This window comes from Mauremys reevesii, linkage group 6, assembly GCF_016161935.1.
Source record: "Mauremys reevesii isolate NIE-2019 linkage group 6, ASM1616193v1, whole genome shotgun sequence".
NCBI classification, from domain to species: Eukaryota; Metazoa; Chordata; order Testudines; family Geoemydidae; genus Mauremys; species Mauremys reevesii.
Genome location: NC_052628.1, coordinates 83,019,028 through 83,091,116, shown reverse-complemented (window position 1 = coordinate 83,091,116; position 72,089 = coordinate 83,019,028). Strand labels below are relative to the sequence as shown.

Sequence of the window (72,089 nt, the reverse complement as noted above, 5' to 3'; positions counted from 1 at the left end):
TGAGGAGGTAGAGAGATGATGTCAAGGTTACAGACCACCAGATTATACCCTGATTTAAAATGTATAACCCACTTAAAATCAAAGCATCAATCGGGGCAGAATTTGACTCAAAGGAAGTTGGAGATAGTTATATTGAGTTGCTTCTTCTCCCTTCAGGTCATCTTCCTTGCTCTTCTTTATTCTTGTAGGCTTCTCTGATCTTCTCCTGCTCCTAACCAATCAACCATCTTTTGCCTGCCTGCTCGCTGCCTGATAGGATTGAAAAATAAGGCAATCATTAGCATACCTATCCTCCAATCACCTTCAGACCCTCGCTGATTGGTTCATACTTGTAGACCCATCATAACGGCTAAATCTATGGTGACCTGCACATGCTTTTGGACTGAGTAGGCCTAGCTGACCCCCTCCTTACAGTTTTGGAGTGACCTTTAACTAACCGCAGTCCATATTTACCCAGCAACACACTATCATCATTCATTCATTCATGCCCGTCACCCCAACCGGGGTATGGGCCGCCAACCACAGATCTCCAGAGTCTTCTATCCTGGGCCATTCGCTCTAGCTGGTTCCAGGTATAGCCCATTTTTTTGCTATCAACCTGAAGGTCGCGTCGCCAGGTATTTCTTGGGCGACCTCTTTTCCGCTTGCCTTGGGGGTTCCACCGCAGTGCCTGTCTGGTGACGTTGGTTGGCTGCTTGCGTAGTGTATGTCCTATCCAGCCCCACCTTCTCCTTCTAATTTCTTCCTCTGCTGGGAGTTGACGGGTCCTCTCCAAGAGGTGGATGTTACTGATGGTGTCTGGCCAGCGGATCTGGAGAATCCTTCTGAGGCAGCTATTAATGAAGGTCTGGATCTTCCTGGTGGTTGTTTTGGTTGTCCTCCAGGTTTCAGCTCCATACAGTAGCACTGATTTCACGTTGGAGTTGAACAGTCGAATCTTTATTGCCAAAGACAGCTCTCTGGAGCTCCAGATGTTCTTGAGCTGTAAGAAGGCTGCTCTTGCCTTACCAATCCTTACTTTGATGTCTGCGTCTGTGCCACCCTGCTGGTCGATGATGCTACCTAGGTAGGTGAAGGACTGTACTTCTTCCAGGGGGCGTCCATTCAGTGTGACTGGGTCGTTGCTGATGGAATTGATCCTAAGGATCTTGGTCTTGTCCTTGTGGATGTTGAGGCCAACCTGTGATGACGTGGCTGCCACTACGTTGGTCTTCTCTTGCATCTGCTGTTTACTGTGTGAAAGGAGTGCAAGGTCGTCGGCAAAGTCCAGGTCGTCAAGCTGGGTCCACAACGTCCACTGGATTCCGTTCCTATGCTCGTAAGTGGATGTCTTCATAATCCAATCGATGACGAGAAGAAAGAGAAGTGGTGACAACAAGCATCCTTGTCTGACTCCGGTTCGCACCTGGAAGCTGTTTGTGAGCTGCCCTCCATGGATCACTCTACAGTGTATGCCGTCGTATGAGTTCTTGATCAGGTTGACCACCTTTGCTGGGATGCCATAGTGCCGAAGGAGCTTCCAGAGGGTCTCTCGATCCACGCTATCGAACGCTTTCTCATAGTCAACAAAGTTGATGTACAACGAGGAGTTCCACTCCATAGACTGCTCGACTATGATGCGGAGCGTTGCTATCTGGTCCGTGCATGATCTGTTCTGCCGGAAACCTGCCTGTTCATCTCGTAGCTGTGGATCGACGGCATCCTTCATTCTCTCTAAGAGGACTCGGTTGAAGACCTTCCTGGCACCGACAGGAGTGTGATTCCTCTATAGTTGGCACAGTTGCTGAGGTCTCCTTTCTTGGGGATTTTGATGAGATATCCCTCTTTCCAGTCAGCCGGAATCACTTCTTCTTCCCATATCTTCTCAAAGAGTGGGTACAGCATTTCCACTGAAGTATCCAGGTCTGCTTTCAGGGCCTCTGCTGGGATGTCGTCAGGTCCAGCCGCCTTACTGTTCTTCATCATGGTGATGGCTTTTCTGATCTCGGCTCTGCTTGGTTTATCGCAATTGATTGGGAGGTCCTCGTTGGCTGGGTCGATGTCTGGTGGATTTGGTGGTGCTGGTCTGTTCAGGAGTTCCTCAAAGTGCTCCGCCCATCTGTTCATCTGTTGTTCTATTCCTGTTATAGACTTTCCCTGCTTGTCTTTAACGGGACGTTCTGGCTTGCTGAACTTTCCAGACAGTCGCTTGGTAGTATCGTACAGCTGTTTCATGTTACCGCTGTATGCTGCCTGCTCTGCTTCTGCAGCCAGTCCATCCACATAATCTCTCTTATCCTTCCTAATATTCCTCTTCACTGCTCTGTGGGCTTCAGCATACTCTTTTTGAGCTTTGACCTTTGCTGCTCTAGTCCTGCTGTTGTTGACTGCTGCCTTCTTCTTCTTTCTGTCTTCTATCTTAGGCCTGGTCTACACTAGGCGTTTAAATCGGTTTTACGAGTGTAAAACCGATTTAACGCCACAACCGTCCACACTAGGAGGCACCTTATATCGATTTTAATGGCTCTTTAAATCGGTTTCTGTACTCCTGCCCGACGAGAGGAGTAGCGCTAATATCGGTATTAACATATCGGAATAGGGTTAGTGTGGCCGCAATCGACGGTATTGGCCTCCGGGAGCTATCCCACAGTGCACCACTGACCGCTCTGGACAGCATTCTCAACTCGGATGCACTGGCCAGGTAGACAGGAAAAGCCCCGGGAACTTTTGAAATTCATTTCCTGCTTCGACAGCGTGGAGAGCTCATCATCACAGGTGACCACGCACAGCTCATCAGCACAGTTAACAATGCAGTCTCCTGAGAATCGAAAAGAGCCCCAGCATGGACCGCTCGGGAGGTAATGGATCTGATCGCTATATGGGGAGATGATTCAGTGCTAACAGAACTGCGTTCCAAAAGACGAAATGAAAAAGTATTTGAAAGAATTTCTAAGGCTATGACTGCTAAAGGCCACAGCAGGGACTCCGTGCAGTGCAGAGTGAAAGTTAAGGAGCTCAGACAAGCCTACCAGAAAACCAAAGAAGCAAACGGAAGGTCCGGGGCAGGTCGAAAAACATGCCGCTTCTATGCTGAGCTGCATGCAATTTTAGGGGGCTGCGCCACAAGTACCCCACCCCTGACTGTGGATTCCGAGGTGGGGGTTGTAATCTCTGCCATGTCTGAGGATTATGCAGACGTGGAAGATGAAGAGGAAGAAGAAGAGGAAGACCTCGCAGAGAGCACACAGCACTCCGTGACCCCCAGCAGCCAGGAGCTTTTTATCACCCTGACGGAATTACCCTGCTCCCAGCCCTCGCAAGCAACTATTGCAGAGAATGACGCCCTGGAAGGGAGCTCTGGTGAGTGTACCTTTGCAAATAGCAAACAGTGTTTTTTAAGCAAGCCTTTTTTAATGATTGATTTGCCCTGAGGACTTGGGATGCATTCGCAGACAGTATAGTTACTTAGAAAAGTTTGTTAACATGTCCGGGATTGAGAGGAAATCCTCCAGGGACATCTCGATGAAGCGCTCCTGTAGGTACTCCAGAAGCCTTTGCAGAAGGTTTCTGGGCAAGGCATCCTTGTTCTGCCCACCGTGGTAGGACACTTTACCATGCCATGCATGTAGCAAGTAATCAGGTATCATTGCGTGGCAAAGCATCGCAGCGTATGGTCCCGGGACTGCTGGCATTCAAGAAGCATCCGCTCTTTATCTTGTTCTGTTATCCTCAGCAAAGTGATATCGTTCAGGATAACCTGGTTAAAAATCAGGAATTTAAGTAAGGGGGTGGCCATTTTCTACTGGGTTCGTGGAATGCAGCAGCTTAAAAAAACACTTTCCTGCACGTAGCGAGCGGGGAGGGGAGGGTGAAATGCCGATGATCTTTTCTGTTTGGTCACCGGCGGCGAGCTTCCCCAAGCTACCGGACAAGCAGTGGGTGGGGAGGGGAAGGTTGTTGATTAGCAGGAGCTAGCGTGGTATTAGCCATGCGTTGGGGAGGGTAAATCACTGAGACAGTGGCTTACCATGGCCGCATGCAAGCTGACTCCTGATGCCTGGACCTGTGTCGGTGAGATCTGTAACCCCCGAGATGCACGCAGTCCCTATTAAGATGAAAAATGCGACCTTGTAGGAAATCACATGTGCTATGTAAGGTGAATAGTGCTTTTCACTGTGAAAGAGTATAACCATTGTTCTGTAAAATGTATCTTTCTAAATATTTATCTCCCTCATGCAGCTGCAATTTTTCAAGCGTCCCTCCTCCATCCCAAAGGCTAGCACAGATAAGGCGGAGGAAAAGAAGACGCGAGATGAGATGTTCTCAGATATTATGGAAGTTACACGCAATGAAAGAGCTCATCTGAATGAGTGGAAGGACGTGGTTTCAAATTACAGGAAAGAGGCCAGTGAACGTGAGGACAGGAGGGATGAACGTGAGGACAGGAGGGACAACCGAGATGAGAGGTGGCGGCAGGAAGACCGGCAGGAAAATCAGCGGTGGCGGCAGGAAGATCAGCGGTGGCGGGATGCAACTCTGGGGCTGCTGCGTGATCAAACTGACATGCTCCGGCGTCTTGTGGAGCTTCAGGAACGGCAGCAGGATCACAGAGTGCCGCTGCAGCCCTGTATAACCACCCTCCCCTCACCATGTTCCTTAGCCTCCTCACCCAGACGTGTAAGAACGCGTGGGGAGGCTCCGTGCACCCGCCACTCCACCCCGTGGACAGCCCAACCAGAAGGATGCCGTTACTCTGAATTTTTTTAATGTCCTTCTCCATCCCTCCTTTCCTCCTCCCAAAGCACACCCGTACTTCTCTCACTCTTTTTACAATGAAAAAATAAAGAATGAATGCTTATTAAATGAGAGTGACTTTATTTGCATAAGTAAGCTGTACTCGAAGGGGGAGGGGGAGTTGCTTACAGGGACTGAGTCAATCAAATGGTTGGGTGTTCATCAACAAACACAGCAGTCACACTGTACCCTGGCCATTGATGAAGCTCGTTTTCAAAGCTTCTCTGATGCGCACCGCTTCCTGGTGTGCTCTTCTAATCTCCCTGGTGTCTGGCTGCGCGTAATCAGCGGCCAGGTGATTTGCCTCAGCCTCCCACCCCGCCATAAAGGTCTCCCCTGACTCTCACAGAGATTGTGGAGAATACAGCAAGCAGCAATAACATAGGGGACATTGGTTTGGCTGAGGTCTGAGCGAGTCAGTAATGTGCGCCAGCGAGCCTTTAAACGGCCAAATGCACATTCCACCACCATTCTGCACTTGCTCAGCCTGTAATTGAACAGATCCTGACCACTGTCCAGGCTGCCTGTGTATGGCTTCATGAGCCATGGCATCAAGGGGTAGGCTGGGTCCCCCAGGATAACGACAGGCATTTCAACATCCCCAACTGTTAGTTTCTGGTCTGGGAAGTAAGTCCCTTGCTGCAGCCGTTTAAACAGAGTAGTGCTTCTGAATACGCGAGCATCATGAACCCTCCCTGGCCATCCCACGTGGATGTTTGTGAAACGTCCCTTGTGATCCACCAGTGCTTGCAGCACCATTGAAAAGTACCCCTTCCGGTTTACGTACTGGGTGCCCTGGTGCTGCGGTGCCAAGATAGGGATATGGGTTCCATCTATCGCCCCCCCACAGTTAGGGAATCCCATTGCAGCAAAGCCATCCACTATGGCCTGCACGTTTCCCAGAGTCACAACCATACGTAGCAGCAGCTTAGTGATTGCTTTGGCTACTTGCATCACAGCAGCCCCCACAGTAGATTTTCCAACTCCAAATTGATTCCCGACTGACCGGTAGCTGTCTGGTGTTGCAAGCTTCCACAGGGCTATCGCCACTCGCTTCTCTACTGTGAGGGCTGCTCTCATCTTGGTATTATGGCGTTTCAGGGCAGGGGCAAGCAAGTCACAAAGTTCCATGAAAGTGCCCTTACGCATGCGAAAGTTTCGCAGCCACTGGGAATCGTCCACACCTGCAACACAATGCGGTCCCACCAGTCAGTGCTTGTTTCCCGGGCCCAAAATCGGCGTTCAATGGATAGAATCTGCCCCATTACCATCAGGATCTCCAAAGCGCCGGGGCCCGCGGTTTGAGATAATTCTGTGTCCACGTCCTCATCACTGTCATCGCCGCGCTGCCGTATCCGCCTCTTACTCGCCTCGGTTCGAAGGTCCTGGTTCAGCATATACTGCACGAGAGTGCGCGAGGTGTTTAAAACATCCACGATTGCGGTATGGAGCTGAGCAGGGTCCATGCTTGCTGTGCTATGGCGTCTGCACGGTTCACCAAGCAAAAAGGGCGCGAAACGGTTGTCTGCCGCTGTCAGGGAGGGAGGGAGGGGTGAGGCTGTACCCAGAACCACCCGCGAAAATGATTTTTGCCCCATCAGGCACTGGGATCTCAACCCGGAAATGCCAAGGGGCGGGGGAGGCTGCGGGAACTATGGGATAGCTACGGAGTAGCTACCCACAGTGCAATGCTCCAGAAATCGACGCTAGCCTCGGACCGTGGACGCACACCACCGATTTAATGTGTTTAGTGTGGCCACGCACACTCGATTTTATAAAATCTGTTTTACAAAACCGGTTTATGCAAATTCGGAATAGTCCCGTAGTGTAGACGTACCCTTAGTCAAGGACTCTGCTGTGATCCACTCTTTCTGCTGGTGTTTCTTAATTCCAAGCACTTCCTGGCATGCTGACCTAAGCGTGTCTCTCACTTTCTGCCATCTGTTGAGTACACTGTCTTCCTCTTCCTCAGACCGATCCTGTAGTACTGAAAACTTATTCTTCAGCGTCAATCCAAAATCTTCCTTGGTCTTATGGTCCTTCAGAAGGTTGACGTTGTACTTCGCTCTTCTGTCTGACGCGTCTATCCAGTTCTTCTTCAGCTTCAGCTTCAATCTGGCCACCACTAAGTGATGGTCGGACGCCACGTCTGCTCCTCTTCTAACTCTAACGTCCTGCAAGGATCTTCTGAACTTCTTGCTAATGCAGACATGGTCGATCTGGTTTTCTGTCATGCCTGCTGGCGATACCCAGGTACTCTTGTGGATCCGCTTGTGAGGAAAGATGCTGCCTCCTATGACCAGGTTGTTAAGTGCACACAGATCCACAAATCTCTCTCCATTCTCACTCATCTCTCCCAGAGCGTGGGTCCCCATGACTTGTTCGTATCCTGTGTTATCAGGTCCAATTTTGGCATTAAAGTCTCCCATAAGGATGGTAATGTCTTTGTCTGGGAGAGTCTCTAATATTTTCTGGAGTCTGTTGTAAAAGTAGTCTTTGTCCTCCTCTTCACTGTCATTGGTTGGAGCGTAGCACTGAACAACATTCATCTTAATCCTCTTCATTTTAGTTCTGAAGGATGCTGTGATGATCCTGGGACCATGTGCCTCCCAACCAATCAGTGCTCTCTGTGCCTGTTTGGACATAGAATCATAGAATCATAGAATCATAGAATTCAAGATCAGAAGGGACCATTATGATCATCTAGTCTGACCTCCTGCAAGATGCAGGCCACATAAGCCGATCCACCCACTCCTTAGCAAGCGACCCCTGCCCCATGCTTCGGAGGAAGGCGAAAAACCTCCAGGGCCATTGCCAATTTTCCCTGGAGGAAAATTCCTTCCCGACCCCAAATATGGCGGTCAGCTGAACCCCGAGCATGCGGGCAAGACTCTCCAGCCAAACCCTCTGGAAAAGGTTATATCATACCATTGACCCATTGTACTATTTACCAGTGTGGCACTTAATTGACCTATTGACTAAGCCCGTTATCCTATCATACCATCCCCTCCATAAACTTATCTAGCTTAATCTTAAAGTCATGGAGGTCCTTCGCCCCCACTGTTTCCCTCGGTAGGCTGTTCCAGTATTGCACTCCCCTGATGGTTAGAAACCTTCGTCTAATTTCAAGCCTGAATTTCCTGACTGACAGTTTATATCCGTTTGTCCTCGTGTCCACATTAGCACTGAGCTGAAATAATTCTTCTCCTTCCTGGTATTTATCCCTCTGATATATTTAAAGAGTGTAATCATATCTCCTCTTATCCTTCTTTTGGTTAAGGAAAACAAACCGAGCTCCTCAAGTCTCCTTTCATACGAAAGGCCTTCCATTCCTCGGATCATTCTAGTGGCCCTTCTTTGTACCCGTTCGAGTTTGAATTCATCCTTCTTAAACATAGGAGACCAAAACTGCACACAATACTCCAAATGAGGTCTCACCAACGCCTTATATAACGGGACTAGCACCTCCTTATCCCTACTCGAAATACCTCGCCTAATGCAACCCAAGACCGCATTAGCTTTTTAACGCCACATCACATTGCCTACTCATAGTCATCCTGCGATCAACCAGGACTCCTAGGTCCTTCTCCTCCTCCGTTACTTCCAACTGGTGCGTCCCAGCTTATAACTAAAGTTCTTGTTAGACATCCCTAAATGCATAACCTTACACTTCTCACTATTGAATTTCATCCTGTTACTAATACTCCAGTTTACAAGGTCATCTAAATCTCCCTGGAGAATATCCCGATCCTCTTCCGAATTGGCAATACCCCCCAACTTGGTGTCATCCATAAACTTTATCAGCCCACTCCTACTCTTGGTTCCCAGGTCAGCAATAAATAGATTGAATAAAATCGGACCCAAAACCGAGCCTTGAGGAACTCCACTGGTAACCCCCTCCAACCGGACAGTTCCCCTTCAATACTACCCTCTGCAGTCTCCTTTAACCAGCTCCTTATCCACCTCTGGATTTTCATTTCGATCCCCATCTTTTCCAATTTAACCAGTAATTCTTCATGCGGTACCGTATCAAACGCCTTACTGAAATCCAGATATATTAGATCCACCGCATTTCCCTTGTCTAAAAATCTGTTACTTTCTCAAAGAAGGAGATCAGGTTGGTTTGGCACGATCTACCTTCGTAAATCCATGCTGTAATCTATCCCAGTTGCCATCGGCCTCATGCTCGGAACCACTCTCTCTTTTAAGATTTTTTCCATGACTTTGCATACTACAGATGTTAGACTAACAGGCCTATAATTCCCCGGGTCACTTTTTTTCCCCTTCTTGAATATAGGAACTACATTAGCTAATCTCCAGTCAGTCGGTACAATCCCCGAATTTAGGGATTTATTAAAGATTATCGCTAACGGGCTAGCAATATCCCTCGCCAATTCCCTTAATATTCTAGGATGAAGATTATCCGGGCCCCCCGATTTACTTCCGTTAAGCTGTTCAAGTTTGGCTTCTACCTCAGATACCGTAATGTCTACCCCCACATCTTCATTCCCATCGGTCCCTCTATCACTATTCCTTAGCCCTTCATTAGCCTCATTAAAGACCGAGGCAAAGTATTCGTTCAGATATTGTGCCATTCCAAGATTATCCCTAATCTCCACTCCGTTTAAAGTTTTAAGCGGTCCCACTTCTTCTTTCTTGGTTTTCTTCCTATTTATATGGCTAAAAAACCGTTAACATCATTAAGCCTACTCCCTGTGTGTGGGGTGCGTTGCTCTCTTCATGTCCTGAATACAGCAACAGCTCTCCTGTCAACAGTCGTCTCTGTCCAGCTTGCGTCCATCTTGTCTCGCTAATGCCTAGTAGGGTCAGGTTGTTGCTCCTCATCTCTGCTGCAACCTGCGCCGTCTTTCCTGACTCGTACATGGTCCTCACGTTCCATGTGCCGATGGTAATCCTCCTGGTTGTAAGAAGGGTGATCGGCTTAGTGGCTTCCTCGCGGCTTTCACCACCCAGCGTCATGCGTCTTCGAGTTGAAGACCCTTCTTTTTCCAGGCTAAAAGTCTCTGTTAACTCTATTGTTGGCGTTTCTGTAGCAAGCTGATTTTTACGGGGTGGAGTTGCTAGCCCCATGCCCAACCCTCCTCCTTTACCCTGACTTGGGACAGGCAGATGGCCCCAAAGGACCTCTCTGGTGGAGTTAGCAACACACTAGCCATAGGTTAAACTGCTTAGAACTGCCATCTCACTGCCCTTGGCTGTGTGTCAACATTGATCGCATACTTAAATTACCAGACTTTTGAACTATAAACCATCACTTTTAATGTATACTTTTTTGTTAACTTCTGCATCTTAATGTTATGGTCTACTGCTGCCACCTTATTTCTTATCAATTTAATTTTAATTTTGGTTTTTCCCCTATTATCAGTTAATGATGGCAAAGCAGTATTTTTCTGTGCTGTGCTTGGAAATAAAATAGAGCAGCTCAAAATCCTTTGTATCAATTTGGATCTGCTTTGTGCTGAAGCTTAACATTTTTTGTTCAGATCTAACAGTGGCATAAATCAGCATAGTTCTACAGCATTACATTCAAATCACCATCAATTTCCAGTACTTTGCACATTAGGGTGACTCATTTGTAAGTTAATATATTATCTTAAATTCTACATAAACAATATTAAAACATTAAAATTGTATATTAAACATTTTAACTTGATTTATAATTAAAACAAACACTAGGAAATAATAATTTTAACTCGTAAGTGACCAAGATTCTCTTTCAGTTCTACATATATTTCCAATAGGTGGTGCAATAGCAGTTTCTGAAAGCAGGATGGTATTTGGGTCCTCTTGCAAAAAGTGAGTTGGCTAGGCAAATCATGAAATGTTGACTTGTATTTTAGACATCACCCACAATAGGTGTCTATCGGGGTGAAAGTAGCACAGACGACTTACTGGTACAGGGGCCAGCTCTGGGCCCCCAAAAGGGATGGGGCCTCAGGCAGAAGGGGCAGGGCTGGGGTCAGCCTACCTCAGCCAGCCCATCCGTGCTGCCTGGCCAGTGCCACCTGGGGCTCCGGTGGTGATTTAAAAGGGCCCAGGGCTCCATCTGCTGCTGCAGTGGTGGCGGCCAGGAACCCTGGAACCTTTTAAATTGCTGGGCCCTGCGGCAGCTGCCCCTTTGCCCTTCCCCCCACCCCACCCCCATCTGGCAGGGCCACCAAGGGGTGGGGGGAGTAAAAGGGGCAGTGATCTTAAACAGCTGTGTGCGTACTTACTGGTACGCCGTACCAGCCTAATTTCACCTTGGTGTCTATTACTGAATTTTATGCTCAGATCTATCAACTGGGGAAAGAATAAAAAAAGAAATGTTGAATCATTTTCACATTTTATAAATAAATTTATCACATTCATGATTTCAGTATAATTTCACCAGCCCCTGAAAAAAGCCTTGTTTTCTGATAGGAGTTTTGGTATTCCTGATGTGTGGGATGCAATCTTCTCTTCACAGAGAACATTAGTGTCCTCTGGGGTATGGACAGGTATTTCTCTAGACTTCAAGGGAGGTGTTGAGCCACCTTTGGCCAACAAGAAGGAATTGGTAGATGGCGGAAGCAGACAGTGGGAGGAAGAGGGAATAGAGTAGAAAGAGAACAGAGTGGGGGAAGAGGGAACTGTGGCACTTGTCTATCTTCTTTCATAATGAGAGATTCTGGGTTGGTTGCAATCCTCTAACCTGAACCTTTACTGAACCTAACACCATGTAATTCTTAATCACTGTGGGTAAAATCCTGGCTCCACTGAAGTCTATGGCAAAACTTCCCATTTTCTTCATGGGGGCTGGGTATTCATCTCGTGGTGCTCCATCCTTACCCATGCTCTCTTATGAACAGTATCTAACGTGTGGAAAATAGCTGGACTCTCCTGTGCACTCTGTGGCCCAAGTCCTGCAAAGACTTACAGTGCATGAAATGAATTACATATGTAAGTAGTCTAACTTAAGTCAATGAGTCTACAGCCAACTGTGGAGGGACCACCAAGTGCAGCCTGTCAGCCAGTGGCAGCATGGCTATGAACCAGTTATGCTGCCATTATCACAGGGGTGGTCCTGGAAGGTGCCTGGTGAAATGGTTCAGTCTCTCTGTTTACCTGCTTAGCAGCTGCAGACTTGAGATCAGCATTTCCTATGGATCATTGGTCTTCACAGCTTTTTATGGTCTCACTCTTTACCATGAGATCTCTCATTAGTTCTGTAGAGGGTGAGTACAGGATGGAGAGCAGTTGGTAGATTAGCAGAATCTATTTCAGTGGTTTCACATCAAAACCCACATAGGTTTGTGATTCTCCCCACCTTCCCCCCAGTGTATCTTTACATAGGAGGAAAACACATGACCCTATATAACTTTGACAATAGCTACTGTTTGCAATCTCACTAAGTGGAACTTGTTCTGATAGCTAAATAGAAAAAATAGCTATCTCTAAACTTGTGGGATATTAGGCTGAACTATGATCTCTGGAAATAGTGCGTCAAAAAATGTTAGGAGAAATCTGTTCTGGAGGAAACTCTTTGAAAGGAAATATGCACAATATGGAAAGCATTAGCAAAACTCTAGATGGTTTCATTTCCTAACAGGCACAGTCTGGAATGGTTTATGGATATGACAATCCAGATTGCTGAAGGATAAAAATGTATTTCAGATAAATATGTTGTAGGCTGGTAAGCCAAGTGCAGAAGTTATTAATTAATACATTTTTGGAATTGTGTAGATTAACTTACATTTTTACAAGAATGGTCATGGGATTTGTCTCTACTGCAGTTTTGCTTTGATCATGGAGAATTATATCCCTTATTGAAGTTATTTTTAACATAGATGATAGGGTAAGTGAGCATGGATATGTGGAAACAATACATCACCATGCTGCACCTCATTTGTGGAAAGCAGTTTACAGGCACATAATGGGGAACTTTGTGGAACATTAACCACATTGTGGAAAGACTGCCCTTTTGACAGCTGTTCAGATTGCTTCTTTGCCATGTCCTTCATATCATCTGTTTGGTCAAAATACCTCACAATTTTTTAGTTGTTTATATTTGGGTTGATGAATCTGTTACACCAAGTTAAATGGCACTATAGCCGGACAGTGTGTAATACACTTTATTTTTAGGACTCTAGTAAAAGATTTCTCCCCTTTCCACCCCCCTCCCCCACTCAGGTCTATGGGAAGGCATCATTGCTGAGGAATCCCAAACCTAAATTAAACCACACAATTTTCCCCACCCCCAAATTAGTAGTGTTATGAAAACATCAGGGAGATTCAATTTCAAAAGCGGTGGCAGTATTCCCTGTCTTCCAGCTTGTTTGTCCTTGATTCATCTTTAGTATAGGGGAAAGACTCTGAAATGTACTATGAAGCAGATTCCATGGGCATGTGTGCACTGCTCAGGGGCGGCTCTAGGCACCAGCAAAACAAGCTGGTGCCTAGGGGAGGGCGGGAGGCTGGGCGACGGACCTGCGCCCGTCATGGCGGCAGCAGGGCGGACGACGGGGAGGACGGACCCCTGCTGCAGGCACTGGCGGAGGGGCGGAGGGCGCCCCGGCTGGACCTCCCGCAGGCATGACTGCGGCAGGTCAAGCGTGATTTCTAGAGCCGCCCCTGGCACTGCCCAATCCTATATTGGTTTTAAAAGTTCATCAGTTCCTAGTGTTAAATGCACTGGGTATTTGAGCAGGTGAGTGTAGAACATTCATTAATGTACAATTGCTATTTAGTGGGCTCTATTCCTTACTGTGCCTTCCTAGTGATGGTTAAGAGGCTTTAATGCTTTAGGCCTTACTTTTCCACATTTCCCCTTGCCTCCCATTTCTAGTTAGTTATTTCCAAGACTATGATTTAGTCCTGGAGGTCATGGATTCTGTGACTTTACTGGATCTGCACGACCTCTTCCACTTCAGCTGTCAGCAGCCTGTCAGTCATTCCCTCCTCTCTCCACCCCCTGCCCATGCGACTCTATTCCTCCTCCCTATTTAGCCCAGCCCCCAGTTATTTTTAGCAGAAGTCACGGACTCCATGCATTTTTGTTTATTGCCCGTGACCGGTCCGTGACTTTTACTAAAAATAACCGTGACAAAATCTTAGCCTTATTTCCAATAATGCTAACTGGCTCCTTGGCCATTCAGTGTGTATTAATAAGTCTGCCTGTCTATCTGCTGAGAAGAGTTGTTGGTGCTGGATATGCCAACCAAACTTCCCTCTTTTTTTGCTATGCATTGTTTCAATGGACTGACTGGCTCTCTAACAGCTGGGGAATGGGATTTACTAACACCAGTAATTAAACTTCTCTTGCATTGCACAAACAGGTCAGTTTTAATTCTGAACAGCAGCAGCAATTAGTTTATTATACAAGTATACAAAAATATGAGATCCTGAGAGTACTTTAAAAAACACTTTACCTCAGGGCAGCGATTGGAATCTGTATTTTATAAGTGGATAAAGTGAAGCACGGAGATGGTAAAGCCAACATTCTCAAACATGGGTGCTGGAGGTAGGCACCCAGATAAAGAGACCTGATCTCTGAAGGTGGAGAGTACTCTCAGCTCCTATTTTGTTTTTGTTCTTCTATGGGAGCTGTGGGTGCTAAATCCCTTTGAAAACTTTGTCTAAATATCAAGCTAAAAATGGGCCATATAGTGAATGGCCCTTATGTTGCTGTGGTAAGATTGGGGTGGAGTACAGAAAGGAGGAAGAGCATGCAAGGAGTCTCTTTTCATTGTGTTGCCTTCACAAGGGCTGGTCACAACTGCAGTTTGTGCTCAAAGTGGGACTCTGGGGAGTAGCTTGCACCATCCTCACTCAGGCCAGTTCCCAAATGGCCTAGCTTGGCTCTATGGATTTAGATTCAGTCATGTTTGAAAACTTTGGCCTAAGTGACCTGCTGAGACTGTGTGCTAAACTGAGCATGGGACTAGAGTGGGACAAAGTAATGACAGTTGAAAATGGGAGGGAGGTTGGAATATGTTTATTGACTCTTTGGGGTGCAGAGGAGGAATTTATGAAAAATTTGATGGGGGATTAAAAACTTTCATCTCACTTTTTAAATCCCCACCTTTTTACAAGGATTGAATGGGACAAGTGGAGGAGGAGAGTAAAAAGTATGTTTCATTTTTGTAATTTTCTTGTTCTTCATGGGTTTTATTAAAAAAAAAAAAACTCCTGGTAGCAAATATGCCCTGTGCTGTGCTATAGTAAACAACTTAGTTTATTTTTCCTACAGAAAAGATCTTACAAACACTTTTGAATGTTTTTTTTTACATGTGTTTTTTTTGTTTTGAAGATTTTTACTAGAGTATTTTACTGCCCTTTATGAGAGGGTATTAATATGTGCGCCTCCTGGGGTTTATAGCCAATCATAGCCAGCACTTATCTGAGGGGGTTTTTTTGTGTGTGTGAAATTCCTGATCAGGAATAGTGACATCCTGTGTGATGGAAGCAAAACCTTGAATCAGGCAGAAGGTAAATTATCTCTGACACATTCTCCAGAAGTTAGAATTGTTTAGGTGAAAGAGGCATTTAAAACTTAATCTAAAAATGAATTGTGCCAAATTGGAGTATTGGTTTTAACCATAACTAACAAAACAAAGTTCAACTCTAATAGAGCCAGAGGAAAGCCTTGTGGCAGAGGGAGTAGAGGACTGTAACAGACCACAGGACTCACTAGAGGATGGCCTTGGCCTGGAGTTCATCAACCTATTTAGGGAAGGACCTAGGGAACACAATAGAGAGAAGTGGCATTGGAGCTGGACCACAGCTGTTTGCAATTCTCCCTTCCCCTGCAAATAACTGTGTAAATAGGAGGGGTTTGCTTGTTTGACCAATGTATTTGTTATGGAGTATATTGTGTGCTAGGGTGTGGCCTTTGATTCAGTTGAGGGCAGAAACCATGCCACTTCTCTGACCCCTCTTTCTCCCTGCCCCCATGTGTGATCCAAGATAGATTCCAAGTGGGAGAAAGGAAAGAAACATGAAACTAGTGATTTATTCTTGCTAGGATTTAACGGATTGGTGCTAACTAATTTATTCAAAAGTGGGATTACAAATTTAGCAAGCATACATGCAAATATATATGCTGCACTTTGCTTATAACTTTCATACTGGTACTATCATTAAAGCATTGTCTGAGGCAGTCTGGATATGTGTAAACTCTGATTTGAACACATGACCTTAGAGACAAAGGGATGTTGAATGTTTGCCCCAGCTTCTTTTGAATCTTGTACTTGAGGTCTTTCTGAACAACTCAGTTCTTTCTGCTTTTCTCCTTACCTTGATGCAAATTTTATTGAAAACTCACTCTGTGTAAATTGGATTTTAACACATCTTTGGAATTTTGTCAAAGGGGCCATAAAGCTACCAAGAATGTCTATCCATATTTGATTCTTTTCATGCTATCTAAATAGATCAGTGGACAGTGGTTTGAGCATTGGCCTGCTAAACCCAAGGTTGTAAATTCAATCCTTGAGGGGGCCATTTAGGGATCTGGGGCAAAAATCAGTCTGGGGATTGCTCCTCCTTTGAGCAGGGGGTTGGACTAGATGATCTCCTGAGGTCCCTTCCAACCCTGATATTCTATTCTAATTTTACTAATTTCTGTAGCTGTTGCTCTGCCAATTTAATAAAATATTCATGTCCTGCTTTGTAGTCTGAAGGCTACTACATTTGGGCTCTGATAGACTACTACGGGGGAGAGAATTGCAAAGATCAAGGCCTTCAGCTGAAAAAGTCCTGCCACTAGACATGGAAGGCCTGATTCTTCTTTCACATAAAAGTGTAAATCAGGAGTCGCTCTGCAGAATGCACAGGCTTTTTCACTGGTGTAAACAAGATTAGAACTAGTGACAAAGTATTCAAACATAGGTTCTGGCAACACATTTTTCCCAGCCAATCTTAAGAGGTAGGGGGGTAACTGCACCCCAAATCATTTGGGGCTTAAAAATCATCACATTGAAACTGAGTCAGTGTAGATAAATGCTAGATGTTCATGTTTGCTATGAACAAGCTGGTGGTTGCAATCTGTGTTCTGCACTAATTGGATCTCCCAGGTGGACTTCAGCAGTAGCCCTACAGTCCGTAATGGTAGTCATGGATAAAGGTAACACAGGTGTGGATGACGGTTGCCTGGATAGTCGGAGATGGTGAAAGGCATCATGTCCAAATGGCTAGTGCATTTAATTAAAATTCTTAAGATGTTGTGGTTTCAGAATATTTAATCTGCCTTACCCGTGAGGTAGGTAAGTATTGCAGAGCTTGCTGATACAAGCTTGGTGCTAATATGTGCCTCATTTGAAGGTGTCCCAAGATAGTGCTGTTAGAACAGTTTGGCTTTGGGTCAGAGAAAAGTAACAACTGGTATTTTCAATGGAAGAGTTCCATATAGGTATGATGCTCTCAGTTGGTGTTGCAAGGTCCAGGAACTGTATCATGACTCTTGTGGTATTTGGTGCTTTTGTTTCCCTCCTTAAATACCCAGCTCTGGAGTCTAGTGATTTTATTCATTTAAAAATAAGACACAAGTGTGAGGCTCTGGAACCTGGGTCTGCTGCTGGCTGCCATGTCCACACTGCAACCTGACCAGTTGGGCAAAATGGGCAGCAGCAGCCTATGAGCCCAATGGATTCAATTTTAATGTTTTAATATTGTTTATGTAGAATTTTAGATAATATATTAACTTACAAATGAGTCACCCTAATGTGCAAAGTACTGGAAATTGATGGTGATTTCCATGTAACGCTGTAGAACTATGGATTCAAGCACCACTGGATGTTCCACCCAGGGAGATTTTGACTACTGGAGCATATTTCCCAGATTGGCCCAGGCATACTATTTAAGGCCTATGGAAAACACCTGCAAGGTGTCTGTGCCCCTAGGTGGATCCCTGGTTGTCTACTGCAAACAGACCTTGCAGAGCAGTTCTGATACTTGGGCTTTCTCCTGACCCTTGGTCTCCTGCCCAACTCCTGATGCTTCCCTGCCTTGGTACCTGAACCCCTGGTCCATTCCTGCCTCAGTTCCACTAACCCTAGTTTGGCTGGCTTACTTGGCTTTGAACTAGTACAGTTCATTAACCTCAATTCTGACCTTATCTGATAGTGTGACACTGGTACAGACTGTTGCTTCTGGCCTTGACCCTCTAGACTGGATTCAGACCATGTTCTTAAGTCCCCTCCAACCCAGGACCCATACTTAACTTGTGTCTGTGTAGCTGGGGTCATGACAATAAGGGCCAGATAAGTACCTTGAGACTTTCAACGTGCCTAGTAAAAATCTGGCCCTCAGCTTCTAGCCTTTATGGTTGCAGGAAAAGCCTGAAAATGTGACCCAAAGGCACCTTAAAAGCTCAAACCAGAAAGCTAATATAAAGCTCCCAATGTTTTTTAAATCTTTTTGGCTTTAAAAAACAACCAAACAAAAAAACCCCAAACCACTCATCTCATGATTTTCTGGGGGGCCTGGCTCATGACTTTGAATGCTTAGAGGTGGGCAATACTGCACAGTGGTTTGGGGGTTAATTCCTTATATCTGTTTGAAATTTTGTATAACTCAAGCAAAATGGAACTGGAGACCAATTTTAATATGAAATACATGGCACAAATCAGAGCATTTTTAAACATTTAGTCAGACTCATCTCAGTAGCCCTTTTTTTTGCACAGAGAAGGGTATAAAATAATGGTTCAAAACTTTTTTTCTTTTTTTGAACTCCTTTTTGGATAGATGGCCATGTGTCTCATCCTGTGCCTCCTAGTGTTATGTCCTGCCAGAGTCATTCGTGCTCTTCTCTCTCTCTTGTTTTTGTTTCAGGCAGTTCGCTCTCTTATGCCTCACCTGCATATTCCCACTCTCATAATAAGACTGCATGCTGCAAGGACACACCCAGCAGGGCTGCCCAGGACTGAACTGAATGCAATGAGAAGAGAAGCGTGGGCTGATGTGCCATTGGTCTCTGCCAGCTCTTCATTTTTATGATTCCATACCACTCCCTCCAGGAAGCTTTCTCTCTCAGCACAAAAGATTTGCTCTAAAATAAGCCCCCCCTCTATATCCTAGCTAAAAGCACGCTGTACATCTTCCCCGCCCTCTCCCGCCCCCGACTAAATTTTACCAATTCACTTTTTGCCTTGGTCTTTTGGATATTACATTCCAAACAAGTTACCTGTGGAAGTACCTCCGAACTTACACTTTCTTTGTCCTGGTACATCTTGCCTTTAATAGGTTTCCTCTTTTCCAGTGCCAAAGCCAGTTATTCCCCATTTTATAGTTGTGCATTTGATTTTTTTTCCCTCTTCCTCAGTGTAGTACTTTGCCCTTGTTTGTCGAATTTCATCTTGCTGATTTGAGATCATTTCTCTAACTTGTTAAGTTTGTCTTGAATTCTAATCATATCATTCAAAGTGTTTGCAACCCCTCCAAGCTTGGAGTCATCTGTAAATTTTATAAAGATACAGTCCACTCCATTCTTTAAGTCTTTAATGAAAAATATTGACTAGTTCTGGACCCAGCACTGATCCACCTTATAGGCATTTCATCAAGACCACATTTCCCTTGTATGCATACCTCATTTTCTACTATGCTCCTTTCATTTAAGACAGTAAATGGGCTAACCTTGGGTATTTGGCCTCTTGAACATTTTTAATATTGAACCACAAGTGTAATCAAAATCAGTTGGCTAGGCTTTTAGGTGCCACAGGTGAGTGCCCTAATCACTAGGGAGTGGGAGTTTGTCAGACCAGTATTCCCTCTTGGGCCATCAGAACTAATAATTTTCACCAGAAAAGTTCATTTTTCATAAATCAGCATTTTCTATATGAAAAAACGTGTTGAGAAGTTCCCAGCCATCTCTGCTAAACACTGTACTTTTCAAAGCTATCTAACAGAAGAGGTAGCTAGTCTATACTCCGATTTTCTAGTAGACAGAGAGCTTATGTGAGCAGGTTCCCTAAGCATATGACATGATTAGTGCAAGCTGATTCCAGGCAGATCATGTCCCTTTTGTCTGCTCATTTATAATCAAAAATTCCTGTTGGCCTATATGATTCTTTGAGATGTAGCCAGAACCTCTAGTAAGGCAAACACTACAGCTAATACAATTGATGCAATCAACCAAGTATAGTTTCATTAATCATTTTTATTTGTGCTAAATATATTAACCCATCACTGTCAAAATCTGTGTCAGGAAGCTATAGGACATACTAGTATCTAGGCTTCAAATCCTCTTCGAAAGGTGCTTTGGGGTGGAAAAAGTCTGTCTTTTGGGGTGTTTGTTATAACAAGGGCAGACTATTCTTTAGCACATCATGGGACCAACCGAACTTAATAGAGCCAATGAGTCTCCAGTATCTCATTTCCACACAGTGAAGTGTCACATATCCATTACCTCCGTCCTGAGCTCCTATTGTACCATAAAAGCCAAACGAAAACCAAATAAACAAACCAGCTGCAGAGAAGTGCTCAACCAAAACCATGCTGCACAGCTTTGATAGAGCGCCAGAGGGGCCTATTAGGGGGAGGAAGTGCTGAAATCCCTGGCCCGTAATTAGGCATAAAACTTTTTCCAAATGTGGTTGCACTGTTACTTTGTTGACACACGAATCATTCCACAGGAGTGTCAGCTCCCAAGTACATATTATAGAAGGGTCATTAGTCCTGAGAAAATGGAGTATTTTGTCATCACTGCAGCAGAAGTATGTACATATCATAAATGGAGCCTGAAGGGATTTAGTTCCAGGTTATTAGTTGTTCATGGGAGATGGTGGATAATAACTGCTGCTTCTGATATTGTATATTAGGCTTTCCTTGTTGCTGCTGGTTGGGCTTATTTTTTGGTGGTGGTAAGTGTTGTTATAAATACATATATAATAGGACCATGTGAATGCTGATTTTGTTCATATGTATTGAATGAAAGCAGAGTATCTATAAAGCTTTGGAGTGCAATTCATAAGTTACTGCTTTATCACTGATAGGCCCTAATAAAATGACTGCTGCAGCAATACCCCATATTTATAATATGTCAATTGAAGCTGTCAAGTATCAGAGGGGTAGCCGTGTTAGTCTGGTTCTGTAGAAGCAGCAAAGAATCCTGTGGCACCTTATAGACTAACAGACGTTTTGCAGCATGAGCTTTCGTGGGTGAATACCCACTTCTTCGGATGCAAGAAGGTGTGTGTGTGTGTGTGTGTGTAAAAGTATTTTTTCCACTTACTAGCATTTATCCCTGTCTAAAACTGCTGGTACACATACTTGAGAACACAGTACAAATGGCCAGAATTAATCCCTGGTAGAACTGCATTGAAATTAGCATTACCTTGAAAATGTACCAAGACCTGGTCTACATTGATGTAACTTTGTAATGTAAGCCACCTTGCATCGGTCTAGTTGCTCATGTGTATACACTTAAATTAGTGTCCCACTAATGTTAGTGCCCCATTATGGTGATGTTGTAAACACCACTTCCTTGAGCAGCATGGAGCTCTAGTTGATGTACTGAGGTCAATGCAGCACGAGGGCAGACACTGCACTACTTATGTCAATCATCAGGCCATATCTACCCTCCAAACTTTGGTCCCCACAAGTTACATCGGTATAAAACCTGCCACTCTTGTGCATAGGAATACTTGGCTCCTTGTGTCAGTGCTGCGCATGCTCACTAAGAGTGCTTGTGTTGATGCATAATGCAATGCACTGTGGAAAGGTATCCCAGTGTGCAACCAACCACCATCTGGCACACTGTCTTTTGGGAAGCTTTTGGCAATGAGGCACTCAAGGGTGCCTGGGAGCAAGGGGTCAGTTTGCCAGCGTGCAACAGTCTCCATTCCATAATGTCATTGATATCTCAGAATTCTTGGGCTTTTTTTTTTTTAAATCCCACAAACTCCAGAGGCTCTCCTACTGTCGCCATCTCTGACAGAAGCATGGAGCCTGCACAGCTCTGCAGTAACAAAACCAGTGCACAGAAAAATTGGCGTAATTTAAAAAGCAAATACATCAAAAACTTAAATGAATATGGAACAGAACTTAACAGGTGGAAGAACATTTATGCCCATTTTATCTATATGTACAGCAACTATGGCTTTCACAAATCTGTGCATGTGAAGCTGTGGTTGTTCTTGCTCTCCTCCAGGGTGGCGTGGTAGGTGTAGGGATGTGGCCCTCGATACCCCATGAAATATTGAGGGAGGGTGTAGAGAGGTACGGTAAGGGAGTTCTCCATGGACTGCAATGGGAACCAAACAGTGCCGTAACAAGGGTGAGATAAGTGAGGTACTTGCCTTGGGGGCACAAAGCTGAGGGGTGCAGCTCTACTGCGATTGGTGGTGCTTCAGCAGCAGCTCTGCCACCACCGCTTCTTCAGCGGCAATTCGGCAGCGGGTCCCTGAGTCCCTGTTGGAGGAAAGGACCTGCCGCCGAAGAACGAATGAAGTGGCGGTGGCAATTCGGCGGCAGGTCCTTTCCTCCAACAGGGACTCAGGGATCCACCGCCGAAGAGCCTGGAGCCGGCCCTTGCCTCGGGCACAAAAATTTCTTGTTACGGCTCTGGAACCAAGCCTGTGATTGTTGAACCTGTAGGTCCACAAGAGGGTTCAGCATCTGTGTCTGCTGCCAGACAAGCCCAGTTATGTCCTGGTACATCTCCCTCTTCTCTTCCTGCTGGGACTTTCTCCTGTCTACTCTTTTCTCCTCTGGTTATTTTCACACTCCAGATGCTTTGCTCATAGTTTGATGCAGCACTGGCTTACAGGATCTCATTGAACATGTTATCTCAAGGTCCTCCTCCTTTTTTCCCCTCCTTATCTGGCTCAAGTTCTCCATAGGTGTAGAGGTGGAACCCCCTCAAGACCTCAACAGCAGCATCTGCAGATAAAACACAGAGAAGTACCATTGTCAAAATAGTCACAATGAAAATCTAAACTTAAGATTTAGAACTCCCTTCACTTACTCCCCTGAAGTTTTAAAGAAGACATGTTTGTTGACATTTCTGTTGGGAATACTTGTGCATGGTGCCCCTCGCAGCTCTAGCCATGGTGGGTAGGGCATGCCAGGAATGAGGGAAATGAGGAGGGAGCTTCATAAAAATGAGCAATTATGAGTGTAGGGCAATGGCACTGAATATTAGTACCATCTTCCACAGGCTGGGCCCGTATGCTGCTAGCCTGTGTACTGCAATGATTCCTTCTGAAAGTAATGTTGCCTGGCGTGGGAAAGTGTCCTATCACAGAGGATGAAATAAGGCCGCCATCCCTAGAGACCTTTGGGAGAGCATTGCAGAGTACCTCCATGAAAGTTTCATCAAGATCTCTAAGGAGGATTCAAGGGACATAAATTCAGCTGTGGACCAGTTTAAGGCAGAATGAAAAGCAGATAATGCTACCTCTTTCCCTTGTGGTTTGTGTGTGTGTGTGTGTGTGTGCCACCACCACTTTTAGTATGAGTAGATTAATGAAAAAGTCAATAGTTGTGACCTGCTAAGTTGGGGTCACCGTAAGTACATCATTGTAATGGGAAATAGAATTACACACTTACCTGAGGTTCTTTTCCCTGCATCAGGCTTACCCTTGCTTGATTGCCGAGACTGACTGAACTGTGGTGAAGTCTCAAACAGGTACTGGCTCGCAGCATAGCTGGACTGTCTGCCTCCTCCAGTTGCAGGTCCATCCTTCCATCACCTCCTTGTTCTTGCTGTTTGTGCCAGGGGCCTGTGGCTTGAGATCCTCAGAGGTATCCATGATGGAGAGTAGGGTGGTGCTCATGTCTCCAAATATGGCTTGCACCTCTCCGTAGAAGCAGAAAGCCTGTGGCTCAGCACCAGATCAACTGTTGGCCTCTCTGGCCTTCTGATACGCCTGCTGCAGTTACTCTTCTTTCACATGGTACTTCTGCGGGTCCCTGTTGTACCTCTTCTGCATCCCCTGCGTCTGCTTGAAGATGTCCATAACTATCCTTACACAGCCTCTTGTCCTGCAGGCCCAGGAGATCAATATCTCCTGTCTACTCCAAGGTAAGTGCTTCTGGAGCCAGCATGGTCAGCTGAGCAGTTGCACACAATGATGGATCGCTGCTAGGTGTGCTTCCTAAGCTGGACAATCAGGAAACGGCATCTTAAAAGCTCTTGGGCCTCTAAACTGGAGAAGACGAGGTGGGTGCTTCTAGTCTTCATAACCCCTGGACAGTGGAGTTCATAACTGTGACCAGAGTGGTCAGTGTTGGGCATTATGGGACAGGTGATGGAGGACTGTTAGGGTCTGTGTAGGTAACACAGCGTTTTGACTTGTGCTGTTGACCTCAGTACATCGACCATGGATCAAGGCCACTCAGAGCTGGGGCTATTGTGTTGCTGTAATGGGGCACTTATATCTGTGGGAGATATACTTAGTTTAGATGCACAACTATATTGACCTAACTTTGTAGTGTAGAGCAGACCTAAGGTCCTCCAGCATCTGTCCCACAATGCAAGATGCTAACTGCACACTCTTGTGGACCTGCAGGTTCAACAATCACAGGTTGACTTCCCGTTGCAGTCCAGGCAGAAATCCATTACAGCACCTCAACATTCTGCATGGTATCAAGGGCCACATCCCTATCACTACACCCTGGGACATTAAGGACAACTACAGCTTCACATACATGGATGTGTGAATGCCATGATTGCTGTGTGTGTAGGTAAAACAGATATGAATGCTCTTCCCTTTAAGTTCTGTTCCATTCTTTAAAGTTTTTAATGTACTTGATTTTAAATTGCAAAGGATTTTCTGTGCTGTGGTTTTGTTACTACAGAGCTGTGCAGGCTCTGTGCCTCTCTGAGATGGTGACAGTGAGGAGGGCCTCCTGGGTTCATGTATGTTTTTATTTTTATTTTTTTTAAACAGGTGCAAGAATTATGGGATATAGTTGACATTATGAAATAGAGACTGTTGCATGCTGGCAAGTTGACCCCTTGCGCCCAGTCACCCTTGCGTGACTCATTTCTGCCACACCATGAATTGCCAAAAGCTTCCAAAAAGACAGTATGCTGGATGGTGGCGGGTTCCACACTGGGCTATCTACCCACAGTGTACCACGGTGTGCATCATCACAAGCACTCTTGGTGAGTGTGTGTAATGCTGATGCAAGAAACCAAGTATGCATGCCCTCAAGTGATATACTAACTTGCAGCGTCTGGTGTGCAGACATGATTTAAGATTCAGAAGTCACTAGTGCAACAGAAGGTCCTTTCCCAAAAGATTATGTTCAGAAGTTGCAAGTGATCATTCCAAAGATATCGTTCTCTTATCGAGGTACTACGGTTTAACTTGAATAGGATTTCAGACAAAAATAAAATGGTAATAAAATTGTGTGGAAAACCTATTTCTTTAGCATTAAGATATGTTTAAAGGAGCCTGTCAGGTTAAACATTAACTGTTGGCATGTTAATTTTTTTTATTAAAAAATCTTCCTATATTTACAAATATTCAAACTAAATGAATTTTGAAAACTTATTTTTCACTACTGAATTGTGGGGTTTCTTTTAATTTTGTTTTTTTGCATTGTTCTCAAGGATAATTAGAATGGATGATCAGTTATATTCTGGTCAGGTTCTAATCAATTTCACATTCAGGTTGTAAACACAATGGAGAGAAATTTTGCTGCCTTTTTTTTTTGTTTGTTTCCACTGTGTGTGGGTGTATGTATGTCAGAGAGGGAGAATTAATAGAAAAGTGAGTTTTTACAAATGTTGTATTTTTGGGCCAAATTTAAGTATTTCTTCAAAGACCTTCTGATGCCTCTTAGAAAACCACTTTAGAGATACAAATTGGGTGAAGCAATATCTTTTATTAGATCTTTATTTCTTAAGAGTTCATCTGCTCCTGCTATTAATTTTTCCTTTGAAGCTATAATTCTCTGATACTACAATGAACTGCTTTGGAAAATGATTAGCATGAGCCTGATCTTGCAAACACATATGAAAGTAGTGCTTACTGCCAGGAGTTTTCCTGCTGAAGTCCATATCTGGTAGTAAGTATTTTTAGGCTATATCTACACTAGTGCAGTAAGTCAGCCTAAGCTACGCAACTCCAGCTACGTGAATAATGTAGCTGGAGTTGACATAGCTTAGGTTGACTTACCACGGGTCCGCACTACCCTGGGTCGATGGGAGATACTCTCCTGTTGACTTACCTTACTCTTCTTGTTTGGGGTAGAATACTGGGGTCGACTGGAGAGCAATCTGTAGACCCGCCGCATCAATCCCCGGAGCATCAATTTGGGGGTTAGTGTAGACATAGCTTAAGGATAAGGCCACTAGTCAATAAAAGTATGTCTACAGTGCAGTCAGCTACGGGCCAGTCACAGATGTCTGACTCGGGCTAAGGCTCTGGTAAGAGACTGTCTAATTATAGTAGGCATTTGGACTTGGGCTCTAGGACTCTCAGAGATGGGAGGATCCCAGAGCTCAGGCTGCAGTCTGAGCCCAAAGGTCTATACTGCATTTAAACAGCCCTGCAGCCTGAGCCCTGGCCAGCTGCAGGTGTTTAACTGCAGTGCAGACATATCCTAACAGAAAATGGTAACTTCAAGTGAGAAATAGTATGTCATGTAGATGCCCTTAATTACAGGCATAGCATATAACTCGTTGAAAATCCTTTAGGCTCAGATTACACACATTGCTATATATATATTTTTTTTTCTTGAGAGTGAGATGAGTGAGACACAACTTTTTGGATGATCCATTCCAGCTGGAATTGTTGTGACTTTTTTTTTTCTTACAAAAACTATGGTTGCTTTCAAAGATGTTTGCTAATAATTGCAAAGCAGAGGGCATGATCTAAAGTGCTGGTATATCATTTTGCTTTGGATTTTGTCCATAGCCTAGTCCATTATGTAAAGGTACAGCTGGCTCCTAAATTTAATAATTTCTAGCACTTGATTCTTTTCTCAGACTGACCCTTATGTATAGTAGCACCAAAAAAGTGGCAGAACATATGTATTTGGGGGCTAAAAGTAGCTGCTGCTCAATCCTGTAGGGTTGCTAAGATACTGCTGTCTTGTAAAATATGTTGGGACAGATAAGCATGTCTAATGCATGTAGACTCAGGTTCTCCAAAGGACTGCATTTGGACTAGAAGTGGGAGGATTTTAGTTTTTCATGACGGCTATGTGCATACTCCCCTGCAATGAATGTATCATGAGCACATTACACAAGTGAAATACATTCTGTATACTTGCTGGCATAAACAATGCTCATGAGAATCCTCAGATGTGTAATCAGTATGATGCTGTCTGCTTGCAGTAGAAGTGATTTTATACATCCCTCAGCCCACTCGCAGATCCAAATGGAAACTCTAGCACTCAGGGGCATCATGTGGGTCTCCAGTACTCTCTGGAGAGTGCTGAATTCCTAAACGAATGTGTGGATTGCTCTCATTCATTTAGTCTTCTCAGCTGCCTCACATAATGTTTCTATTAACTTACTAAGCAACCAGATATAATTCAATAAAGCTCCTAGTGTACATTAGAAATATTTCTAAGAAATTTAATAGAAAAGAATCTGTTGACCTTTATATAAACACAAAGGGCCCGATTCTCTTCTCACACCAAATATAAATTGCAAATAATCCCTATTGATATTTAGTGGAACTGCACCATTATAAAAATGTGAGTGGCCAGTCAGGCCAGAGGGCTGGAGAAAGGGAACCCCACTCTTGTAGATTATCAGACCTCACCTCCTATAGACCTACATAGCAGCTTAGTGGAAGGGTGGCTGGTATTTGTCGTGTGTGTGTAAATGGGTGCAGGTTCAAATCCTCTTTAATTTGCCATACGAGAGGGAAGTCGTCTAAAATTGATGGCGATGAAGGCAGTATAAGAATCTATACAGAATATAATAGGAAGCCCTCAGGATGCTATTTTGTTTAAATCAAAACACAGAGCTGAGTTCCTAATAATTTACACAAGTAATAGAGAATTGCCAAAATGGCTACAGAAATATTCTTATGCATCATTAATTCATTTTCCACTACATTTCATCCAACTTATTCATTTTTTTAAAAATGGAAATGCAACAAGTGTTTGGGTTAAATGAGCACATAAGGAGGAGTCTTACATTGCACAGTTAAAAGCAACTACATCTTTATTATAACTCAGCATATTGATGATTTTTAAGTCCACTGTGTGCTGAAAAGCATGCAGTCACAACACATATCGGATGGGCTTCTATCAGAAGAGGGCCTTGTACTCTGTGGAGTCCATTACCCCTGTAAAAAGAGCTGGTGCAAGTCACTACTAAAGCTGGTCAAAAAACTTTCGACCAAACATTTTCCTTCTGAAAATGTACCTTTTGTCAAAATAGAAACTTTCTGCTGGAATGTATTGTTTTTGTTGAAATTTGGTATAAAAAAATGAAAAACATGTTTCAAAATGGGACATTTTGGGGTTTTTGTTTCAAAATGACTTTGTTTGAAATTTATTTTATTTTATAGTCTAAATTATGAGATTAAAAAGCCCAAATCTGAATGAAATGTTTGACTTTTATCAAACCTGAATACTTTGATAACCCCAAATAATATTTTTTTCAAAAATGTTTTGTGGGAAATTTTGAAAAAAAATTGCTGTAGTTCCAATTTAGAACAAAAATGAATGTCAAGGTGTCCATTTCCCATGTAATGGATATTCCAGGTTTTGACCAGCTGTAGTCACTACCATGCTGGTTTTGGTAACATTTACATTCCATTAGCTCTGAGGTAAATGACTACACAGGGTGCAAGGTTAAGGAGAACAAGGCTTGGCTTTGCTAGAGAAGTAACTCTTTGCATTTGTGCACTGTTTTCCAGCAAGTGGCAGTCAACATAGTGAATTGAAATGATGAATAGATTGTTATACACAAGAGGTAATCCAAGAATTGCCAAAGTGTCAGAGTGGCTACAGAAATATTCTTATGCATCATTAATCCATATTCCACAACATTTCATCTGGCCTATTTTGTCTTTTTAAAGAAAATGCAACAAGTGTTTGGGTTATCTCAAATTGGCAAGAGAGACACTGCAGAGCATGAATATTGTGATAAATTGCATTGTTGCCTCTGCTTCAAACTTTAATTTCTTTACTCTCCTACCCAGACATTCCTGATGCTAATTCATAATTACCTCACTAACCTTGTTCTTATCTAACCCACACCAAAGCCAAAATCCTTTATTCCCTTGACTTAAAAATGAAGATGTGGAAAATTACCTGTATGTCGACCAAAAGTGCTCATTCTTTTTTTCCTGATTCCTCTTTTTTTTTTTGTTGTTGTTGCTACTTCTAACCTGCTGACCACAGTAATTCTTATCTCACTTCACAGGCGGCTCATCAAGGCAGACAGGACAGTGTGTACCTACATTAAGTCAGGCACAGTATGATTGATCTTTGTAAGTGGAAATGTGCAAACTGCTCAAGTTAACTTTACCCCCAGGCACCTGAATGTATTAAACCCATTAAATAAGTGATCTTCTTTCCTAAGTGTGTGTGTGTACAGTGCCACTTCAAAATGCAAAGCTAAGTCCTACTGCATCAAAATGCTATATTGTGTAGAGGACAGTTCAGTGGTTTGAGCATTGAGCTGCTAAACCCAGGATCATGAGTTCAATCCTTGAGGGGGCCATTTAGGGATCTGGGGAAAAATCTGTCTGGGGATTAGTCCTGCTGTAAGCAGGGGGTTGGACTAGATGACCTCCTGAAGTCCCTTCTAACTGATGATACTTGGTTCTTGTCTTTTTCATAGCCTGATTTGTAGCAATCATGTACTATAGTCTTGCATCTTCATTGCAATACTTATTGAAATTCCACAGGGTTTTACTATTACCTACAGTAGCTTTTGGAGCAGGCTGAGCTCTTGAGAAACAGTGGACCTGATTCTGATCTTTCACTGGTTTAGTGGAGTTACTTGTGGTTAACAATGATATATGTGAGATTGGAATCAGGCTCAATACTTCCTATCTTCCAACAGTAACTTTATGCAGCTGTTTTATCTATTGGCTGAAATGTTTCAATTGATAATAGGGACATCTGTCCTTCCTGCTCTCCACAGGACTTTTGTAGCATTTTTATTCGGCCTTCCAGCCTCTGGGTCCATTCACGTCGGAGTCTGGGAACAAGGAACAAACACTCTAATCAGTAAGCGCTGAGCCAAATTTTTCAACTGTATCTAGATCTTTTTAATGATATCAAAGCTTTCTCCTCTCTTTAAACACCAAGGCACTTGCCTTAGATTTATTTACCACGTAGGCATCTGTCTGGCTTTCTAGATTAGGCACACAGACCATGGTGATGGCAATGATGGTATCACTCAACAGTGGGTGACATTCCTGGATTCCTAATGAGTCAAACAACTGCTGAAGAACTCTCATTAGTATGAAATTCTCTGCCTTCTCTTCTGGGGCATTCTCAAGGCCACACAGAAATACTCTTTCTGGTAAGGTCATGCAATATGCAAATTTAAAGTTGCAATGAGAGAACCTAATTTACCATGCTGCATTGGAGAAGAAAAAGGCCTATGTATCATTCTGTAATTGTGATGTTACTTTGTGTCCTGAACCTTCAAACATAATCAAATCCTTTTTCTTCATTGTCATCAAACCTTATATGTATATAATGAAGGGAACTGATGTCATGAGGGAGAGAAGCCACAACGCTTTAAGGTTCAGTATGGTGGAGAGGGAAGGAAATGTCATTAGGACCACTGCAAGTTATCTGTTGCCATTGTAGTTTTCCAGTGGAATCTTGGGTATCAAACACTTGACAAAGATAATACTATGGGATTAAATGTCACATCATGAAGCTAAAAATAGCACTGGATATCTTTTGCAAATTACATTGATGTATCAATAAGGACAGCAGCTGGCAATTTTATTTCAGAATTACCCAGCAGTAAAGGTTGTGGGTATTTTATACAGTTACTTATGTTAATTTGGTTTCCAGTTTTGACTGCAAATGATGGTTTAACCTTTTCAGTTTGAGCTGTCCTACACTGACATTGGCATTCTCAAGTGAGCATATTCAGGTTCTCAGAAATCAGCGTAATTAGCCAAAAACATTTGTCATTCAAAACAGTGTTTTCCCTGCTGTTCCTTGTTAACTACTGTTCCAAGGAACACAGAGAGAACACTCATCTTCAGTTAAAGCTGCTAATGCTTCCAGATATCAGCTATGCTAGGCAGCAACCCTGCAGATTTTGCAATATCAATGTACATAGCCACCTGAAGCTACCTTTGTGTAAATTAGAACAGTTTATGAACACCTTAGGCCCTGGTCAAGATGATCTTGAATGGGACCTGCTTGGTTTTATTTTGGTTCAGCCAGAATTGCTTGGGAACACTCAGCAAATAAACTATCCTTTTTGTGCACCTTATTCTTTATACAAAACTCACTTTTAAAAAACCCAAATGAAGAAAAAAGGATCTGTCATCCCCTCACAAATAGCATGACTTGTGATTGCTATGGGAGCTGTTTCAGTCTGAATGGCCTGCTTTTTGTGGAACTTTTTTTTTTATATTTTTTATAATTGGAGATATACCAATCTCCTAGAACTGGAAGGGACCTTGAAAGGTCATCAAGTCCAGCCCCCTGCCTACACTAGCAGGACCAATTTTTGCCTCAGAACCCTAAGTGGCCTCCTCAAGGATTGAACTCACAACCCTAGGTTTAGCAGGCCAATGCTCAAACCACTGAGCTATCCCTCCCCCACACTGTACTGTAACCCTGTAGATTTTTAGTCGTTTGAGGGATGCCGCATGTCTAACTGCTTATAATAAGCTTCTCACTTTGTCAACAACCTGATTATCTTACACTGGGACAGTTATCTAGTAGTTAAAATGACATAGGGAGCAAGGCTCTTGAGTTCCTCTATGTCTAGCATAGCCTTAAATAAGTCCATGATCTCTGTGTGCCTCAGTTTCCGTATCTGTAAAGTGGGGATAATACTCCCTCCCAGGAGTACTGTGGGGCTTCATAAATGTTAAGCGTTATAAAATACATTAAAAGAGGTTATAGAAGTGTACATTATTACTCTAGTTATTAATGGACAGTTTGTCTATCCACTTAATTTAACATTTTTCATTTACTTATTGTCCCAGCTCCAGGTAGAAATCTCAATGTTTCCTGGCTGTCACGAGTTATAATATGAATGCTGTCATAAACAGATAGTTAAGGGTTAAAGTCTGTTTTACCTGTAAAGGGTTAACATGCAGTACCTGGTGACCACCTGACCAGAGGACCAATCAGAGACGAGATAATTTCAAATCTCTGTGGAGGGAAGCCTTTGTCTGTGTTCTTTGTTAGTTCTCTTTTTGGATCTAAAAGAGACCAGTCATGTCTCCAAGTTCTCCTGGAGTAGTTTCTACTATTTAATAGTGAGTATTGAATGTTTCCTGGCTGTCACAAGTTATAATATGAATGCATTTTAATTTTTAGGTGGTTGTGCTCCAAGGCCTTTGAGGAATGACCCAAGGGCTCAAGGGTGAGGAGGCATCTCCACATAGGAGACCCATGGAAATCTGGGAAGAAAAATGCCAAAGAGCTAGCAGAAAACTTGTGTGCTGTGAATAAAGCAAACTAGTAATGGGCTGCCTTATTATGAAATGTGGAAATACACCCGTGATGCCGTACAAAAGAGAAAAAGCAACTCACTTCTTCAGGGCACTTCTGCTTAATCTAGAGTCTTCGCCTTGTTGTTGCTGAGTGTGTTTTTCAATGATTTTTTCCCAAAAGTTTTTCAGTCCTTTTGCATCATGGACAAAGATCTTGGGGTGTCTGGTAGTCTTATTCATTTTCTGAAAAGTAAGCCAAAGGTTAGAAGCCCTTTCCTTGTTAAAACTTCTAAACTGATGCACATGCCACATTGCAAAGACTTTGGATACTTTCTTATAAAATGCAATAAAACCATAATCTAGTCAGACAAGAATTGGTAACTGAGGCTTATTCTGACTAGAAATAAAATATCAGACAGTGAAATATGCTTAGAAATGATTATTTGCATGCTATACCTATATTTTCGGTACAGAATGAGTAGCTGTTGGAATAGTCTTCCAAGGGACATTGTAGAGGCCCCAGTATATGAGACACTTAAATTGGCACTGAACAATTCACTAGAAAATGTTCTGCAAGAAACAATGCTGTCATCATCAAAGGCTCGGCTAGAGAAAGTGGAAAGACCCATTAGGTTCTCTCTCTTCTGTGGTTCTATAAGAGATCATAGGTGGTGGTGATCGGTAGGGAATGTGTTATTTTTAAATAATTCCTATTACTATTCCAAATAATATCAAGCACAAACTGCGCTGGAGAATTATACATCTAAAATGTGAAGCACACAGTGTGTGAAAGCCTTAGGGAGCTTATGTTCTTGTTCTCTCATTTATCAAAATGCCAGCTTAAATACTGTTAAAAACACAGTTTGGTAAAATAGAGAGATGAGTTTATAGGAAAAAGGGCAGAAGGCAGGGAGATTTCTCCTTGTTAAATGTATAATATTCAAGCTCTGGTGGGTATTAAAATTCTCAACATGCCTAGGGTAGCTACTGATACCACCAAATGCTTATAGAGTTATCAGGCCTTAATGATACTTTGAAAAGTTAAGCTCAGTTAGTTGCTTATTCCCAAAAGAAATGAACTGAAAAACTGCACCATGCATTATATGATCTCATTAGCACGTAGCACTTCTGCTTTGAGCATGAAACAGAATCCCCTACATCATCCTCCTTAAATAACCTCCTGTTCCCTCACAGAATCAAGTGCGTGAGATGAAAGGGAGGAAGAGAGAGAAAAATATGCTCCTGGGTTACTTATAGTCTCATCTTAGTCAGTGTGCACCTTGGTTGCCATCTGCTGCTGAAGTCCCTTGCATCAACCATTTACCTCTACTCTGCTAGCTATAGAGTTTGTTACCCAGGTTTCTACAATGGGGCTGATAATCCTCACTGCCTCATAGGTCCTTGTTGGTATTTGTGGGACTTCTCTAAGAAAGGTGTCAACCTTTATAAAGCCACTCTTATGAAAATCTAATAAAGCTACACTGGAGTAGGCCAATCTGAATTGTATAGTTATTGGATGACCTCTGAAGGGTGCCTTGCTGCCACTAGTAGACCAACAAAGCAGGAAGGAACAATCAGATGTGGCATAAATTAGGGAAAAGGGCAAGTATAAGTCCTTCATATATAATGTAGCATTAAAATGCAAAAGATCTTTTAAAAGGCCTTTAAACTTATGATCTGAGGGGTGACTTTGGTACTGGCTTTTTTTTTTTTTTGGCGATGAAAATTCCATCATAATGAATAGTTTGATCAAACTCTATGCTCAGTCCATCCAAATAGGCTGGCAAACTAGTACAGCTAAAAACCAACTTCCAGGTGCATTCATTTTCCTTTGAGAAGTCTAGATGCCCAAGGATGAGTGTTGTCTAACTGCAGGAAGTGGAGGAATGAGCACAGACTGGCCAGTGAGTATGTATAACATAATCATCTCCTGGATGGAACATCACACCTGCTTGACTGTTGTGTGTGTTGTCCTCTACTGTCTGGCCCTGATGGTACTGGAGCAAGCAAATATTTTCCTTTTAGATCAAGAGGTGTCTGCAGGTTTGGCACAGAAGGATGCTGCTGTGAAATCTTGGATGAGTAGAGATCTGACACAGAAGGATATATAGGAAGCAGCTTCCTATATAAACTCTGAGGGGTCAATCATCTGTTTTATTAGCACCTTTTGTTTAAAGTGCTTTGTCAATAATAATTTGTTTCACTGGGGCACTATCACAATAGTGTTATGGTTCTCCAGCTTGTGGCCTCATCCTAAAAAACAAGCATAGATTAATGACTCATTGAAACATGCCCTTTCTCTATCTTTAATGCTATAATCTTATAAAAAGAAACAAAACCTGCATCATGCAAAGATTAGAATATGTTCCCCAGTAATAATGTTATGAGTGACTGACTGAATATGATTATATTACTCATCATTACTCCTTAGCAGAGTGGATCATTACAACACTAAAAGACTCTTCCAGCAGTGGCAGCTGCCTACTTGACACTTCAGATAATTATGCTGTTTTCTCAGATGTCAAGTACAAGGTCCTGGTGAACTATCTGAGCTGGTCTGCCCTCCAAAGGCTATTCTCCTTTGACTCACATTTGATTCTGCCATAATATACTGGGCTTTCATTTGATTTTTAAAAATCCATTAGAAACTCTTCATGTGGTATCAGTGAGGGGTTTCTTTATACTGCAAACAGCTGCCTTGTTTTTCACAAGTAGCTGCCAATTTTTGATGCCTCCCTTCTTAGGTGCCCAACTTTGAGGCACTAGGTTTTGTCATGCTGGTTCCCCAACATAAGTGGGTCCTTTTGAAAATTTTAATCCATCATGATTCTGAGTCTGCCTGCTGGCCAGTGGCATTTAGCCAGTTAATACTTCCCACTAACATATTTTTCCTTTCTGAAACAAGTGGGCAGTGACTAGAATTTGTGAGAAGCCAATGTGAGTGGTTAGCCGGGGGGTGAAAGTAACTTAAAGCACTTACCGGTACGCCGGAGTCCTGAGTGGGTGTGGCCTCAACCAGAAGAGGCATATCCTAATGGGAGGAGGTGGGGCCTTTCAAGATTTAAAGGTCCTGGGGCTCCAGCTGCGGCTGGGAGCCCCGGGGCCTTTAAATCACCCTGGAGCTACCAGCTGTAGAGGCAGCTGGGAGCCCCGGGGCTCAGGGCCGAATTAAAGGGCCCAGGGCTCCAGCCGCCACAGAGCTCTGGGCCCTTTAAATCACCGTGGAGCCCTGCCGCCACTACCCTGGGATGGCAGGGCTTGGGCTAGGACTGGGGTAGCGGCGGCAGGTCTTGGGCGGGGATTTAAAGGGCCTGGTGCTCCTGCCATGGTGGGGAGCCCCGGGCCCTTTAAATCATTTCTGGAGCCCTGCCGCTGCTGGGGCAGTGGTGGCAGAGTTCTGGCAGGGATGTAAAGGGCCCAGAGCTCCACGGTAGCCAGAGACCTGGGCCCTTTAATTTGCCCCTGCGCTCCAGGGCTCCTGGCTGCCTCTGCAGCTGGTAGCTCCAGGGTGATTTAAAGGCCCTGGGGCTCCCAGCCTGGTGTAGTGGTGGCAGAGCTCCAGCAGTGATTTAAATGGCCAGAGGCTCCAGCCACTGCGGGAAGCCCCAGGTCCTTTAAAGCGCTGCCTTAAAGCATCGGCTTACTTTCATCTCTGTGGTTACCCCACATCACATTGCTGTGGTGTCAGTGCTCTGTAGATTCTATATGGTGGAGATATGGAACGTGACGTCACACAGTATTAACCATTCAGCATTTCTGATGCTGCATCACCTGAAAGTACACTTTCTGTGAGATTGGTGTCAGAGCACCAATGTTCAGAAAAATTGGTAGGTGTCACATATTCACTATAATAGTCCTTTTCCCTCTAAGTCTATTTAAAAGTTCAGCTGGAATTTCTAGGTAGCTCCATATGGGAATGATCTTTCTGAACACCCACATTCTTTAGTGCTCCTTCATTAACCTTTTACCATTGGTTTTCAACTTCCTAAATACATATTCTAATAGATCACTGGAATTCTATAAAATTGACCGTAACATTTCAAATTCTACTCTACATAACAAGTTGCTGATATGCATGCTCTGCCTAATGGCCTCTGGGTACCCCACGGTTCAAATGGCACCAAGGCAGTTAAATCATCTCCAAGTCAAAATTGCCCTTCTTGGGCCCAATCCTTCTCTCCTGTACACTGGTCTTAACAAACAGTAATTCAACTGAAGTCAGCTAGAATCCAGATTCATTATGAGCCAAATCCTGAAGTACTTGCTCAGACACTGGGAGTTTTGCCTGAGTAAGAAGAGAACAAGGAATCCAGGAAACAACATGTCTTCCTTTTCCCCAGATTCATTTTAGATGGCCCTATACATCCGCTGCACATTTCAAAGTGTAACATTAAACAGAGAAATGGAAGAGAAGTTCAAGAATCAAATTTCTGGCTGCTAAAGGTTTATTTGACATGCTTTCCCCTATAAAGACACAACTGTAAAATTAATTACTGCAATATAGCACCTAAAATAGCTGAAGATTACACAACAGTAATACTATCATGGGCCCACAGAACTTTCATCGGGGGGGTTTGGACTGGATGTGAGTGATGGTTGTGGAGTGAAGATTCATGCAATGAGCTTTCTGAAATCTATTCCCATGAGGAACATATTTGAGACCACTAGTCTGTGTGACCCTCGTGGCAGGAAGAGTCCATTATTTATATCTCCTCATAAACGTGAAAGAGATTGCCTTTAATAGTATCTTTCTAAGCTTGCTGTCTTCTGTTTTAAAAGATAAGAATAGATTGATATTTATGTCTGAGGTTTATAATACTAAATGCGTCACTGAGGTTTAATAGCCTGTTATTTTTCATGTGAGTTAGGTTGGCAAAACACCATTTTAATAATTACACTTAGTCCAAATTGTGTTTTTGCTGAAACAGGTCACTTACTACATTTGGCTCTGAACCTCAACTGGTAGAAATATGATAAATGAATGAGAGGTTTTTTACAGTAGCAGGTTATTTATGACTAACCTATTTATGTATTCATTGCTTGATTATTTATAGAGAATATTCATGCAGAATAAGATTTCAGTACATTGGCAAAGATAACTCTGATCACTGTGAAAGAATAACTTCATAACTGTGCAGTCAAATTTTAAGCCATTGGGTTGTGTAGTGCACTGGAATGCATTGCTGTCCTGTCAGGTTTGCAAATCACAGTTCAAAAATGTAGCATGAAATCTGTTAAGACAGAGCCTCTGCATCCCTACACCAGCCTTGTCTCCTGCAGTCCAGGGAAATTCACTTTGAGGGAGATTGATAGGTTTTCCACTGCTCTCCATTGTGGCTTCTGCTTGGAAGCAGCTTTGATTCCTGCTGGAAACTCATCTGCACATAGTTTTTGTACCACTATTGTAACATTGGCTTAGAAACTGATATAATTACAGCAGTACAACCCTGTAGTGTGGCCACACTTTTTTTACCGGTATACAGGTGTTTGTCAGTATAGCTTATTTCTGTATGTTTGGTTTGCAGGCAGAAGCTACTTCAGAAAGGTGTTAAATCAATACACTTCTGCATGCCCTGGCCACACCCCTTCACTAATCCTACTGTTTTGTGGGTTTAGTTTGGGTAACTGCAGGCCCCCTATAAGGTGCAAGGGAGATTATAGCCAGTATTTTGCTACTGCAATTTTCTCTCTCTCTCTCTCTCTGTAGTGAGGTGTGTGGGTGATCGATCATTGGGGGAACCTTTTAATATGGTCTATACCAGCAGAAGCCTGTGGAACTAGGAATGAATCTTGCCTGTTGCTTTTAGCAAAAATAGTTGTTGGTCAAAACAGAGGAAAAACATTTTAACATTTTATCAATTTTTCTCTTGGTTATTCATACAAATATATCTTTTGAATGTTTCTAGTTAACTCCCCCAGAACTGAAACATGTATTAAAATACATTGATAATATCTGCTAATTAATAATATATGAAACTCTTATAACACTTTTGCTTTCATTAATGCTTTAGTGTATTCAATAAAGCTGATGCAGAAAGGAGTATATTTTGTGGAAAAAAAAATTTTTCTTGTTCTAAGTTTTCCATTTTTTCCCACTGAAACAGTGTGTTGATCGGGGTAGGGGGGAGATCATACACTCGCTCTTTTTTTTCCATTGGGAAAAGGAGGGAAGTGAGCAGGGGAGAATCCCTTCCGAGTGAAACAATTTTTTTTTAAATTGACAGCTTTGTTTCCAAAATGTGTGTTCAAAACAAAACAAAAAAAAGTTAGTTAAACTAAAAATATTCCCACAATATTTTATTTTGGCTTCAAAAGCATTTTCCTTTTGAAAAGAGGCTTAGTCAGAAAATTTTCAACCAGCTTGACTGTCCAACCAGTTTGATTGCACATTGAATATGAATGTTTAGGATCTCTTATTTTGATAGCAATGTCCAAGGCACCTAGTCCACTGAAGATGATAGACTGCCATTATCTTCAGTAGGCTTTGTATGGGTGGGGGGCCTCTCAAGCCATATCATTCTCTTGATCTCTCTTATCTTTATCAAGCACTAATTAGTCTTCTACTTTTAGTGACACCAAGTGAGATTTGTTTGCCTAAACAGAGCTTTATACAGCACTGTGGAGATGCTAAAACAGTATACTTTATAAAAACTACATTAACTGTTTTAATAAGGATCTAAAATGTGCTTGTATACATAGGTAGGATGCATCTCTAGGTTAAAAGTGTCTCTTTACAAATCTATAAGGTTCTAGATTTTCTTTCCTGAGTAACTACACAAGTTCTCATATGAACACGCAGACATATTATATGATAAAGCAAACTAAAAACCCCAAAGAGATGGAATTAATATAAGTGAGGAAAACAAATTAGACGGAGAGTACATCTGAGATTTTATCAATTGAGCAGAGTCTGATTATTTTCCAATAAAATAATTTAAAAAATCAAACCTGGAAAAGGAAAAAAAAAGTAATATTAAACTTCTCAGTATTTAAAAAGACAAATGGCCCTTGCTTATATATCCAGTTGTGTAATAAATAAATCAAAATATGAAGAAAAAATCATATTGTACTCTATACAAAATAATGTGCTCTATCAAATTATCAAAGCTTACTTTTATAATATAGTAGCTTCCTCTTCTGCCAAAACATGGAGTCTCTTGTGGGATTATTGAATACTGTCAATTTTAACCTCTAGGTTCCTCTTTTGTATAAGACTCACTGTGGGCAGTGGGAGTAACCACTGAGATCTCTTCATCTGTCACTCATTTTTATTTGGGACTGGTGCCATGAGCTATTTTGAATCAGTTCAGTAGCGGGGGGGAAGAACCCACAATCTCGTTTTATGAAGTCTGTGACACATGACCTGGAATGACCAAACAGCTACAGGGCACCAACTCCGAATGCCACATTTGAGCTTCACTATAATTTCTGGCAGGTGCCACTGATGTCATAACTTGGCTTAGGGAAACAGTAATCTGTACTTGTCAAAGAATAACTGGAACATGACTTCCATGTGACTTGCAAGTATTCCGTGTTGTCCCCTACAATGAAATGGAGAGATCTGAACAGTGCCCATTGTATAACACAGCTTGTTTCAGGATTGTGTTACTGAGTGACTGACAGAAATATTTTTTCTCTTTTGAACTGCTGCTCTGTTGGAACACCTGGTAGGTTAGATGACAGGACTCCAGCTAAGCTGTTAATGCTGTGAATAGCATAGGAATCTGAACTCAAATGGAGGGCAGCTGGATTCATAGTCTATAGGAATGTGTGACAAAATGTAGCACTTCCATTACAATAAAATGACTGAGCAGCAAAGAGTATTCTTTGTGGGTCAGATTCTGCCATACTTACTAATGTTGAATAGTATCCCACTCCTCCAATAATTTCACTGAAAGGAATGAAATTACTCATGGAGTAAGGTGCTACTCCCCTCGTATGAGCTAGGGTAACAGACTCTGCTCCCATGTGTAACACATCAGGGTTCTAATTCATTTTTAAATGCTCAAAGGCTAGGTGAACTGCAAAGCTAAATTCCCCATTAACCAGGCTAATGGAGACACTCAACCTGCCACCTTTAATGGAAATTATCCATGTAAATGCCATGCTTATTAATGCAAATATGAGACTTTCAAACCATCATTTTATTCTCTCTGTTTATATACTATATTCCCTTCTCTGACCTTGTATCTTAGAAAGTCCACACCCCGGGCAACGCTGTTATACTCACTGAACTCCCGATGTAGACAGTGCTATGTTGATGAAAGGGCTTCTCCCATCAACATAGCTACTATCTCTTGGGGAGGTGGAGTGCTTACACGGTAGAAGAAGCTCTCCTGTCAGCGTAGGTAGTGTCTTCCCTCAGCGCTGCAGCTGTAGCAGTGCAGCTATGCCACTGCAGTGCTGTAAGTATAGACAAGCCCCTGGGATTGTAAACTCTTTGGGGCAAGACTGTCTATTAATCTGTTTGTACAGTGCCTAGCACAGTGGGATCGAGTCACTACTGTAATACAAGTGACAAATAATAATGGGAGGTAGAGTCCTGTAGGTTTTCTACACCACTCAAAAGTATGAGGTTAGCAAAGTGGCAGGGGAGCTTCTTTATTTCTTTTTTCAAATAGAGCAAGACCTTTTCAGTCTGTCACAACCCATGATCATGGCAAATGCCAAGGGGATCCAGCCACTTTACAGCTTTGGAACTAGCTGTTAAGCAAACACTGACCATGTGCAGATCTTACAAAACCTTCTCAAGCCAAAGGCGATTTTGTTTGGATAAGGAGGGTTGCACTGGAACCAAGATATTTAAAATTGCAATGTTGTTGTGATATTCCATTGTCCTCGTATATTGTGTAATCAAATGTCCTGAAAGGATTAGATATTTTCCATAGCTGGAAGGAATGATTTTATGCTGCTTAGAACAGCCAAAGGCTTCCTGGGATTCTGTTGGTAACAGCAGACTTTGCAAGGGCTTAACCAGTGACAGCTATTTCTGTATCTTGCAGCAGAAGCCACTAAAATGTGCCAAAGAATTTCCAGTTAGCTGCAGGCATTGGTCCCAGAGAGCAACAAAATTCTAGTTGTCCTCTCTCCAGATGTGGCAAAGGGACAAGCTCAGAAATATGTCATAATTGCTGTTATGAAAACTATCTATAGAATTTGATAGGGATTAAACAGATAGGGTCTTACATAAATTAAATAGGGATCCATAGAAATTATTCTAAAAACCTATAGAATGACTAGAGAGAGGATATTGTTTCTCTAAAGACATTTGAAAAGCATCTTGCAGAATGTAAGTGACTGCTTTCCTTTGTTAAAATGATGTAGAAACATTATAATTTTGAATTAAATGCTACTGAGCTCTTTCATAAGGGTGGATGCAAATATAGAGGCTCTCATCTGTACATGCAAGTTTTTGCATTCTCCACAAAGTAGCAAAAATGTATGAAAAGCTACCTTTTGGGGACCTTTCCTCTAGGCTGCTTTTCAGTAATAATTACAGGGGGAAAAAAACCTAATGCGGCTGTATCTCTATTAGCACTTTTTGGAAAATCTCACTGTACTCCCATTGAGGCAACTCCACAGGTGGTATCAATATGGGAGTATTAGCATAGACAGAGTACAGGCATTCATACTCAGATGAGAGACTGTCTAGATCAGTGTTTCCCAAACTTGGGATGCCGCTTGTATAGGGAAAGCCCCTGGTGGGCCAGACCGGTTTATTTACCTGCCCCATCCACAGATCCGGCCGATAGGGGCTCCCACTGGCTGCAGTTCGCTGCTCCAGGCCAATGGGGGCTGCGGGAAGTGGCGTGGGCCGAGGGATGTACTGGCCGCCACTTCCAGCAGTCCCTATTGGCCTGGAACAGCGAATCACGGCCAGTGGGAGCTGCAATCTGCTGGACCTGCAGACGGGGCAGGTAAACAAACTGGCCCGGCCTCCCAGGGGCTTTCCCTATACAAGCGGCATCCCAAGTTTGGGAAACACTGGTCTAGATGTTAAGATGTCTATACTAATGCTCCCACCAGTGCTACTTCAATTTAGTAAGATTTTCCCCCAAATGTTGGTGTAGACAAGGTCACATGCAGGCAGACTGTCTATGCCATCTTGACAAGAATGTTGGTGTTACTAATTAGTAGCTGCAAACAGATGTTAGCCCTTCTTGTACAAGGAAAGCTCTAATTAGAGTTTAACAGATGCAGCAATTACATAACAGGTGGAAGATATTGTACTAGTAGATGTGTATCACCCAAAGGGGTGGAGCATGAAGTCAGTAATGTCAGGTGTGGTAAGGTTAAGGGGAGGACTCTTCAGACCTATTTTTCTCCGAGGGGATCCTTAACCCATCCATACAATTAATGAGTTATAATACAGCACGATACTAGCTTTTGTAGAAGTGATCAACATTATCAAAACCAGGGACGTAAAATTAAATTCCTAAATCTATATGTAGGAACCTAAAAGAGAAGCAACCTAAGCAGAGCAATAAAAACTTTTATCAGACAAATTTGAAAACTTTGGCCAAAATTTCTATGTTACCAGTTTAAAAGGGCTCCTTTTGTTTAATAGCATAACATGCAGCCTGTGATATGTAAAAGGAAGCATCAGCATTTATAAAATAGCCATTTATGGTACATCTCCTTTCAAAGAGAACAGTTAACTTAAGCACAGCTTTTTACATCTATGCATTGCTAACAGCTGCTCTTATTCAGACAAAAAAAAGCGAACCTCTGCAAATGCAGATTGTAGTTAATTCTTTTAGTACAATGTGGGAAAATGGGGAAGGGAGAAGGCAAAAGCATGCTAGGTGTGGGCAGTATGAGACATACAATGCAACAAAAATAGGAAAAGGGGTGCTATTTAAAAATAAATGCAGTAGAACTTAAACAGCATTGCAGTAAAGATTTGAGAGTCCCCCAGAATACTAATCACATTGCAATGTTTGTTTTCATGATATAACATTGCATCATGCATATTTGCACCATCATGTCATGATGTTGCCTTTTTGACACTATAACCATTGTGTTTGGAACAGGGAAGTTCACACTGCTTAGATACAGATCATTAGTGAGGCTCCCTGGGGTCACAGGTGTATGTGTGTATGCTTAAAGCAGGCCCTCATCTTAAAGAACGTTTCCAGGTGATCAGAGTTCTTTTAGGAAATTACCAGCCCTGTACTGGCTTATACAGTAAGAGGGCTTGTTTACATGAGGAAATTTATCAGCATAGCTATGGGGCTATAACTCCCTATGTGGACACTCTTTTTCCAGTGTAAGTGGCTTTTTTTTTTCAGTTTAGCTCAAACTACTTCCAAAGTGACATGACATAAAAATTGAAAAAAGGCTTTTATACTGGAATAAAAGTCCACATGGGTGAGTTATGCCAGTATACATCAGTTTAAATTCACACACTACCTTTATACCGGTATATCTTCCCTGTGCAGACATGTCATAGATGTATTACTCTACCAGTATAACTGGAAAAATCTCCATGTAGACAAGCCCCTATTTTAGGTGACAGATAGAAAGAAATTCCATTTGGATAGTTAATTCCCAAATTAATTCATTATCCACATTAACTTTTTCAGGACAAGTAAGTATTTTGTAACTCATTATAAACATGCAGCTTACTCCACTGAAGCATTTTTTGCCTCTTCCTTAATTAATTAATCCACAAAGAAAGCTGGATGACTGATACACAGAATCTGTTAATATTCCATTTGAACTTTTAAGCAATGTCATTTATACAATAATCACTACTCTTTCATGTTCACTAGCTGGTAATATTCCAGCAAATGAGCTTATGGGCAGGAAAGTTTTGAGAAACAGAATTTTAAATGATTAATGTAGATTATATGCAGAGAGCTTTTTCTCATGATTGTTTCCCTTGTCATCCCATCCTTGTAGATTTGTGTTATACCCATTTATTGTATCCTGTTTTAATAAGATTGTGAGCTCTTCAGGGCATAGACCATCTTTTACTCTGTTTGTACCGCACCTAATACAATTGGGCCCTGATCCTAACTGGGATCTATAGGTTATAATAATATTTCATCTATTATACTTACCCTTCCTTCCAATGCTTAAATATTGGAATGATAAGAGCTTTAGAAATATCTGAGGTTTTTTTATACTGTTAATTTTACAATAAGGCAAGCAGAGATGAACCAAATAATAGAAAAGTGTAATAACACCCAATCTGATACACAGTGCTGGAGTCATTTCTCCTGACATTTGGTGAAGCCTCGATTTGTAAGTGAAGTGATGGAAACGCAATCATTTAAGATACTTAAATTAGACAAGGCAAAGCACTACAAAATATACTCTAAGGGACAATCGTGAATTGGCAGGGGAATGGGTTTGATGACCTTAGAGGTCTTTTCCATTTATGATTTTTATGATTCCATATTCCATTTAGTTTGTGTTCTATTCCTCTTATTTGTGGTTACTGTGTTAAGATAAGGGAAGTAAAAAGTCATTCTTCAAGACTTAAACTCATCACCACAGGGGAGAAGAAGGGTTTTTTTTCCTCCTGAGTCTGGTGTTACACTACTGGGTAGGTGTATTACAGATTTTTTTCTACGGAGGCTGGATACTGGACATGATGGATGAAAGGTCTGATCTGAAATGGTGTTCCTATGCCACTAAGGCCTGTGCAGGCAAAATCAGTCTCGGTAGCTACCTACTGGATCCATGGAAGGTCTTGTCACTTTCAAAATTACAGCCTTTGGGACAAAATTCTTAAAACTTAGCATTATGATTTTGCATGAGTTCCAAAGTTATTTTAGAATTTCTTAATCATTTGAATGTATAGGTTGCAGGACCCAGCTGGGATATCCTCTAGAAAATCAGAACTCTTCCTTGAAAACTGGAAAGAGGCAACATCTTCTAGGTAGATGGGACTCCTGAATCTTGCAAATGTGTTTCAATGGAGTAGTTAACAAAGTTCCCAAATAAGAGAGAATTTTAACACAGTTTCTACAACTTCAACTCTCCCCTGCCCCATACAAAGTATTAAGAAGTCTGGTAATGAAGCATTAGGCAGTCTAATCAGTTCCCAGTGCCATAAACTCTTAATCACTCCACATGACTTACACCAGGGGTAGTCAATAGGCAGATCGTGGGCCAAATCTGGACCCCCAGATGCTTTTGAATGGACCCAGAAATCTTTTAATTTACTTATTATTATAATTATTGTTTTTTTAGTATTATTATTTTCTCTGGAGTCTGGACCTTGATTATATCTTGACCAAGAAATTTGGACCTTGAGGGAAAAAATTGGCTACCCTGATTTACACTGTCCATCCACTTAACTTCATTCTTCCTCTAGATTTGCAAAAGTCAAAATAACAAGTTGCTAGGAGATCATTGGAAATGGATCTCTGGAATAGAAAATGGAATTTTATCTTCTCCTAGCTATGTGTTATTTTGACAATTGTGTCTATTTTCTTTTTAGATTATGCCTTTTCCACACAATTTGGGCTTTATGCTTATGGGGAGAAGAGGTTGAAACATGAACATGCTTAGCTAAAGGGGATGCAATGGGACAGCTAGTGTGAGCAGGGGATTCACCCTTAAGGGGGAAGGAAGGCAATGGAGCTTGTCCTCTCTCTGTTAGGAATGGCAGCTTAAAACATCACCTACAAGACATGCTTAAGTCCCTGGAAATGGAAACTGCTTGGGAGATCAGCTGTTTGTCGCCCCAAATTTGTTTTTGGATAAAAATTCAAAATTTCCCCCCATTTTCTGACCAGCTCTAATTAGCACGATGCCTGGATGTCCTGTCCTGCCTGGTCCCTGACTGGCTATGGTCATGTTGTATGCTGTGTTGACTGGCTCTGGGCCCATTGGGGAGAGCAGGACTTGAAAAAGGGCGTGTGTTGCTGAGACCTCTAGGTCTGCAGTGTGAAATTTGCCAGAGGAGTGAATTTGACGTGATAAGTGCTCAATCCCTCTCCATCTTTCTCAACACCCACAAAGAGGTGCACATAGCAGTGTATCCAGAAGGGTGTGAAGGAGTCCTTAAGTCTCAGATATGCTGCAAGTAGTACACTGGCTTGGTCTATACTACCAACTCATGCTGGTATAACTACATCCTCAGTAGCGTGGAAAATCCTAACCCTCGGTGTAGACTGCGCTATGTTGATGGGAGGGCTTCTATTATCAACATAGCTACTGCCTCTCAAAGGGGTGGAGTACCTAAGCTGAATGGAGAAGCTCTCCTGTCAGCGTACGTAGCATCTTCACTAAGGGCTTGGCTACACTTGAGAGTTGCAGCGCTGGGAGTTACAGCGCTGGTCGTACAGCTGTGTAGGGAAAGCGCTGGTGTGTGGCCACACTCACAGCTACCAGCGCTGCAGTGTGGTCGCATTTGCAGTGCTGTTGGGAGTGATGCATTATGGGCAGCTATCCCAGCGTTCAAGTGGCAGCAACGTGCTTTTCAAAAGAGGGGGGGGTGGAGTGTGACAGGGAGCGGGAGAGAGAGAGAGTGGATTTTTGGAGCCGACACTAGCTCCCTGCCTTGCAAAATCAGAAAATTTTCCTGACCCCTTAGTCTTAACTGCAGACAGCCTGCAGACCAGATAAGCAGCACAGACTCCCTTTCCCCCCCTTCCCCCCTGTTTCTCTGTCAAGCAAACACTCAACCCCTGTGAATGAGGCAGGCAGGGGTTTATCTCATTTGATTGTTCACAGTCAGTTACAGATTGATCACAGCAAACAGGAGCTGTGTTTGTTTTTTAGATAAGCAGCTCTGGGAGCCCCGAGTTCACAACAAAACAAAGAGAGGCTGCATAACAAAACAAAGAGAGTAATTTAGTTAAAAGCATTCTGGGATATCTCCTAATACCCTGGAGGCCAATAACAGCGCTGGTGTGTGGCCACACCTGACGAGCAGCGCTGCATCACCAGCGCTGCACTCGTTATTCCCCAAGCAGACCAGGTGTTCAGCCAGCGCTGCAGCCAGGGAGTTGCAGCGCTGGATGTGCCTTGCAGGTGTGGACAGTTACTAATTGAAGCGCTGGAAAGCCTCCACCAGCGCTGCAACTCTCAAGTGTAGCCAAGCCCTAAGTGCTACAGTGCTCTGCAGTGCTGTAAGTGTAGACCAGCCCACTATGTCTGGGGAAAAAAGCATGAAGTTTTTCATTAAAAACTAAATTTTGGCAAAATTGACAATATTTCATGAAAAATATCATTTTTGATAATTTCTGCTGAAAAAAACTTCTTGTTTTAAAATTTTGGTCAGCTCTAGAAAAAGTTAAATTAAGGCTGAAAATCAGGAAAATAATCCTTACAGGTGAGGTCAAATAGAACTCTGAAGCATTCTCCCAAGGGAAGTGGAATGAAAGCTTCATTGTGTCACATATTTGTAACTGGGCTGGACAATGCACTAGCAAAACCTAGTAGAGAACAATTCTGTATTTCTCAGAGAGATGGACAAAGTGAACAAATAGGTCATTTACAGCTCTGTGGTCTGATTCTTTTGAATAATCCTCTCTCTTTTAGTCTTTAACTTTATTTAGATCAAATATGCCTCCCTAACCTTTACGAAATCACGTACCAAAACAATTCAGTTCAATCAATATCCACATAAAAGCACTCTGAACCTATTTTCAACCCTTTCATACACCCCCTCAACAGCATGGGAAATAAAATGTGATTTCCAGTCTACCATTGAGGTCAGCAAATTTTGGCTGTGTTGGACCAAGTGGAGGATGAAAGGAGGAGTGTGAATTCCACAGTGAAGAACCCTTCTCCCTGAAATCACCAGCCCACTCCTCTTTAAACAAAGGAACTGCTAGTTTCAGCTCCATAGGTGATTATGTGAAAATTTGACATTTGCAGTGCGAAGTGATCTCTGAAGTAGCAGGACCTGGACTTTAAAGGTCAGCACCAACACCTTGAAGTCAGCACAGAAATCAATGTAATATGCTGCTGAGAGAACACTACTAAATACACCCAGCTGGGTTTCTTCTCCACGAGCTGAAGTTTCCAGGAATTTTTCAGACAAGTTCCATGAAGAGCATATTGCAATAATCCATTCTGTAGGTCCACCCCAGAAGAAAATGGTTGCAACCATTTTAGAAAGTACAGATGGAAAAATCCAATAATGTGAAATGTCACAATACAAAACTAGATTTTCTAAGAATAAAGGAATGCCATATGTTGGGTACCAAACAAATTGTATTGTGTGTTCTTTTGCTGCTGTGATGCTATATTTTGTTTAGTTTAACATGTATATTTGAATCTAGTCATATTCTGCCCAACCAACTATAAATGCAGTAATTGTCCTTTATAATCAAGCTACTAGAATGGCCTGAAAATTGTAATCCTCATGCACAACATAGTTGTTATCAAATGATGTTAGTTTGCTTAATGTTTTAATTTACAAATTCTTTATTATGAGTCTAGTCCCTAGATTAGTAATTACTTCAGACATGTCATTTTTCATGTCTGATACCAAGAAATACAAGAGAGTAGATCAGATTCTGAACCAAGTTTTGTCACTGTAAATCTAGGATAACTCCACTGAACACAATGGAGAAATTACTCCAAATTTATACTGGTGTAACATAATCTGGCCCAGTATCTCATTCACAGGCAAGCCACCCTATCTAAAGATTTCCCTTTTAGTCTGGCATAGTGAAGACCTTGTTCCTTTCAAGCTGTGTATCTTCTGATTTCCTTGCCTACTGAAAAAACTAGGTCAGGTTTATTTTAACAGGAAAAGAGAAGCTTTTTTTCCTAATGTTACTAAGTGCCATATGGAGCATCATCTATTATGCACTTCACATTGGTTGAGTTTTCTAATATCTCAGCTGTTGTTTTTCCTTCCAATCTAGTTATGTTTTGAAAACTTGTGAGTTATGTATGGACATAGATGTCAACTTCTGAAAGCTATTAATCAGGATTTTTGGAGGGACTTTTCTTCCCATTTGAAATGCACTGGAATAAATAAATTAATTAATTAATTTTAATTTTATTTATTTTTTGGTAGGCCAGAATGGATATAAGAAACATTTTGCTGAAAAATAGGAACTGTGACTCCAAGTTGGGAACAGCTGGCATCTATGTAATACTTTTCTTAACTTAATATTTTTGTTACTTTTTTATTATTAGGTTTTGTAATATCCAGCAAATCATATACCAAGCCAGCAGTATGTGAACAAATTTTCCAATAAGCTTCAATTACATTGTAAGTATTAAAGGAAAATTGTTGAACACATCTAGCCAGCTGACTTCTAAGGTACAGAACTACCATATTCCATTGCAAATGATAAACCCAAAACAGTCATGAACAGTGAGACAGAATTAGTACAGGAGGCATGACTTTTTTTGGACAAGCCAGAGGAGATCAAGGACAGGGGGATTAACAATGTATAATAATAAATGCTCAGTTTGTGTATTTCATCTATAGATCCCAAAGCAGTTTACAAAAGAAGGTAAGTATAATTATTCTCATTTTATAGATGGGAAAACTGAGGCACAGAGAGTTGACGTGACTTGTCCATAGTCACACACCAGGTCAGCAGCAGACTTGAGACTAGATCTCATTTGTTATGTAACTGATCTGAACCTACTTTAGTTCATGAATAAATTGAACATTCTTTGAGACTCATAATCACTTGGTGAACTATTTCCCCCACTTATCTCTGCATCTCTTCTTTTGGTCACAAAAGGAAAAGCAGAAATGTTATGGAGAAGATGTTTCTGTGGTATTTGTCAATGCAGATAAACTCAGGAAGTGTGAGAAATCTGTCTGCTCTCATGGTAAGACCTCAGTAGCTCTGTAAACATGTCTAACGTGGGTATTTCACTAAGGAATGCTCTCCGTTCTGGCTGAATTCTCCCCTCCCCACACACGCTATTTTCTGCATTATCATGATCAGACATTAACATTTCTATCTATCCTAGGTACATATAGATTCACTATTACTGTAGTACCCAACAGCTTTCACAATCTTCAATATATTTAGGCCCGGACCATCCCTGTGAGGTATGGAAGTAAAATTATTTCCATTCTATAAATGGAGAACCAAGGCGGAGAGACTAAATGACTTGTGTAGGGAATGAATTGAACCAGGCTTTCCTGAGTCCCAGGCTGCCACACTAATCACGGGACAATTCTTTCATCTTACCACTGTTCTGTCTATGTCACATCTGTCTCTCGGTTTTTCTTTCACTGTGTACCATATCTTTAGATCTACATAATGCTAGATAGGGTCCCTGTTTTGAATATGTACATTATTCTGCCTCTTGGGCAGGACATATTTTCCAGGAATGTTATGATATTTGACTGTTAGCGTTGTGCAGGCTTTTGTTGTATTTTTTCACCTTTTGTTGTTGCTGTTGAAACTCTCTGTACTGAAATTTGCATCCTTATGTTTCCCTCTGTTCTTCTGACCTCTCAGTCCTTGTCCTCAAAGAAAACCTGCACAACACCACCTTCAAAAGAAAAACCTGGGAACTTAAATTCATAACTCTACTGGACACTTGAAAACCATGGACTTAACAGAGACAGTGGCTTTATGGCTCATTACCATAATTTGTAACACAACCTGCTGCCTACTAACTCTCCTTTGTCCTACAGAGGTATTAAGTGAAGCGTTACAGAAGCCCAGCTGTAGGCATAGCCTAAGTCCTTAAGGTCTTCTGTTGGTCTCACTCTGTTTTTGTTTTTTAATTGTATTTCTTTGTGAGCTTTTTTGTTGAAACACACCGTATTGAAAATTTGAATCCTTGTGTTTCCTTATGTTCTTCAGTGGCTCAGGTTCCCCCAGTGACATGTGTGTCAATCAGTTTCTTCTGATTTGGAGTGTGACCTGATGTTATCAGCATGCAGTATGCCAAATCAAATGGGGACAGTTAATAAAAAAAGGGTTGGGCTAGTTATTCCTTTCAGGGTTTGGTGGCCAAGAATGAGCAGGCAGGACTTGGCTGCCACCAATTGCTAGGAACCAAAGGGTAGGCTTATCTTTTTAAGATTCCCAGTCATTGAGATAGGGCTATTGGTATAACTACAAGTGCTGAGAAGCTTGAATTTTCATATACAATAGGTTTGCATATGGACTTCGGCTGCCATTCAGGTTCCATTTCAGGGGAGTCTTGTTTCCACTAAAATAAGAAGAAGGAAGCTTAGGACAAATGCTCTTCAGATGAGGAAAGCTGCCCAAAATTAAGGTGTGCTGAAGTGCACTTTCATAAAAAGAAAAAGATTTGTACTTGGAGGGCTAAATTTGAAATGGGTACCAGAAACAAAACAATAAAGTTCTATCCAGGCAGAAAGGATAATTTTATTGCCATTCTGTTTCTTTTAAAGACCTACTATATCAAATTACATGATCACTCTACTGTTCTCATAGTGTGTTCTTGTATTCCCACTGCTATATTGTTCTTTCAATCCTCTTTTATGCCCAGATACTGCAGAAGTTCTTAAGCAAAATTTCACTCTTAAACAGATTTCTTTCAACTGTTTAATAACATTTTAGCAACATGTAAACATTAATTTAGAAAACAGTTAGTAAAATGATAAAACGTTGTATTTGGATCCTGTATCCCAAGGGATGAAGGAGGTAAAAGAGGAGGAAAAAGCCTGGAATTGCAAGAAGTAAGAAGGTTGTGTTGGTTAGAGACCAGATAGAATCTGTGTTAGCATTTGGTCAGTGACAATTTAATTTGCTTATGTTATTTCTACATCTCTAGCCAAACCATAGCTTATCATTCATTTTGTGACTGGAGGGTTCTCCTGTCACCATAGTTAATCCACCTCTCTGTGGCCTGGGCTACACTAGCAGGGGGGTTTGAACTAAGATACGCAACTTCAACTACACTATTCGCGTAGCTGAAGTCGAAGTATCTTAGTTCAATTTACCTGCCCGTCCTCAAAGCGGCAAGTCGACTGCCGTGGCACCCCCGTCAACTGCGCTTACTCCTCCTGCCGAGGTGGAGTACGGGCGTCGATTAGCAGATCAATTTATCGCGTCCAGACGAGATGCGATAAATCAATCCCCAATACATCGAATGCTACCCGCCGACCGGCGGGTAGTATAGACGTACCCAAATGGTAGCTAGATTGATGGAAGAATTCTTCCATCAACCTAATGCTGTCTACACGGGGGGTTAGGTCAGCTCAGGGGTGTGGATTTTCACACCCCTGAGTGACCTAGTTGTGTTGACTTAACTTTTCAGTGTAGATCTAGCCATAGAAACAAAAACTAAGGGTCTGATCCAACTCCCATGTTAGTTACTGGGGCTGGATTGAGGTATAAATCAAGACTCTGTACTATTTAGATCCTGTATTCAATAGTCTGAGGTATATGTTTACACTGAAGAGCTGGGGTCAGCACAGCTTTGCTAGCATAATCCCCTAGTGTAGGTACAGCATTTGCTGACATTCTGCTGGTATAGAAACACCATCTCCCTGAAGGACATTCATTCTCTTCTGTCGGCATAGCTGCATCTACAGTGGGCACAGTTGTGTCACTATGGGTACGTCTACACTACCCGCCAGATTGGCGGGTAGTGATCGATCTATCAGGGATTGATTTATCATGTCTAGTGTAGAAGCGATAAAGGGATCCCCGATCGCTCTGCCCTCGACTCAGAAACTTCACCACGGTGAGAGGCGGAAGCGGAGTCGATGGGGGAGCGGCAGCTGTCGATCCCATGCCGTGAGGACGTGAAGTAATTGATTCTAAGTTGATCTAAGATATGTCGACTTCAGCTACACTATTCTCATAGCTGAAGTTGCGTATCTTAGATTGATTCCCGCCCCCATCCATGACAGACATTAGCTATGCTGGTAGAAGGTGTAAGTGTAGACCAGGCCTCAACTGGTTTGGGATTTCCTGCCCCTGAATGCTATGTGAAATGGGATGAGGCACTAGCTCAAGAGCCTTTAGCCTTGTGGACTTATCAAGCCAATCCAGTTGCTGAAGCACATCCAGCCATTAGTATAAGGACAGGAGAAGGCTGGGTCTACACTGAAAAGTTATATCTGCATATACAGATGTAGCTATGCCAAGAAAACCACCAGTGCAGCTGCAGCTGTGTTGATGGGAACGGACTTCCATTAATGTAACTAACTGGTTCAGGGTGATGTTCCTACACTGACAGAAGAACCCCTTCTGTCAGCATAGGCTGCATCTACACCACAGGGCTATGTCAGTAAAACTGTGCTAACATAGCTGTGTTGGGATAGCCTCCATAGGATAGATATATATCCTTGAATTTGCTCACCCTCCTCTTGTCTGAATGTCCAGGATTTAAAAAACTGAGCCTTTTGTGCATGTTAGAGAGTTTCTAAACTAGGGAGAGGAAATGAGGAAGGGTGGGGGAAAAATACTCTGATGGATGAAGTGGAGGAACAGAAGTGAGTGCTTTATTTATGCACACTGAGGAGCCTAAGTATCATGTCTTGTCAGTACTACCTTAAGCACTATTTGAAAAGGCTAAGTTCCCTGTACCACTGTTTCAGTCAGGGTTTTCAGTCTTACTATAAATGACTGAACAGACAGTTAATTATAGTAAAACATGACAACAGAATGAATCCTTGTGTCCAATAGGTCACAAGACTGCATCATAGTCCTTAGGGGCTGACATGGAGATGCTGCCAATCATTTAAACCAGTGTAGTCTGGTTTTGAAATGCAATATGAGTATATATAGTTTTGTTGATTGGAGAAATGCCAAAATGTGTCTGGCAGCATTGTGGTTTATGACACTAGTTTTTCTGGTGGTAATTTTATACTGTGAAAGAGATCTTTGATTTCATTGCAGTTGGCAACCTATACATTACTGGCTGGCTAATATCACGAGAACCTCCCAGCTTTTACACAGGAAAAATGTGACTAAATTCTGTAAAATATAGAGGGATAGACTGTGCTATCAGTTTTTAAACTCAAATCCACATAGTTTATGTGAATAAATTTCAGCTCATGATTTGTGGATATTACAGATGTCATTGGCTATTTACTAATCATTATTCGTATTCTGTGATTGGTCATCTCAGTCACATGGTATTGTTTCTATTGTTTGATTGGAATGGGGAAAAATGATCAGTGAATAACAAAGTCAAAACTTTAGACAGGTAATCAATCATGCTAAAAATTGTGAAACTTTCAGGATTCAAAAACAATCAGTAAGAAATTATTGTGAACACATGACACCATGAATATCAGTGTAGCAAATTTATCACATTTATTTGTGATAAAAATGTTTGTAAACCATCTTTCGTATTTTTGTCTAGCTCTAATATGCATATTTAAACCTGGATTGTGCTTCCTATTATGTGATCAAACATTGATATATAACATGTACAGTGATCATCTGGACTCAATTAAAGCATAAGAAATGCTGATTTTACAAAGTATTTGAAAATTTGTGTAATATCTTCAGGAGAAGGACTTCAGCTTTTTCTTTTTGTGTGTCTCTTTCTATATGTGAAATACCAACACTATGCTGCTATATAAATACATCTCTACCCCAATATAACGCGACTCGATATGACACAAATTCAGATATAACGTGGTAAAGCAATGCTCCAGGGTGGGCGGGGCTGCGCACTCCAGCAGATCAAAGCAAGTTCGATATCACGCAGTTTCACCTATAACGCGGTAAGATTTTTTGGCTCCCGAGGACAGCGTTATATCTGGGATAGAGGTGTAATATTATTTGTATAGCACCTTCCTCAGACTTTTGAAAAGCCTGTGATAAAGTAAACCCAAATGAAGCTGAATATCCTATCTACCTATTGCTGTTCTGGACTTCATTCAGGTTCTTGTCTAATCCAAATGAGCAGCCCTAGTTATTATTAATAAGTGTTAAATAGATTACTTTTTAAAAAAAGAAATATTAACAAAGTTTTGAAATACTATGTGAGATGGCAAGGTCAGCAGCACACCTCAAAATCATCACCTGAGCAGCTGCTCATTCAGGCTTGTATGAACAGTATCTAGCACAGTGAGGTTGTAATATAAGTAATACATAACAATAAAATTAGATATAAAGGCTAATCTTGCAAATGGTCCTTTTGTGGAACTCAAGTACATGGGACTTCTGTACACGGAGACCTTAAGGGTGGGTCTTACTTTTATGAATGTTATAAAATTATTTCCATTGCTACAATACTGCAAAGTCACAATCTAAAGTTAGAAGAGTGGATGGCCAAAGAAATTACTGTTACCAACCCTTCACCCTGGCATAGGGAATTAGCTAACTTCTTTGTAGTTGTACTCTGTAGAAGAGGTGGATCTGAAAAGTGACAGCACAGCACTAGGCAGCTATAACTGACACACAATAAAAATACAACAGGAGACATGATTTCCAAGTGTGGCATATCAAATGACTTTCTCAGATTTTTTTTACTGTTGAGTTCATGAAGGAAATCAAGGCACCAAAAACCTGATCGTGCAAGATCCCTGTTCACACAACAAAGTTTTACAGTTTTTCTTCTCAGGGACTTAATTCTTTGCAAAAAGTTTCAGTGGTTTCATTGCCCCTCAGATGGAATAAATGTCATCTGGTTAGATTGCTGAGTGATGGCTAGAGTTTATTTCCAGATAAAATGCATGTGTTTATAAAACTCTGAGATGGTCCAGTCCCACCCCATAAACACTGTATGGCTATGTAGGCAATGCATGGTTTACCTGGGCTTCTCAGCCGCGGCTATTCTATTGCCCAAGGGGGAAGCAATTGCCAGGAGGCAGCCAAATAAAGATAGTCACATAGACTCATAGAAATGTAGGGCTGGAAGGGACCTCAGGAGATCAATGAGGCACTTTTGTTTTTAAAGGGTAATTTCCAAAACTGGCCAGAGTACTCCACCTGAGGCCTCACCAATGTCAAGCACTGCAGAAGAAGTATCTGCTGTATCTTACATAGAGTTTAAGGCCAGAAGGGACCTCTAGATCATCTAGTCTGACCATCTGCATAGTACAGGGCACCAACAACACCCGCACCTGGACACTATTCCATCTACATCAGACATTCCCTGTTAATCCATCCCAACATACGGTTACCAAAATCCTCCCCATTCCCAGGGGCAGAGTTTGTGATGCTGCCACACCAGCTATGGCACTCAGGCTCTAAGGGATGACAGCTAGGGAAGCAAAGAGCATGATCAGTACCTCATCTGACATGCTAGTGAGGACAGGGCAAATGCTTCATGTCTGACTGGGGAGAAAAGTCTTCTCTATCACAGTGAAATTTTGCCTATTCATGTAGCCTCAATTTAGGGCTCCATAAAGAGAGGATGAATGTGAAACAGGGCAAAGTAGAAACTCTGCTGTCTTCAAACACAATTAACACTCAATTTTTAAATATAAACTGAGTAAAAATACTGAGTTTAGAAAGAGTGATGAGTCACCTGGATAACTGGCATGTGAATGAGGACGGATTTTAGTGAAGATTCAATCAGAAAAGCAGAAATACAAATATATGCTCTCTTTTTACTAACATTTCCCAACATCCTCCCCCTGCTTTTTCTGGCAAATGAAAACTAGTGATCATCACCACAGTGGGACAATATGTCAATCCAGTTTAATTACTATTAAAGCAGGTATTTTCATTATGTGTACTTTATAGCTAGGGACCTCCTTTGCAAAGTGAGAGATGTCAAAGTTTAGTTGGGGTCCTCTGGACTCTCTCATTCTCAAACCCACATATAGCAAATCACAGATTAAAGAATTAGTTTTCTTTATTTTAAGTTAGTTGTAGATAGCTGAGAGAAAAAAAATACATGAAATTCCACCCCATAAATGTCAACACCTAACTGAAAAAAATGACAGGTATTTGCCACTTGTATTTTTGTGTAATTATGCCAACTGCATTTCAGAGTTTGTTACCCTATCTCTAAAATAGCCTAAAAGAATGAAAAAATCTCTTATATTTCTGGTCTCTTGGAAGAGCTTTTTTAAAGAATTAAGGAATTATGAGTTAAGCTTTCCTAATGAAGAAGACAGAAAACATTAAGTGGTATATCCACAGTGAGAAAACACATTATGTTCGAAAATGCAGTAGCTATTTTTTTTAACTAAACTGATACTGTACATGATATAACACTTAGTATACAGACAGGGATAAATTGTGCTTATTGTGTTCAGCTCACATATTTTTAAACATGTCTATCTTTGTCCATGCTAAGAGCACAGTAGGGTCTAATGTCATGCTAGATAAAATGTGTGTTAGTTCCTCTTCCCACTGTAGACAAGGGCTAGGTAAATGGTGGTTTGCTCTGGTGAAATCCTCAATGTAGACAAAGTTAGCGTGTGCATTAGGAAATGCAACTGCTTGTTCAATGGATACCTGGCGGGGGTGGAGAGTATGTTTTGTTATTTGTGTATCTATCTCGCTGGATACATACAAATCAGGAAACATCTAGGTCTACTCTCCTAGAGATTTCTTGGGAAATAATGTATTGTAAGGGATACTTAAATATTCTGGTTTTTTTGCGGATACAGACTAACACAGCTGCTACTCTGAAACCTGTTAAATATTCCTGATTTAAGATATACAAGCAGCCTTGACAACATCCTTTGATCTCACTCCATCAGGTAGGAAGCTCTTCTTGGGGGAAAAAGAATACTTTTGGAAAAATCTGATTAATACTCCAAATCAAATAATCCATAATATTTATATTTACTTCTACAAACATTTGTCAAACCCCTTTAACTAATTCAGAACCCAACATATTCAGTTCGATTAAAAAGTACAGCCCTAAGACATATGGTGTGCTCTACATAGACAGTAATAATATAAAATCCACCACAGAGACATTTGTATCCCAAGGCAGTTATAAGATAGGTGGAAAAACCAAGTTACTTTTTACAAGAAAGAGTCTTAAATAATGAATAAAATAATAATAAATCAACATTTATACTATGGTAGTGCCTAGAGGCTTCAACCAGGTTGGAACCTCACTATGCCAGGCACTGTTACAAACATTCAGTAAATAATGGTCTCTGACCCTTTTGACTCTTATATAGTGTAAATATGATGTGACTAAATTTTGAGTCCTTCTGGCACTTCTGTAGTTTAAAAGGAAACCCTTTAAAGTGTAAAGTAAGCAATTCAGTCAGGAAATTATCTGCCAAAGCTAAGAAAGATCAGGAAATGCCAGCTCCACAATGCAGGAACAGGACTGCTTGTACAAAGGCTCAGAGTGTATACCATTCAAATTGAAAGACACCATTTTGTATGTTAACACTTCTGGTATGTGTGAATTCTCCAGTCCTGCCAAAAGAAATACAGCTGAGAAGAGTATGAGTGTGACTTGTATGACAAGAATGGACAATCTCAAAGACTTCTTTAATATTGTAGTTTTGATTTTTGTAAGACTGGATATTGGATCTTCCATTTTTCTGGTGACATCAGTACAGTTTAACATTTAGGTTGTTACTGCTCAATGGATACATTGCAAACTGATGGGGGAATCTTGCTTCAGATAAGCATCTAGAATGTAGGTCTCCAAGGCTGTTGAAAAGGGTTAGGGTGGGTAGAACCAGGTGGCAGTGGTTATAGGTGGAATGTTTCCTTCAAAGTTCACACATAGTTTGAAATAGAAGTTTAAGTACAAATTATTAGGGGCTTGTCTACACTAGCAATTAACAGCACTGCAACTTTCTCGCTCAGGGGTGTGAAAAAACACCCTCTGAGCGCAGCAAGTTGCAGCGCTGTAAAGCGCCAGTGTAAACAGTGCCCCAGTGCTGGGAGCTACGCCCCACATTGAGGGCAGAGCTTTAGCGTTGCCAGTGTAGACTAGCCCTAGATCTTGTCTAGGTTAGAGCTCTTTTCAACAGCAAAAATCCATGTCAATGCAAATAATCAGTGTAGGGGCACTGCAGGGGTGCAAAATGGGCCTTGCATTGGTGCTGCAGTGTATCTAGAGGGTGGGGGTTCGCACTAGTGTATCTGCATCAGTGCAAAAAATTCTAATACAACCAAGCCTTCAGTGCTGCAGATAGCAACAACTACTTCTTTGCAGCTACGACTGCACTCTGAGTTGGTGGTGGAAGTCAGCATAGCAGCTGAGCGAGAATCAATGGTGTCATAGGCACAGATCTAAGTGTGTTGCCAATGGGGAGTCCAATACTGGGCATGAATGGCCATATTGATGCTTTGAGTTCTCTGGAATTCGGATGGGAATCCTTGGTAGATCCTGGAGTTCTGAGTGGTTTGAAGGATGTGCCCTCTGCTCCTTGCACTTAATTCCCCCTTCATGGGAGGATTCTAAATGGATTTCAAGTCACTGAGTTGTGACATTAAATTTGCCTTGCCCTCCTCAAGCCTGCCATTCCCCTAACACTGCCATAGGTGCCACTCACCACCATGACCACATGCCTGTATGTTATATTCCTATCTCCCACTTTACATTTTTCACTTATCTTTTTGTTTGCAGACTCTTTGGGGCAGGGACTGGCTCAGTGGTGCCTATGTCTTGACTGAGACCCTTGGGTGTATCATAAATGATGACATACCACTACGTGTTTTTTTGTCTACAATGTCCCATAATAACTAGGAACTAACAGGCATGGGCCCTATCCCGATAGGTGCTGAGTATTCACAAGTCACTAAGGAAAACTGGTTGCTCAACAACCCTCAGTATTAGGCTTGCTAATCATTGTAGAATGTGCTATGGCTTGAAGCTCCAGACCATATTCCAATCACAGGGAGAGGTGCTTTGTCCACAGAAGCTGTGCTGTAGTAGGAGCTATAGGGAAGAGTTCTCCATACTCGGCTAGAATTGCTCATGAGGACTCCCTGTAACCACCTGCCGCAACTACAGCAGCAGCTGCCCCACCTGGGACAGGTTGTACATTGCACTCCTCCCAGTGATGCGGTTAATGAAGGAGTGGCCTTGCCCTCAACCCTCCCCCATGAGAAGATGGCATTAATGTGGAGCAGAGGCTCTACTCGCTGTCTAGCTACACTGTGTCTGCCCCCTCCCTAAGGGATATGCGGGTGGAGACTGTGCTCTCCCATCTGTAGCCCCTACATCCAGAATGGCTATTTCCCCTGCAATTCCCCACCTAGCTCTTTCCAACATATGCGAGAGCCTCAGCCTCTGATCCCGCCCACATCCTGTGGCCTCATCTAAATTTAGCCTTTGCAATATTTTCCCTCATGATTCCTCCTTAGCTCGTGAGGATGGGATAGTAATTTCAGCCCCCCTCTGTTCCCCAAATAAGAGTGAACTGGCTGGGCAGGGAGAGAAGCCAGAACTTAACAGACATGTTTGTGGATGGCATATGTGTGGGGAGTTCGGAGAACTTTAGCTTCAATCATGTATAATCGTGTATGGGTATTAAAAATAACTCTAGTGATTAACAATACAGTGAATATACAAATCCCTCTGCCCTGATTGGCTAAGGGCCATTAAGAAGCTCTGAATTTGTATACTTTATAATTATTGAGAAACAGTCATACAGACATTATGCAAATCAAATCCACTCAGCTAAAGTGCAAGGAATTGCATAAATTGATAACTGAGGATTTGTCTACATATGGAATTATTCCAGAATAGCTGTTTTGGAATAAATGTTCTGGAATAACTATTCCTGAATATCATATATGAACACTCTTATTTTGTAATATACTTAATCCAGTTTGGAACTGGATACCACTTATTGAAGCGCACAATGCATGACTTATTGAGACTTGTGAAACATCAAAAATTGGTTTTCAAAAGTGAAATTGAGTGAGAGGCCATGGGAAGGAAAAGGGTGGGGACAAAAAGAAGTAGAACCTCCAATGCCATTCAGATCTGCTAATGATTGTAGACAGTCTAAGATGGGGGAGGGACAATTAACAAAATGAACACAGTGGATAAGCATCCATAATCTTGACTAAATACTCTTTAGTGATGTGTTTAGGAAACGTCTTTTGAACATAATCCACTTTCTGGAAACACATTTTCCAAAGTAATTCAGTCAAATCAACAAAGGCCCTTTTGAAAAATTGTGCCCTCTGAAAAATTAAGTGTTTGGACTAAATGTTTTAAAATAAAGTTTATTTGCATGTAGGGATAGTGGTTGAAATGATAACTTTTACAATATCTTCACATATGAAACTATGGTAATACAAATGACTGTCTCTTTAGGATGGCTCTTTCAAAGTTTTAATTTAGTTAGTGGGAAAACAAATCAACCCAGGTTGACAAGAAAACCATTAATTAATGACTTTTAGTTTTCTATCTTTTATCAGCTGAAATAGCCAAAAGAGATCACAATAAATTATTAAAATTAGATATTTAAAGCAAAATCATATTTACAATACAATTATGACTGTTTTAGCCTAAGTAGGTGTAAATATATCATCTTCCACTGGAAGAATTGATCTTTCAATATTAAACATCATAGAAGCCAATATTTGAAAGCAATTAATTGGGCCATTTCAAAATGGGTGGAGAAGAGACATACTTATAGCCTCTGTTTTAATGCACAGGAATAGATGGATTTGTTGTAGGATAAAATAAAAATTCTGTTCTTTTCCTAACCACCCACCTAATAAAGCAGTCAGTTGGCATCCATGAAACACTAATACCAAGTGCAGATAATCAGTTCCTCCTACTTGCCATTATACAATTAAAGATAAAACAAAAGGCTTCATATTCCTGTTACTTTCTCATTGTTAAAGTAACTACCTTTCTTGCTTCTTATCTTTGTTATTCATTAGAGGAGCTGACAAAGCAGAGGAAACAGTAATGAAACTATAAGGATGTCTGTTGTCTGTTGAAGTTTTGGTCCTTCAGAACTCATTCCAAGATGAATCCAAGCAGGCATGTTTTTCTTTGTAGGACCTGAAGGAACAAAGCCTGAATTTAAATTCCTTTAAATTAAACAGAAAAAGGTATGATTTGCATGTACTTCATTGCTCCAAAGTACTTCCTTTCAGGCTTCAGCTGAACACCCAGCTATGGAGACTCTTTCAAGGGAGTGTTTACAGTTCTGAAAGAGTTGTGAATGGCAGCACTCAGAGAACATTTAAGAAATGACTGATGAGATTTGATGGTGCTCAGGAGAGAGAACCTCCAAGTATTCATATGTAAATCCCAGATATTTGCCAGAATGTTGCTTTTAAGTACTGTCATATTTTCTTTCCAAGTGCATATGGAGTAAGTAGATGGAGGTAATGTTCCCCCTAGAGACCCAGAAACTGGTTTTAATGTGAAAGAAAAATGTCAGAGTACTAAAAGCTTTCAGATTTTTCCTTTGTAAATAAAAGCCTCCAGGGAACTTGAATGGAAAAATTCCTTCTAAAGAGATTATCAAATTTGTTAATTCACTTAATGGTCTTTCCAGGTTAATTGGATTTTGCTTAGAATGCTGGCCCCGTGTGTTTACCTTGATTCTAACGTCTTAAGGGCTTAACATGGTAAACATTTAATGAAGAGAGATCTTCTCTTTTTTGTTCTACACAAACACAGATAAATTATAATTTAGCAGATCTCTGTTTAAATTAAAGGGAATCTGGAAGGAACAATTTTCTGTTACATTATGTACTACATAAAGATTTTCACTGTGTGTGTGTGTGTGTGTATTACACACATATATATTACAAAAATGCTATATAATATAACATTTTGTATACATAATGAATATAAAATATAGGCCACAATTATTAATATATAATCTGAAAATAAGTGTACCCTGTAACTCCCCCTCAATTCAGAGAGATCTGCTAAATTAAAAAATATTAACCTCTGACTATAGGGGAATTGAAGAATTCTTGAACATCACCTCTCACTCCATTAACTTTCTCCGAGAGGTTTAGTATTTCACCCCACACTCTAGATACTTATCCAAATCTTTAAAAACCAAAAATATTAACATGAACTTAGTGCTATTGAAAGGTGTTGACATACAAAACTCTTATTTATCCACTGTTCAAGTCCATTGTGGTCAGAGATTGTACAGACTTTCCCATAATATCCTTACAGTGTGCCTCCACACTGGGCTAGAGGGGTCACCTCTAGCGAAGACAAGTCCCTACGCTTATCTTTCTAAAATTTCCCATCATTGCTACCACTGGTGGGTTTCCACTGATGATAGCAACAGTGAGAACTCCAACTTAAACAAGACCCCAGCAACTGTCAATGTGTTAATCACAGTGTCAACTAGATCTGATTTGAGCAGGATTAGATGACAGAATGATTACACTGCCAGTGGGCAGGATACAGTAGGGCTTGGTCTAGGTCGACATAGTTACGGTGCTCAGAGGGCATGAAAAATTCACAACGCTGAGTCCCATAATTAAACTGACCTAACCTCCCTGGCTAGGTCAATGGAAGAATTCTTCTGTCGACTTCTTATCCACCGCTTAGGGAAGTGGATTACCTGCATAGATGGAAAAAACCCTTCTGTCGCTGTAGAAATTGCCTACGCTACAGTGTTACAGCTGTAGTGCTGTAGCTGTGCCTCTGTAGCACCCGTAATGTAAACGTGGCCTAGCGCTCCCACGACTGGTAGGGATGCAGTGTTGTTGGCGCTCATGGTAAATTTTCTGTCAAGAAGGCTAATGTAGAGATGCCAGTGTAATCTTTGGCCTCTGGATTGAGAGCAAACTCATTCTAATACAGCTCAACACTCATCCCTATTGACCATGAATGTCTACTTAGGCCACTGATAAGTCATTACTTACCCGGCCTGGCACTTGATAAAAAAGAGATAAAAAAGACTATATAGCATAGTACCAGTTCCCTGATAAATTCATTCCTCCTGACGTCTGGCCTCAGTATCTGGACTCACTTTCCTCATCTCAGCTGGACCCCAATTTTAAGTTTGGGCCAGGCAAAGTGTTAAGTTTCCCCTTATACTGTACATCTGGAATCCTCATTTCTTTCATTTTATTCCCAATATTGGTATTTGTCAGAACTCAAGAGACTCCCTTTCATTGAGTCAATTCTCCTGTCTTGAGAGAAACCTGGGGCTGCTTCTTGAATGATTCTGAATAATTCTGACACTGCCCAAGTGTTTAGTCCCCTCATAGCTGATTACTGAATATGACAGAGGTGAGCTGTGAATAGTAAAAATATGCACTAGGTATGTGACTAACTGCATGTGAATTATGCTTTAGAAAGGAATAATAATGCTTCTTACCACAACCATCTTCCTGGTTTTGAGGGAAACAGTGCAGAATCCCATAAACACATTGGCAGAACAAACATCCTTCCTGGGTCCACTCTCCATGGCCAATGGCACCGCAGCTACTGCAGGAGGAGAAAAACGTTTCCATAAACAGGAGCACTGTGATTGAAAATTGAGTTTCCTCTTTCTCCTTCACTGGGAGATAATCCCTGTTTGTTACTTACCTGATCCGTTTATCATGTTCACAGTGCCTGCCAGTAAAGTGTTTTGGACATATGCAAAAACTCCCCAGGAAACAGGTCCCTCCATTCTGACAGCAGCTTCTGTTCAGTTTGCTGGCTTGAGTCAAAAGTAGAGAGAGCAGAAAGGAAGAATTACAAGTTATCCAAGGAACCAGACTGGCAAACAGAGAGACTTGCCATGCACAGCTAGGTCACCACTAGCAATCTGTCTGGTAAAGAGTTACCATCTGATGGCTTTTAGTTTTCAGTTCTATGTAGAAGAAACCTGTCCAGTGGGAAGAACCCACTACAGTTGGTTGAACTTGTTAGTCTTTTCAAATAAAGCAAAGATTGAAGTTAATTTCTTCCTAAATTAAGGTTTGATTATCCTCACATTCACAGAGGCCGTGATGCCCGCAGCCATATGAGCAGTATGCATGGTGTGTACCATTGTTGGGGCAGAGCCAGCCCCACAGCAGTGATGAGGAGGAACAGCACTGGCTGCCCCACTATTCTTTAAAGTTTGGCCCCACAGCCCTCAGTCATGATGGGGGAGCACCAGAGCCAAAACCAATAGAGTTGCGACCTGGCACATGGGGGTTGCAGTGCTGCTGCTCAGGTTCTGACAAACGGGCCATGGGGCCAAACATGAGCGTCGCTGTTGTGACCTCCATGCACCAGGTCTCGATGTCACTCTCAAGTTTGATCCCACTACTCTCCTGTGATGACAGAGGGTAGCGGGTGCCAAACCTGAATTGGCAGTGGGGTGACTAGCGCTAATCCTCCTCATCATTGCTGTGGGGCTAGCTCCTGTGTCATGGCAACCCTTCCCACCTACTGGAGCCTTGCCCCGCCCACGGGATTCACTCAGCGACAGCGCCAAGACCTGCTCAGGGAACTGCGGTGAGTGCCTGTGTTGGGAAGCTGGCTGGGAGAGGTACGGCAGGGAACCGTGGGTGGAAAGTGGACATGAGGGGATTTTACTTAGGGCCCAGTGATGGGTATTGGTGGGTGACTTTTTTTGTTTCCTTGTTCTGGATGGGAGTTTTGTTGAAGAAGAAACTTTGGCCTGAAATCCCCAGAGGTACCCTGCATTGTGCCTATCATCTGAAAAATTTTGGGGGTGTCTCTTCACAGAGTGGTACCTTTTAGAGCCTAGTTTTGCCAGCTTTGTGGCTAGCAGAGGACTTCAGTCTCCAGAGATGTTAATCTAGTACCTTTCACAAACACGTAACTTGCTTTAATATAGAGGAAGTGTTTCAAAACATTTGCATCTGTTGGTAAGATATTTACATGTGAATTATTGAGAATATAAAAGATATTTTGGTTGACAGAGAGAATATGGACACTGCCAAATTACAACAGAATGCTAGAGATCTTTCATGGATCTCTAGCATTCATGAGAGAAGCGTAGATCAGATAGCTCTGATAGGACTGGATTCCAAAATGAAATAACAGAGGTAGGAAGATATTACACAGATTTCAAGATCTAAAGTGTGTGTTAGTGCAGAGATTATATAAGTGCTCCTGAAATATGCTGAGTTAAAACAATGGAGACTAAGTCCTGTTTATCTACAGAACAGGTATAGCACAGGCAACAGCTGCTTAAAAGTACCTCACCCACTAATATGCATCAAGCCTGACCTCTGAAGAGTTCTTTATAGTTTGTTTTCCATTAAAGAGGTGGGGAAGTATAAGAATAATTACAAGATCTTGCTCTCTGAATCATGGCAATAGCTTTCAGCACAGCTCCCTCGATAGTCCCGTAATGAAGAGCATTTTCATATTTAGATAGTGTGTGGGGGTCTTTTTTTAGTTGTCTTAATAACAATCAAACCAAAGCAAACGTTTCTGGGAAGAACAGAATTCATAAGAAGATTTAATGTGAGCAGCAATGGCTCTCATGTGCCAGAGAAGCACTTATTTCTGAATTCTTCTCACTTCTCAGATTTGTACACTTCAAGCCTGGCCTCATGCAGAGGTGCATATCTGTTTTCATGGAGCAGTTCTAATGGTGTGATGTGATTTTTATGACTGACGGTTGTGCATACATTGTAGTTTGTTCCTGCTAATTAGCTACATCATGTGCAGCATTCTTAAATTATTCATTATTTGTATTAGTGTAATGGCACAGAGCCCCAGTCACGGACCAGGACCCTGTTGTGCTAGGCCTGTACAAACACTGAACAAATCAATTAAGAGTTATATCATACAGTTCAAGCTTCTCTATTTTTAACCTGGAAACATGAGATTTTGCAAGGCAGATCAGATTACTGATCCACCTAGTGTGGTATCCTCTGTCTGGTCATGAGAATTGCTGATGTTTAAGAGAACAAAGTCTTGCCTGCTTCTGTAGTGCACCTAAACAGTTTTGCAGTGCTGTACTGAACATTAGAGAGGTTCCTTCTCAGCCCCATAGTTCATGCCCAGAAGTGTGCAAAATGATTCTTTATCTTAGCATGCATAAGCAATTAGAAATTCTAAGTCACACTGTTATGCAGCCCCTTTAAAAAAATTTAGCTACAGTGCCTGACTAGACTATATGCTGTGCTACTGAGGCTATGTCTACGCTGCACTTATGTCGTTAAAACTTTTGTCACTCAGGGGTGTGAAAAAAACACCCCCTCATCCCCATCCCGAACGACAAAAGTTTTAATGACAAAAAGTGCCAGTGTGGACAGTGATTTGTCAGCGGGAGATGCTGTCCTGGTGACAAAGCTACCACTCATTCTTGAGGGTAGTTTTCTTTTGTTGGCAGGAGAGCTCTCTTCCAGTGACAGAGAGCGGATGCACTGCATGCCTTACAGCAGCAAGGTTTTAGCGGCATGGCTGTGACACTATAACAGGGATCGGCAACCTCTGGCACGCGGCTTGCCTGGGTAAGTACCCTGGCGGGCCGGTTTGTTTACCTGCCGCGTCGGCAGGTTCGGCTGTTTGCGGCTCGCTGTCCCAGGCCAATGGGAGCGTCGGGAAGCTGCGCCCAGCACATTCCTCGGCTAGAGCCGCTTCCCGCGGCCCCCATTGGCCTGGGATGGCGAACCGCGGCCAGTGGGAGCCGCGATTGGCCAAACCTGCCGACGAGGCAGATAAACAAACTGGCTCGGCCCGCCAGGGGGCTTGCCCGGCCCGCCAGGGTGCTTACCCTGGTGAGCTGCGTGTCAGAGGTTGCCGACCCCTGCACTATAAACTGTGCAGTGTAGACATAGCCTAAGTAATGCAATTGAGGACAAAGGTCTGGACATCACTGGAGCCTGCAGTTCTTCAATTAAGGTTTCTTTAGTTATTGTAAACAAATAGTTCAATTTGGATCATGTATACAGTGAAGCTTGACTCTTCTCCCCTTCCCCCCACCTCTAGGATGAAAATATAATAACTGTGAGCATAGAAAGGAATATTTTTTTTGATCACATACCAATCAGTATTTAAGTGGCAACAAAACCCTAACGGAATGCTACCAGCGAAAGAGATGGATTGAGCCACCTTTCTCAACTTCCCCTTTGTCTGTTTGCAACCAGCAAAAGTGAGAATGAGGTGTATGAGCTATCACCTTTAACCCTTTCCATCAGGGACAGCATTAGTGCTGAAATGGACTAGCAGCATTTCCTGATTATCCATAGGGCTACATTTCCCAAGTGTCACAGGATATTTTGATGGGATTTTGGGTGGCTAAATGCCATACGACACTTTGACAAATTACAGACTGAGGTCAGATTTATACAGTATTACCAAGTCTGAGTATTTAAAAATCAGAAGTGTCACACCAAAAACATCACGAGTGGCATACAAATCAGGAGATTAAAAAAAAAAAGGTTACTTTTATTTGCCTTCTCATTTCTAAGCCACTAGAGTTGGCCACATTGTTTATATTTAATTTTCACCTGTGGGTAGCTCTATTTTTTTAAAGAACTCTAATCTGCTGTACAATTTTCTGTTTAAGACAGCATTTAATCGGATCTTAAACCAGAATTTTGAGTGTTTGCTACTTTCTGGGCACTTGTCTGCTATTCATTTATACTTTGTAACTGCTTAAGATTTTAGAGTCAATTTTTAAATGTGGCCACATGCAGCAAGGTCCATCTGCAAAAATATGTATATACACTCCTTATCTGTGCAAAAATGTGCGTTTTCACACACAAAGGTATATCTTGAGTGCATATGGGATGAATGCACAACATAAGCCATGGAATTTACTGTAGAATCCATATCTTCCTGCAGAATTTAGATTCAATTTCTATTAAGTACAAAGGGTCTTTCATGCAAGTATATATTTCTATATACAATGACACAGGTTATTCATACAAACATCACTGTGTATGCAAATACAGAGTTTTGTGCATCCAACAGGTGGGCACAGAAGTGTAGCCCTTGATTTTTTTTTAACATAACAAAGTCAGGTTATTATGCAATGGTGCCTGCATGAAAGGGTTTCTCCTTGAGAAGCTAGTTCACATTGGACATGGAAAAACCCGTTGCCTCCCAATACAATGAATAACTTACCATCTGTAAGCCCAATGAAAGGTAAGACTTCAGAGGGGTTCCTTCTCCTCCTCTCAGAATTGAGATTATTTATATCATTAAAGGTGGTTAAGGAAGTGTTTGGATTTTTCTGGTCTGGGTTATCATCACAGTTCTCCCCCTTACAGCCTTTAAATATATATTAAAAAAAAACAACAAAAATTTAGGTCAAACTCTCAGTGATGGCTAAACTGTAGATTTAGCTTTGATAGCTGCAATAGATGGTGTTCAAATAAAGTTCTTATGCAAGTTTGAAGTGGTGAAGATATTATTCCATTGTGGTATGGAATCTGGTCAGTATTTTATGCACCTTTGTCTGTTTGTTTTTCTGCTTCAGGGCCTGATCTAATTCTCATTGTCTGCTCTCAGTGAGAGGTGGGACAGGGAAAAGGTTTTTTGGAATGTTCTAAAATATCTTGCTGAAGCTTAGTAGTATGTATTACAATAGTACCAAGCAGCTCCTAACTAGGAATCCAGGCCTACTGTGCTAGCCACTGTACACACATAGTTAAAAGTTGTCCCCAAAAGCTGTACATAGATATCCTGAGACATCAATTCTGTCCTCAGTTGTGTTTAGAGTGGAACTGGCAACTGATTCAGGGTGCAGTGTTAACGGAAGACCCCAATCCTGCAAACAATCTGATACATGCTTAATGTTACTCACATCAATAGAAGCATTTAGGATTAGTCACATATGTAAGTGTTTGCAGGGTGAGGGTAGAAGCAGTATTTGTTTTGTATGCTAGCTATTTACAAGTAAAAGTATTCAAAGTGCACAGAAAAAGACATTTTTCATTTAAGAAAACCAGCAAAAGCAAAACAGGGGTTAGAGGGGAGAGAGAAGGAGTTCTCTTACCATTTCCAAATTGGATGACTTGTAAAGATAGTGCCAAGCTTAAAAGACACCTAAAACACAAAATGATACATATAAGGGAATGCTGATCTCACTTAAGAAGTTAAATTATACCATCAAAGGAGCAATAAACCTAGAATTTATTATGCTCAGCAATCCTGGAGCAATATAGGGTTTGAGGAAAGGAAATCAACACCTACTTACAGTACTACATTGATGAGTACAAAGGAAAATGATAGCTATAGAGAGAGATAAAACTGAAGTTAAGGATCTTAATTATAAGATTTTATAAATTGTCAATACACTTCACTAGAATGAATGAACACTGGCATTTTCCAGACTGACTCTATGTATATAAAGTAGCATTAGCTTACCTAATAAGCAGCATTTTTCCTCAGGTCAGTCTAAATTTCTTTCCTTTCCTTACACCTGAAATCCCTCTGCTGTATTTTTCATGCCACAGTCCATACAATGAAGAACTCTTTCTGACAGAAGGGACCACAGAAGGCAGACTAAAGCTACTCCCTTGCACACCTCAGCTCACAGGGTAATGCTTATCCCCCTGAGCTTTAACACTTAGTTGACACTGTATGTATTCCCTGGCTCCCTGCAGCAGGTCACTTACAATTAGCACCTTCCTACTCTGTCCTCTCACCTCCTCATTTGACCTCTTCTCATTAACTCAGCAATTTGCCAAGAGGCCAGAGGGGTGATGTTATACAGGCCCCATTATGGGGTGGCCTTGGGGCACCAAAGTTAAGGTTGAACTGAGATTTCAGTTAAAAGCTAATTTTCAAAGTGCTCTAATATCCACATGCACACTCAGATTGTCTTGAAAATTTCTGTGCATCATCAGGATGCAGGATGATAGGGTGCAAATTTGGAGTCTTTTGATCAAGATATAGAGCCCAGAAAAAATTAAAATGAGTCCGGAACCAACAAAGGGACCATATTTGGAGTTTTTTGCATGTTTTTGTGTAATATGCTACCTTATTTGGGGCCTTTTAAATATTATATACAAAATTTTAATGGTCAGCAATTTATTATTTAACTGTGCAGTCCCATAAAGACCTTGACAGATAAGGGACTGCACAGGGATCTTAGTGACATAATAATAATGTATTATTTATTAGATTATAAAATGTGCATATCCCTAAATAAGTGCTTGTCTACATGCAGAGTGTCATGAGTTTAACTTAAAATGTGATTTTAAATAGATTTAGTTACACTTGTGCAAAAGGCCATGTAGACACACTTGTTTCTGTTTAAACCATGCTTTATTTTGGTTTAGTTTAAGGAATAGGTTTGAATGAAACTGAAATAATTCACACAGGGATTTGTACCACTTTAACTAAACCAGTTTGACTAAATGAGTACAAACGTGTTTGCAGAAGACCCTCCATGCTCTATATTAGTGGAAGCCTGTTGCACTTATTGGGTGTATACCTATCTTGAAGTGGTTTCCTGTTGTTTCAGCTGCAGTATTGCCAACCGAAGCATTTATGATTCATGAATTCAGACCCTAATATTGAGATATTTGCTTTAAAAATCATATGATTTTAAACAGTAATCAATTTGTAACTCTTTTTTGCTTTCTGGTTTTTCAAGGTTCATATTTTCCAACTTTTCTCTGCAACAACAATGGCTAGAAACTTAATTTGTATTAAATTAAGGCTAAAATTCTCATGTTATCCAGGAGCGTAGGCTTTAATAAAAATCACAAACATCATGAGGTGTGCAGTAAAATTGCAAGAAGTAGAAACTCTGCAATTATGCCTCAGAAATAAACCAAACATTCTGAAGTTTCCATTTCAAGTAAGCTAGATAATATAACGGGGCCATTGAATTTCCGTTAAAAACAGGAGCTGGTGTGACAGTCTTGTCCAGTTTGTTTTTGCCTTCAGAGTTCACTGGTGAAAGAGAACCTATGTAAAGGTATAATAAGGAAGGAGAAATTTACGGTATTCACTAATCTCACAAAGCAATTAATTCTTCTTGTAATGATTCCCTCCCTAATTGACCCCCAAAATTGATCCTCTCTCTCACCATGATCCTGCTCTCTCACACACATACAAGTGGCCTATAAACAATGATCTTCATTAGCTTTCTGC

The 72,089-nt window shown here is 41.8% G+C and overlaps 2 protein-coding genes and 1 long non-coding RNA gene across 3 annotated transcripts; 1 reads left to right on the top strand and 2 right to left on the bottom strand.

Moving 5' to 3' along the window:
* Positions 1–29,402: 29,402 nt before the first annotated feature.
* On the bottom strand, positions 29,403–35,351 carry LOC120408776 (protein FAM240C-like). Its single transcript, XM_039546001.1, has 3 exons — positions 35,293–35,351; positions 32,413–32,555; positions 29,403–29,872 (listed from the first exon to the last, which is right to left on the bottom strand). Exons 1-3 carry the CDS (start codon positions 35,338–35,340, stop codon positions 29,740–29,742), a joined length of 324 nt encoding a protein of 107 aa, XP_039401935.1. The 5' UTR covers positions 35,341–35,351; the 3' UTR covers positions 29,403–29,739.
* Positions 35,352–36,091: 740 nt separating this feature from the next.
* On the top strand, positions 36,092–62,470 carry LOC120408778. The gene is made up of 3 exons (XR_005600958.1): positions 36,092–36,139; positions 57,766–57,858; positions 61,979–62,470. It is a non-coding gene; the product is annotated as an uncharacterized LOC120408778 (long non-coding RNA).
* Positions 61,332–70,543, bottom strand: LOC120408775 (cryptic protein-like). The gene is made up of 6 exons (XM_039546000.1): positions 70,353–70,543; positions 69,982–70,031; positions 69,108–69,254; positions 64,614–64,728; positions 64,402–64,511; positions 61,332–62,102 (listed from the first exon to the last, which is right to left on the bottom strand). Exons 1-6 carry the CDS (start codon positions 70,364–70,366, stop codon positions 61,975–61,977), a joined length of 564 nt encoding a protein of 187 aa, XP_039401934.1. The 5' UTR covers positions 70,367–70,543; the 3' UTR covers positions 61,332–61,974.
* Between the last annotated feature and the right edge of the window lie 1,546 nt (positions 70,544–72,089).

Coding starts and splice junctions, on each gene's coding strand:
- LOC120408776 (XM_039546001.1), bottom strand. CDS start 35,340: ATGCCTCTTCTGGTTGAGGCCACACCCACTCAGGACTCCGGCGTACCG. Junction 32,556..35,292: donor CTCAGGACTCCGGCGTACCG/GTAAGTGCTTTA, acceptor CTTACTTTTCAG/AAAATGAATAAGACTACCAG. Junction 29,873..32,412: donor AGCAGAAGTGCCCTGAAGAA/GTGAGTTGCTTT, acceptor CCTTGTTCCCAG/ACTCCGACGTGAATGGACCC.
- LOC120408775 (XM_039546000.1), bottom strand. Junction 69,255..69,981: donor AGTCATCCAATTTGGAAATG/GTAAGAGAACTC, acceptor ATATATTTAAAG/GCTGTAAGGGGGAGAACTGT. Junction 62,103..64,401: donor AAACCAGGAAGATGGTTGTG/GTAAGAAGCATT, acceptor TTGTTCCTTCAG/GTCCTACAAAGAAAAACATG.